The following is a 72,089-nucleotide window of genomic DNA, read 5'->3' on the forward strand; positions in this document are numbered from 1 at the left end:
CTACTTCACGTTATCCTGTAAGTTTTCCGAGCTTATCCTCATCTTTTCTCATCAGTTTGCATTTCTTTTCCCTGTTTTTGGTATAATGAGGGCATTGTACGGTTTAGTTTGGGGAGGTATGCATCCATATCTATGTCTGCATGTTGTTTGTTGCATTTCAGTTTGCACGTTTATCTATTTCCGCATGCATCATTGCTTTAATTACAAAAATCTCATAAAATTCAAAAAATTTCACGTTTATTTTTGCATTTAGGTTGAGTCGGAACGTTGAACTTTTATGCTACTTTGAGTCTTTTACCCTTGCCTTGCACATTCTTAACACTTTGTGGCATGGTAATGTGTATAATCTACGAGTTTTTGGTTTAAACTTATCTGAACGAATAGACTTGACTCTTTTATTGGCAAGCTACATATACATTCTAAGGTTTAGAGCTTGATAAACTGGTGACATTCATGACCAGTTTCATATAGGATGTAAGTAGTACTCTTTATAAGGCATGTAACATCAATTTGCACGTGCATGACATTTTTTTCTCGGTACCTGTATGCATTCGGTTTGCGGTGGTGACACACGTGGAGAGGTAACTTACAATCCCTTCTTTCATTACTACCCATAAACTTCACAATAGCCAAATTTGCCTTTTGACCCCTTAACTACATCCAAAATTAGCCTGCCCTGTCAAGCTAGTTCAGTGGTTTTCGTGGGTATGCTGTTATCCTTGTCTATTTGGCTCGCTCCGAAAGATTTGAAGTTGGTGGTTCGAATTGAAGAAGTGTTTTGGAAAAAAAATTGGAAAAGAGATATGAAAGAAAAAAAATGTTGAAGAAAAACAAAAAGAAAAAAAACAATGGAAAGAAAAAAATCGTTGGATAATACTCCCATGCTTATCACTACTTTTTATGGGGAGTCTTTTGTTGATGTGAGTGATGTTCTGCCACAATGGCACAGCTCTGCATATTTGTATTGAGTAGCGAAGCGGAAAGAGTTTACTATTTGGTTATGGCTGTACTAGCTTGGCTTGACCTCCACTTATCCAAATTCATTTTGCCCCTTCTTACCCAATACCTCACCTCACATTTTATGTAAGTCCTCGGCGTGTGTCTTGGTCCTGATTGGTTGGAGTGCATATGTAGGGTCGGTAGAAATCGGTTTCTTGTTAGCTGCATGCATGTTCTTATAGGTCGAGTTAGGTGAGTGTCTCTACTTATTTCTATCTTATACTACTATACTCATCTTGTGCCTAATTTGTGTGTGATGAGCGACCCATGAGAGTCCGATATTTATGAGTCTTGCAAGGTCGACGGTTCAATAGTTTGAAGCATTGATTTAACTCGTTGCACTTACCTTTCACTACTTTGTTGGTTGTTGCATTAAATGGGTTTGGATGGACAATTTGTAGCTGATGAATTGGTCTCGTTCCATTAGTTGTCTTTAGTTGCATTCATAGTTTGCTTGGGGACAAGCAAAGGTTTGGTTTGGGGAGATTTGATGCGTGTATTTTATATAAGGTTTTTACCGTATAGTTACACGCATTTCTATGTTATTTATGTGGCATCTAGCTACAAATGTCCCCGAATAGTCTACTTTGGTTTGTCTTGTATTAATTGCATGTATGAACCGGAACGGAGCGAAATCGAGCCTGAACCTGTCCCAATCGCATGAATTTTGGAGAAGGAAGGATCGGAGCTTGGAATCTGTCACTTAGAGATGCGTGAAGTGGCTTCGGGAAGTGTTTAACAGTGCACATGTGCTAATATAGCTCGATCGACCAAGTTGGCTGCTGTTTCTGGTCGATCGAATGCTTTATGCTGCTGGAGTTCCTCGATCGAGTTCTCTCTTTACTCGATCGAAATAGCTGTTTGTTGAAGACCTCGATCGAGTACTCCTGTTGCTCGATCGAGAGGTTTGCCGAGTTTTGTTCTCGATCGAGTAGTTTTATTCTGCTCGATCGAGAGGATTAGTTTTATACGTAATTTTTAGTTTATTTTTGGATATTCTAATTGTAACTAGGAATAAGTAGCATAGGACGGCAGTCATATGCCTGTCTTCTTCGACTCTTCTTTCTCTCTCTTTTCTCTCATTCTCTCTCTTAGAACTTCACCTTCTAGACCTAATTACTCCATTGCTACTCTTGTATTTGGTATTCTCTACTCTTTATTTCAATTAATTACTTTTGCCTTATTGTTCTTGTTCCATTAATCTCTTTGCTCTTTTAATTCTCTTCCTTCGTTTGATCCACCGATTTATTATTATGTTTAATTCTCTTGGTTTATGTGTTGTTGTTGTTTATTCAATAATTATGCATAACTAATTCGTTTATGCTAAGACATAGGGGAGCCATGGTAGTTAGGGAATTATGATAGGCAATTAGGGTTCGGTGTAATGTTAGTCTGTGTTGTTAATCATTGCAATTAATTGTAATTAGCTTTTTGAGTCGACGCATTTAGCTGCTTAATCTTGGTACCCCCTAACCTAGATCGAGAGATTGAAAAGGGAAAGACTTGCAATGAACATTAGGGCATGCTAGTGAGAGTGAAAGCTAAGTTAGTATTGTTTTAGGGCGAATAGCAGACCGAGAGGACCTTTTCACTCCTCTGAAGACCGATTTTATGCTGACCTGTGACCCTAGATTGGATTCCTAGACAACCATGGTGAACCGACTGTCTTAGCTGTTTCTTTCCTTCTATTAATTTCTCTTGCTCTCTTTCTCTTTTAATCTCCGTAGTTTAGAACAAATCATTAAAACCCCCAATAATCGGTTACCCGGACAGACTTAGTTTAGCTTATATTTTTCCATCTCCCTGTGGATACGATAGTCGACTTACCTCTACTATATTTATTAGTTGAGCCAATTGGTTGATTTTTGATAGGGTTGCGACAGCCGTGTCAGCCTTGTCTGTCACTTGTCCGGTTTTAGGTAGATGTTTGCGGATGTCGAGTCAGTTTCTTAGTTGGACTTTGTTGGTCTTGTTGCATGTCAGGCTGTGGTCTCGGGAGGCTGCTTTTGAGCATTGTGGTTTGGTTTGGTTTTTCGTGTGGTCTCTTTGTCTGACTGACCAGTTTCGGTGGTCTTGTTGTGGTCGTTGGGTCCGTCTTTCCGTTTGGATTGAGTTTATGGTTGAAGGTTCTTTTTGGGTATGTGAAGTGTCACGGTTGGTTGAGTAGGGGCCTGGTAGCTGTGTTGGTTTGGTCGGATGCGGTGGTCCCTTTTAGAAACTTCTGGTGCTTAAATTTACTTTAAGTCGCTTTATGTTAGTCCAAATAATTTTAGCCGCTCATTCAAGGATGTTTTGGGTGTCCTGTCCCTGTATCCTTGGGTTTTTGGCGATCGGTGGCTCTTCACGGATGTCTCAGGTGTCCTGTCCCGTTATCCCTCGGGTTTTGGTTATAGTTAAGGAAGATTGGTGTCTGGTTCGGGTTGGATCCGTCGGTAGACGTTGCTTAAAAGCAAATATGGACATAAGATTGGTGGAGGGGTATTCCTTGATGTGGTTTGTGTGCATGCTGGGTTTGTTGATCCGTCGGTCGTGTGATAGTCGAGTTCGTTTGTCTTGGTGTAGGAGTCCATGCTCCATCGGAAGCAGCCTGTTGTCTGTTATCCGCCATCCATTTCTATGCTCTTGTGGCGCAAGTACACCACACCATCGTCACTCCGCTACTCCCTCGCATCGGGGGCTTTCAGGAGATCTTAGATGCTTGCAAGACGTGGATAAGGAGACTCGCCCCAACTCTTTCGTACTCCACTAACCTGATTTTATTTCCCGACATTGTCTTTTGCTAGTTTTTAATAGCTATATCGTAGTGATGTTTACTTACGAGTGTAATAAGGGCATTGTATGCCCGAACATTATGTAGGTATACCTTTCTTTACTGCTGCCAAAATAAATAAATAAATAAATAAATTGTAATACCCCGTATTTTTATATAATTAATTAAATGGATATTATTATATATTAATTATTATACATTTATATTACTAATTATGTCGGGTTAATTGTTAGTCGAGAATTATGTTAAGTTATCGAGCTAAGTTAATTAAGACGGGTTTATAAGGAATTCGAAAGGTGAGCTAAACAATTAAACATTGACCCATTTGAGCTGGCCCAATACACGTCCAGCCCAAATTAACCCTAAGCCCATTTAAACCCTAAACCTAACCCTAATAGTACCTCAACCCGCCTCCCTCCTCTCAGATCCCATCAACCCGCCTCCCTCACTTCACCAACTTCAATCTCGGTTTTCACGCATAGAGAGAGAGAGTGGTCGAGGGTGATTGAGGGCACTTCAAGGAAGAGCTTGAGGTCTTTGTCGAAGGCCGTGGGTGGCCCTGGTGGCGGTTGTGGTGGCGGAAAAAGGTATGAGTCAACCATTTCCTCTGTTTTCATCTTTTCAGTCGGGTTTTTGGGTGTTGTTCGTGTCTTAGGGTGGGGATGCTGGTGGTTGGTGTCTGGGTATAGGTAAAGGGTGGTAAGGGACGAGTGTATTGGTGGTGGTTAGGGTGGTTATAGGTGGTGTTTGTGGCTGTAAAAGGCGGCAGCGACAGGGGTGGTAGAAACGGGTTTAAGATGCGTTTTCAGGCGAGTTTTAGATGGGTAACATTGGGGTGGCGCCACCGTGGACTAGGGGGAGGTCGAACCGGCGGCGCCACTGTGTCTGGGTGCACTGTTTAACGGCGAGTAGAATGGTGGTTGTTTGGGCAGTGTGTAGTTGTTGGTTGCGGTGGTGGTAAGAACTAAACAGGGGCGTTTGGTGAGGCTCGGTGGTGAACCGGCCAGGTTGGCAGCCCTGGTTCGACTCGCCGGCGGCAGTCGACCAGGGTGGGGTTGGTTGTTGGTGGTGGGGTCGAGTTGGGGAACATGGCTGGTGGTTGTCGGGGTGGCTCAGGCGGTGTTTGATGGGTGTGGGCGAGAGTGAAGGGGACGGTGTTGATGACGAGTTGTGTTTTGATTTCGAAACGGGTTTTTCATGAGTTTAATCGTTATATTTCGATAATGGGTCACATGCTTAATTAATTAATTTAATTCCGAGTTATTTAATTAAATTGATTAAAGACGGGTTTTAAGTCGGGTTGTTGAATTGTTTTATGTTTGATTCGGGTTTTCTTAAAACGTTTAATTCGTTTAATATTTTTATCACATTAGTTATTTAATTTAATTCTCGAGTCATTTGAATAAATTATTCCCGAGTCAATTAAATAATTTATTTAATTTAATTCCCGAGTTGATTAAAATAATTAGAGATGGATTTTGAGTCGGGATTGGTTAAAGTGGAAAGTTACTATATCGGGAAAGTTTCTATTTTGGGGAGATTTCTATATTTAGTAGTTGGTAATTATAAATATTATAATTGTTCTAGGTGACGGATTCGTGAAGGATCGATAATCAAATGCATTGCTTTGTTTTCTGGACTGCTTAACTGCTTAATTGGATTTGCTGACACTTGAGGTAGGGAAATACACTTGTCCTATTATCGTCGTTGTTGAATTGTGTTGACTTGATTCCTGGTTGTTGATTTACGTTATCATTTATATTCGGAAAGGTGATTGACTGATTTGACCGTATTGAGTATGATATCACAACATCGGGTAACTGGCATGACTTTATGATTTATCAGTTCAGTGATTTATATACATATTGCATTGCGTTAATTACTGTTGAGCATTTCATATGCATTGGAGTTGGAGGAGGATGTGGTGGTGACGATGTTGAGATACGATGTGATGTTGTGATAAGGCCCAGGCGGGTTCTGCAGGACTTGCCCTGGTGTCCTCGTTGTTGAGTGGCGGATCGGCCGGTCGATATATAGTCTACCGGGGATCGGTATGGCTGGGCGTTCCGGGGTATGAGATGTGTGTGATGAGTTGAGATGGAGATGGAGGTGGCGGAGTATCATGCATATCATATTTTATTGTTTATTGTTTTCCCTACTCAACCTCGTGGTTGACCATTTGTGTATTCGTGAACACTGTGATGAACCATTTTATGGGGAGCAGACTTGACAGGTTTAAGAGATAGAACGGGAGCTGGATGGGCGTGAGACATTGGATCAGACGACTTAGTAGCTAGATCATCATCTAGAAGACTTTCACTTTTATTTATGTCAGTTCTTGTAATTTGAGTTGAAAAGAGGATTTGTAATAATTAAGTTAAAATATTATATAAATTGCCTTAGAGTTTAATTTGTTATTCACTACCTCGGGAAACCGAGATGGTAACAGTCCGTTTTATTAGAGAATGTCTTGACGAGGACTTCTTTTATAAACCGGGGTGTTACAAAGTGGTATCAGAGCGAACGATCCTCAAGCCTAAACCAATGAACCCAATGAACATAGGATGTGTCTAAATAAAATGAACCGGGATAGAATGTTAGGAGCACACTACGGTAAGGTATGAGTTAGGGGCCCCCTCACACCGAACCAGTGGTCCTCTCAGTTGAACCGGAAACCATGAGTGTATACGAGAGAAAGGGTAGAATAGTTGCTTGAGGTTGAACAGGAAATTCATCTATCGTTGCCTAAATGTTAATTGATTGATACATTGATTATTGCAGGACAACGCTACGGTAAGTAATTTGTATGAATGATGTGCTGATAGTACTATTATGTCTAGTAATATGCGGTTATGTGATCCCAAAGCCATGCTAGTATAGTCTTGTGATAGTGATTAGAAACACTATTGAATTGCATGTTTATAGTCATAGAAATCGTGATTTAGATGTACGGAGTAGATCGAGATGCGAAGGGATTCTACGGGATATATGTTTACGTAAGTACAGTGGGAGATTTAAGTTAGGATGAGTTAGTATCGATAGTATGGTTGTAAGAGTTTGGAACATAGAAAATGAATAACTTAGTGATAAAACTCGTTCTGGTTGGTGTTACCCTTTAATTGACCTTACTACCATTTCTTTTCTGTTTATTGCCTATCGATGAAAATTTTATGGGAAATAGCCTCGTGAGTTAGTGATCATTTGACGTTGGTTTCACACTTATATCATATACGGATTATGAATAATAAATATTTTAGTGAGCTGTGGTTAGGAAGTTCTGTGCAGTGATGTTTTGACCAACGATTTTGTAAAAATCCTCATTTAAATGGTATTAATAAGTTTCGCATAATTCCAACTCCATCGATCATACAATTCACATATGTTTTCAAGTTGATAAGCCACGAAAAATCATGATGTCTCTATATTAAATAATAAATTTTGCAAACTGACCCAAATTTCAGACCAATTGCTGTCACGTGTTTGCTTGGACCAACTGAGTTGTAAAATTCTTTAAAAAAAAAAAAAAAAAAATGGAATTCTCGTGCTTTAAACCTAATTCTTTTTCTCTGTGTTTTAACTCTCCGTGTTTTATAAAAGTAATATGAATCAAGTTTTAATCGAACGGTATTTATTCGTGATCCTTGAAAGTTACAACGTGAATCATGACTTGTAAAATGTGTGTTCTAGGTTGAGTTTTCAGATAGTTGTTTGAGTAATTCATGAGTCTTAGTAATGGGAATTTATAATGTTTTATATAACGATAGTAGCACGCATGTTCAGTAGTATGTATTTTAACAAGTGATAAAATTAAAACTTAGTTGATAACATTGTTGGCATGATAGTATGAGTAAAATTGGATAGCTTAATTTGATCTTTAATCAAGGATGAAATATTTTATACGAGTCCAGTTGTAGCATATTTTATGAATGGTTGGCATGTTGTAATATCTCTAGTATGATCATCATATTTGCATAGTGGTCGGATACATATAAATATAAAACTATATTGTCATATCTTGGTAAAGTTGATGGTATTAAAAGTAATTTGATTGTTCTAATATACTCGCATGAAAATTATAATAGTTATGTTTAAAAGTTTACACATGGATGGTAGTAATGATTGTGTCTAAATGTTCACACGTGTAGGGTGTCATTTGAGTTCTAAGGTCTTTCATATGAGTTGTGTGCCCATAAGTTATAATTATTACCTTCATCGCATTAAATCATTTCAGTTGAACCTAAAACCTATAACATGATAATAAACAGTGTCATTATTCCTTATTGAATATGTTCGTTATTATATTGTCATAAAATGCTAAAGTGATTTTTGCCATTGTAGCACGACATTTGACATATCTATATTCTCGAGTCGTCACTATCAATTATATTTCAATAAAGATTGTTTACGATAATTATATTAGCAATTATAATGAGATAACCCTTTGATGATTCACATGATATGCGTTGGTTTAAATGATAGTCGTTATAGTTACGTTTAATTGAGCCGTGAATATAACTGAATAAAGAAGTGCAACTAAAATCCTGATGATTGAGGTGAAGGAAAAGTAGATTCATATACACTTTAACATACTCATATATGTCTAAATTTATTTGTCATAAATTAAAACGGGTCTTATGCATGCAAACAATATAATAAAATAGAGGAGAAATCATGTCCTTACATAGTAGATTTCGGCTATTAGGGCACAAGAGAGATCACCTTTCTCTTCTTGTTCTTGAGCTTTTCCAATGGAAGAACAAAGATCTAAGTGTAAGATCTCTCCCTATGTAATATACCCAAGGCTCCTCTTAATTTAATTAATATTACAAAACTAGTATAATATTAATTATAGTAGAAAATTGAACCAAAAATATTTATAAACACTTAAGTATTTTCGGTTTTGATGAGAGATAAAGAGAGGATTTTATTTCTCTAGAACTTATATTTTGGATGAGTTGAATGAATGAATAATCTCAAACCTTTTAGAGTATTATTAGGTAAAATTATAAGAGAAAACAATGATCATTTTCTCTTCCCAAAAACCGTGTAAGAGGGGCTTTAGGGTGAGCCAATGCATGGAGAAATTGTTCTTCACAAGGAACAATAGGCTTGCATGGCTAGGTTGCTATATAATCATTGTGTTTTCCACTAATTACACACAACTTATAATTAGCTAAAACACCTTCTAATTTTCGGCCCTTTGCATAATATGGTGTCCATATTATTTTTGTCAATTGTCTATATGTTACATGTCACATGTCACATATATTTGTTTATGTATTTTTATCATATTAAAAATCAACGTATTAATAAAAATACGTCATATACAAAATCGACTTAGTAATTTCATAATTACTTGTGCCAAAATATTTTACCATTTATAAATCACAACAGATTGTATTTATAACAATTCATTCAATTTAATTGTTACATTAAACAATTTATTTCATCCGAGTAATGATACAATTCAATTACTCAGACCGTACCTTATTTAATCCCATTTCAATATGATACGTAAATTTTACTTCCAAAATCATCCGTCAATTTTCAAGTAATTTAATTAACTCGTAACATTATACGATTAATTAAATAATCAATTAAGAGTATTGCCCTTTAGGTATGACCTAGGGGGTCAACTGATCACCACCGTCACACGACAGTAATGTCAAACTCTAGTCAGCCAATCATTACCGATATATGTTGACCGATTTGAGTAACAATATTACTTCCCAATTGTATTCATTTTAATGAGACTTAAACATGTGATCATCATGATCAACAGTCGTGATCGCATTATTGTCGGAGGACACATATTCCAACAATCTCCCACTTGTCCTCGACAAGTGTGCGTCACCAATTCTCTTGTCCTATTACTATCTCCCACTCAATGCAAGGTGTCTTTGGGTCGTACTTGCAAGTGATCATATCGAGAGTGGTTTCCTCGATCCGGAGAATAAGCGATTGACCGGATTTATCCACTCGGATGCCATCCGAGCGTGGCCACGCATTTCCGATTCATTACTCCTCGAGTGGCCCCGAGATATTGTTATAACCCCGACTAGGGGTGGACAATTCCTATCGCACTCATTCCCTTCGACTAGCCACAGCCATCATAACCCAAAATATGCCCATTTGACCCCATTTACGAAGGTCGTAGTAACACAAATCAAAGTTAATCGAAACTGTGCCATCTTAGGCAAATAGTCTTTAGTCAAAAGAATCGACTCATTCGAATACTATAGTAGCTCTCGCCACGACCAGGCTATATAAATTTGCCAGAACTCTATAAGCGGTCATAAGGCCCGACAGAAAGTTCCTAACAATCTGCCTATGTGATCGACTAGTCATCTCACATGACTCTATGGCACTTGAACTTGCCATCAATCGCATCACACTCTAGTCACTTCGAGACGTCACCTCATATAAGTAACTATGGGCAAAAAAAAAACAATGTTAATCCATGTTCACTTTAACGGGGTTCAATTGTCTCTACAACCCGTTTGGATATAACAATGTTCAAGGTGAGTTAATAATAACTCAAACGACAAGTGTCGACATCACACTCGGGTAGTCAATATCATATTACAACCTTGTGATGTTTATCATAAGTGTAAACACTTATTGATTGCAATAGAAGTTTAACATCCCATGTGTCCATGTGTTCAAACTTCTTACACTTACAATTTCCTTCACATTCATGTTCTCATACCATGAATTTTACCAAGCACACATGAAGGTTCTCGACCTTGGTTTTGGTTCTTTAACTTGAAAGAACTTTCTTATCGATCATCTCATAACGAACGAATTTGCGATGAATAATACAACTTGTACCGATCAAGTATTCCATCCACACACAATGCACTAGGTATATGTTTTGTAGAATCTTGTAACAATTGACAAGATTATTAGCTTAGTACTTCTCACAAGTCCTAGCTTTATTAGGAAAGATTGTTTTGAATAACCTCTTATTTAACCAAGTATCTTTCCAAAACTTCTCATTTCTCTTCCTGGGATTGAAAGATTTGGGATTCTCATAAATCCTCATATGTGCTCGGATTTTCTACAATATGTGCAAACTCTTGACACACAATAGAACATCCGTCAATCACTGAAAACGCTCATCGGATTCTAATCGAGAATTCATGACGCTTCTATTATGGCTCACCAAGTCAATCATCATGCTCTTATGCATATGATTCATAATTGGACATGTACATGATTATTCTAATGGCGGAAACATTAGTTACTAATAATCATGAGATCAACCGTTCTCAGGTTCAATGAACTACCATAACTGCTAATGGTAATCCCATTTTCATTCATATGAATAACCTATGTAAATGTTGATACGATGTGTATCTCTTTAATACTAATCCAACATCTCATGATGTAATTGGATTCATCATTGTCCATTTTCATCCAGAATTGAAAACTCAAAAGCTTCTTTATGAAGGAAGGTATTAGCTCGTCATTCTTTAATGAGTAATGAGTTTTATACATTCAAGGATGAAAGCTCCCACTAAATTCTATGTCTTCACATGAGAATTTCCTAACTCCCACTCAATTCTACATATTTCGAAATTGACTTCTTAATCGAAATTTGTCAAGAATATAAATATAAATTGCTTTGCCAAGTTACTCGGATAAAACCATATATGTTCCCATCATATCCTTTCAAAATGCCTATTTTGAAGTGGTCTTATCTCAACCTTACGGAAAGAGATTTTAAATCTCTAACACACTCATGTCATAATGATGTGTAGCAATGTCAATATTCAAATACAAATAATATTTAGAATACGTCCTTCGCAAATACCCTTTTGGAAGGAGATTTAACCATTTCATAGGGAGGTTAAGCAATGACATTTGTATGGTTAAAACGTTGGCTACTTTGCAACTTGATTTTGATCATAACTAGTATGTTACTTTGATTCATTTAGGCTCTTAAGTAAAACTCATGATTGAAACTATTAGGTCAAAATTTATCATATAGAACTTAGTCAAAAACTTGTTAAGACTTTGCATTAGTCATTTTCATCCAAAACTTCTTTTGGTCTCCTCGTGTAGTTATCTTGAGAATAAACTCTTATGATTACTTCACTTGGTCTCTTAAGTCATTTAGAACTAACTTGAGACTATAGATCTCATCTATTTGGTATACTATGTAAATAGATATACCTTCATTCAAATCATTCTCTCTTGCGTAGATCTTCATTTACACAAGTACACAATTATATCTTGCCTTGTGTGTTGTGTCCTCATTTTTCTCCCACTCTATCTTTAGAATGAATACACTAAACATTCAAAGATAGCATATGAGACACAAATTAATGATGTTGAAGTATAAGGAGAACTATCTCATAGATAGACTAATAGTTATTGATTTCATATGTGTACTTGGTGATTGACATACCTTTAAGAGAGTTCATAGACTCAAAATTACTTTATAAATGATCATACACAAGCCTTAAGCATGTGGACATATAATGAAACCCGTCATTATAATTGTCTATTGGATCACTTTTAAGTGAATTATCTTATGTTTCAAAACGCAAGCATTTAAGGATGAAATTTTAGAACATAAGGATAAATGATAAAACGGGTGACTTAGGTTGCAAACCAAGTCACCATCATCCAAAATACAAACCATTATCCAAAATACCTTTCCATGTCGAACACGGAAACTTAAAGTTCTAAAATTCAAAACATAACTTAAAATAAGACAATGAAAAACAAAGCTCCATAAAAGCTATCCTTAGCTTCTCCATGGTATCTCATGCTTGTTTTTCTTTTCCCTTGTCTTTGCTTGGTGGAGGCCCTATTTACAATAAAAAGGAGATACATTATCACAACTTTGCATCATATTACCATAGTTGAATTTGAAACATAAAAGAAGGATAGTCATTTACCTACTGGAGTAATTCTTCCAGCTTTGATATCACCAAGGTATTTGGAACAATTTCTTTTCCAATGCCCCATGCCATTACAATAATGGCACTTATCAAGAGGACCCTTCTTGACTTTGGAGGTGCTAGCTTCACAAGACTTAGCTTTGGTGAATGTGGGAGCTTGCTTCTTGCCCTTTCTCCCATTCTTCTTGAACTTCCCCTTACTCTTTGTGCTTATATTGAGCACATCCTTGGGAGGGTTCACATTTAACCCCATGTCCCTCTCGGCTTGCACAAGTAACTTGTGCAACTCCTCAAGAGACACGTCCTTGTCTTGCATGTTGAAATTCACCCGGAATTGCACATATGCCTTGACTTTGGACAAGGAGTGTAGAATCCTATCTACGATGAGTTCTTTGGGGATTTCAACTTTTTGAATCTTCAAGGTCTCGACAAGCTCCATGAGTTTGAGCATATGAGGGCTAACCTTTTGGCCCTCTTTGAAGTCGAGATCAAAGAATGCCGCGGCTGCCTCATATTGGACGATCCGCGGAGTTTGTGAAAACATGGTCACAAGTTTGGAGTAAATCTCATTAGCATTGCCCATTTTGAAGGCTCTCCTTTGGAGGTCCGCCTCCATCGCAAATATTAAGACATTTTTCATTGCGGCGGACTCCTTTTGGTAAGTCTCATAGGCTTCCCTCGTGGCCGCGGTGGACCTAGTGGAGGGTTCGGGTGGAGAGGCCTCGGTAAGGTAACGAAGCTTGTCGTCACCTTCGGCGGCTAATTTGAGTTGGGCATCCCACTCGGAGAAATTTGACCCATTCTTTTCAAGTTTACATCGATCCATAAAGGATCGGAGCCAAGATGAAGTAGCGAGTGGTGTAGCATTAGGAGTTGGTGTTGCCATTTGTTATGAAAAAGAAGTGGTCTACAAAACAAAATATAAGGAGTAAAACAATTGTCGTTTTAATAATACTTGTAAAAATGTATGATTTAAACAAGTTTTATGCATTTTTCTAGTGACCTCTACCCAACTAGAAAAAATGATTCCAAGACCCAAATTCATATTAACTTAGGGCACGGTGTGCCGAATTACCCTTTATTAACATAACTCGGTGGATTAACTTTTTAATCGATTCTACTTTTAGAATTCTTGGTCGATGATGTTTACATTAATATTCATCTCTAGCCCGAAACACATCCGGAAATCGTCGTGAATACTTTCGTTGAGTACAACCCAAATTTCGAATAAATGTGTCCATAATCCAAACCCATATCAATTTAGGGCACGGTGTGCCGAAATACCCCTCATTAACATGAACTCGGTGGATAAACATTCATCACCCACTTCCCCTACGTAACAAGGTTTGTACCCCGGTGTGGCCGAGTGCACTCCCTCGCGAAATAGGTTTTCATGGTTTCTACTATTTGGTAAGGCTATGTCTCAATTGATTGTTTTAGCGAGAGGTCATGTCAAATTATTATCTATCACGTTTTAAGTGAACTAAAGCGGTGAACTACGATAATTATATTTGACACGGTCGATTAACTCGATAAAATAAGACAATGCATGTTTAGTTATGGCGATTTAGCGATGCATGTGACATAAAATAAAATGCAAGCATAAAGATAAATAAATCCTAGTATGGCCTTTCCTAAAATAGAAAAACTATTAATCTATTACATATTCGGAAACCAACTCCATTGGTCCCTTGAACTTCGGTTGTGGCACGCATCTCGATGTAACACCGTCTTTATGTATCGCCATTCTTGAAGAAATCCGTCTTTAGGAACTCCGGAATGAATAAAATTACATAATAAATTACATAATTTCCTATTATACATTTGTAACTAAAATAAAATAAATCTATTCAATTACAAAACGGTGATACGAGATCACAATAAAAATTACAACCGAATCGATATTCCCATACATTTCGGGAAATACCAATTAAAATCTAAGGCCATACTAAGTAAAATTACATAAATTAAAATTATGACAATCATAAAGAAAATGCAGCATTATAATATGTATGAACATGCTCAATTTTTATGCTAAATCGCCTTTTAATTAGCCAATATCGTATATTACTCGGTTTTTACGGATTTGCGTGATTTCAACATTTTATAATCACAAAAATACATAAACTCATATTTATGCATAAGTTAATTACCCTAACCTCTTAGGACTCAAAATATAGTCTTCACTAATAATTTTGACCATAATTAACTTTTATTTACAAAATTGTTCATAAATGGACCAAAATTACAAAAATAAGCTATTAAACTTCAAATAAATCCAAAAATTTCAAATAAATTCAAAATTTGAAATTTAAATTCATGAACATTCTGGAAAAATTCCATGACACTCATAATGTTCAAAATCTTAGGTTAAAAGTTTCGAAATTTTTTTCCGGAAAAACAATGTTGCGGTTTATCGATTTATAATAAAATAATCATAAAAACATGGAAAAATTATTTTCACTAACTTTTCAATTTTAGATCTGAAAAATATAATAAAATGCAACATTATACGTTTTTCCTAAGTCATAGATTATATTTTATTAATTTTCACTAATAATGTCACTATTTATGCCATTTTTCTTCAAAAATTCATAAATCATGCTAAAAGACTTCTTTATAGCCAATTATTTTACACACATCTTGTAAAATTGCATGTGACAACATATTAATTTTCTATGACCAGATTCGAAATTTAACTCATATTAACCTATTTTTCTCTTAAATCCATATTTAATAATGAAAAATTCATTTTTCGAGCATAACAAGTGCAAAAATTATGAAAAATTACAGGTTATCTCAAAATAATATATGTAACAACATATCCAAAAACCAAGTGAAAATTCGAAGTATAGCTAATTTTCGACCAAAAATGACATTTTTATTCATAAAATCACATTTAAATGCCATTATAGTAAATTATGAACAATAAAAATCCGAAAAATTAACCAAAATATCCTAAAACATTTTAGGACCAGAAATATTAACATGCATGTAATAATTTCGTGATATATCATAATAACACAAATTTTACAAGTTTTATTTTGTTATTCATATAACTCGGAAAAACTTTTAACCAATTTGCATGCAAACAACCGTGGCTCTGATACCAATTGAAGGAAAAGTAGATTCATATACACTTTAACATACTCATATATGTCTAAATTTATTTGTCATAAATTAAAACGGGTCTTATGCATGCAAACAATATAATAAAATAGAGGAGAAATCATGTCCTTACATAGTAGATTTCGGCTATTAGGGCACAAGAGAGATCACCTTTCTCTTCTTGTTCTTGAGCTTTTCCAATGGAAGAACAAAGATCTAAGTGTAAGATCTCTCCCTATGTAATATACCCAAGGCTCCTCTTAATTTAATTAATATTACAAAACTAGTATAATATTAATTATAGTAGAAAATTGAACCAAAAATATTTATAAACACTTAAGTATTTTCGGTTTTGATGAGAGATAAAGAGAGGATTTTATTTCTCTAGAACTTATATTTTGGATGAGTTGAATGAATGAATAATCTCAAACCTTTTAGAGTATTATTAGGTAAAATTATAAGAGAAAACAATGATCATTTTCTCTTCCCAAAAACCGTGTAAGAGGGGCTTTAGGGTGAGCCAATGCATGGAGAAATTGTTCTTCACAAGGAACAATAGGCTTGCATGGCTAGGTTGCTATATAATCATTGTGTTTTCCACTAATTACACACAACTTATAATTAGCTAAAACACCTTCTAATTTTCGGCCCTTTGCATAATATGGTGTCCATATTATTTTTGTCAATTGTCTATATGTTACATGTCACATGTCACATATATTTGTTTATGTATTTTTATCATATTAAAAATCAACGTATTAATAAAAATACGTCATATACAAAATCGACTTAGTAATTTCATAATTACTTGTGCCAAAATATTTTACCATTTATAAATCACAACAGATTGTATTTATAACAATTCATTCAATTTAATTGTTACATTAAACAATTTATTTCATCCGAGTAATAATACAATTCAATTACTCAGACCGTACCTTATTTAATCCCATTTCAATATGATACGTAAATTTTACTTCCAAAATCATCCGTCAATTTTCAAGTAATTTAATTAACTCGTAACATTATACGATTAATTAAATAATCAATTAAGAGTATTGCCCTTTAGGTATGACCTAGGGGTCAACTGATCACCACCGTCACACGACAAAGAATGTCAAACTCTAGTCACCAATCATTACCGATATATGTTGACCGAGTTTGATAACAATATTACTTCCCAATTGTATTCATATTAATGAGACTTAAACATGTGATCATCATGATCAACAGTCGTGATCGCATTATTGTCGGAGGACACATATTCCAACATGAGGTAACAGTCGTTTATTAATAAAGATAGGACTGAAATGAATAAGATGAACCTGTAAATTTCGATATGTGAGTCGACACCTAAGCTTGTTTTGTTTAAAGGAATTGAATTAAGTTTATCTGATTTCGAGTTTCGTAGTAAGCTGTAAATGGATTCTATGGCGGCGTTGTTATAAGAATTATGTTAAGAAAATTATTCACCGTCCAGTAGGAAAGTAAAAGTTTTGAAAATAAAGTTAAATTTTGTCGTATGAGTATAAATTCGGAATGAGATTTCCAGCCAGTGTCTAGTGGTATGGTTCCATGATAATTGCTAGTCTGGAGGAATGAAACTAGAACGGAGTCACAAGTCGTGAGTTAATTTAGTCATGTTGTTCGTTCATATAGCGAATTGGTGGGTGTGGTTAATTACGAATATCAAAACGGGAAATGTAACGTGGTGATTTAAGTGAATTGTGTGTCAACATGGTACGTTAATATTAACATGATATGTAAGGAACACTTGTAAAAGTGGAGTAGTTAAATACTTTAATCTTTTATGTCATGGTGTCGGGTGCAGTCAAAATATATTTAAAACCAAGAACGAAATTTTATGTATGATAGTCTTGTATGTTAACTTTCCAAATATCGCTGTTTACTTGCTTGTTTGACTCGACCAATAAGTTTGTAAAATTTGCCAAGCAATGTGCTTTCGTCATTCATGAATAAATACCAAACCTCTTGTTATAAGGATTAAAATATTTCTAGGCTGATAAATATTGCGAACTGGTTGTCTTCATTTTATTAGTGATTCGGTGACTTGACCTAAATCTGTACAATTAAGAAAAGGAAAGTCAGACTGGACCTATTAACGTATAAATTTTCATAAATCGATTTAGTAAGTTTTGGACTCTAATTCTTTTCTCATGTTGATTGATTCCCTATGTTTTTAAGGTAAAAGATTACAATAATTGGTAAAGTGAATAATTACTAATGATTTTTACTGGTAACGGTAGCATCTTTCAGTTGTTAGCAGTAGTTTGAGAACTTGAGTTATGATAATGAAGGTTACGAGGACGTAACCATGTTTTTAGTTGGGGAGGATTGTAAAATCTTGATGTTTAATTTGCACTTGTTTGTAGACTATAGTTGACCAAGTTGATGTTTAGCTGTGGGGTACCTATACAAATGAGTTCCATATGTTTTGTTCCTACTTCTGTTAGTTGGTTGATGTGTAAAAGGAGAGTGTGATTAAACTACTGGTATGAGTTATGAGTTAGCCTATGAGCTGAGTTATGCTTACGGGAGTATGTTTTCGGTCCAGTGCGACCATGGTTATGGAGCTACTTGAGTTTGAGATCGGAATTTAGATGGAAGATGACGGTGTTCTCAGGTGATTATTTAGTTGTTATACAATTGTGTTATCAGGTAGTTATTAGTTATAGTTAGTTGGTTAAGTAATGATGAGTTAAACTTCGGGACGAAGTTTATTTTTAGGAGGGCAGAATGTAACATTCCGTGTTGGTTTCATTTAATTGATGTGTCAAAAGTGTGTGTTAACTGTGTTAGAAATGCGTGACGCCCGTAAGTACGATATGCAACACCCTTCCGAGGTTTGGGTACGGGAGCGAACTTCGGGACGAAGTTCATTTTAAGGGGGGAAGACTGTAATACCCCGTATTTTTATATAATTAATTAAATGGATATTATTATATATTAATTATTATACATTTATATTACTAATTATGTCGGGTTAATTGTTAGTCGAGAATTATGTTAAGTTATCGAGCTAAGTTAATTAAGACGGGTTTATAAGGAATTCGAAAGGTGAGCTAAACAATTAAACATTGACCCATTTGAGCTGGCCCAATACACGTCCAGCCCAAATTAACCCTAAGCCCATTTAAACCCTAAACCTAACCCTAATAGTACCTCAACCCGCCTCCCTCCTCTCAGATCCCATCAACCCGCCTCCCTCACTTCACCAACTTCAATCTCGGTTTTCACGCATAGAGAGAGAGAGAGAGAGAGTGGTCGAGGGTGATTGAGGGCACTGCAAGGAAGAGCTTGAGGTCTTTGTCGACGGCCGTGGGTGGCCCTGGTGGCGGTTGTGGTGGCGGAAAAAGGTATGAGTCAACCATTTCCTCTGTTTTCATCTTTTCAGTCGGGTTTTTGGGTGTTGTTCGTGTCTTAGGGTGGGGATGCTGGTGGTTGGTGTCTGGGTATAGGTAAAGGGTGGTAAGGGACGAGTGTATTGGTGGTGGTTAGGGTGGTTATAGGTGGTGTTTGTGGCTGTAAAAAGGCGGCGGCGGGGGGGTGGTAGAAACGGGTTTAAGATGCGTTTTCGGGCGAGTTTTAGATGGGTAACATTGGGGTGGCGCCACCGTGGACTAGGGGGAGGTCGAACCGGCGGCGCCACTGTGTCTGGGTGCACTGTTTAACGGCGAGTAGAATGGTGGTTGTTTGGGCAGTGGGTAGTTGTTGGTTGCGGTGGTGGTAAGAACTAAAACGGGGGCGTTTGGTGAGGCTCGGTGGTGAACCGGCCGGCCGGGTTAGCGACCACAGTTCGACTCGCCGGCGGCGATCGACAGGGTGGGGTTGGTTGTTGGTGGTGGGGTCGAGTTGGGGAACATGGCTGGTGGTTGTCGGGGTGGCTCAGGCGGTGTTTGATGGGTGTGGGCGAGAGTGAAGGGGACGGTGTTGATGACGAGTTGTGTTTTGATTTCGAAACGGGTTTTTCATGAGTTTAATCGTTATATTTCGATAATGGGTCACATGCTTAATTAATTAATTTAATTCCGAGTTATTTAATTAAAATGATTAAAGACGGGTTTTAAGTCGGGTTGTTGAATTGTTTTATGTTTGATTCGGGTTTTCTTAAAACGTTTAATTCGTTTAATATTTTTATCACATTAGTTATTTAATTTAATTCTCGAGTCATTTGAATAAATTATTCCCGAGTCAATTAAATAATTTATTTAATTTAATTCCCGAGTTGATTAAAATAATTAGAGATGGATTTTGAGTCGGGATTGGTTAAAGTGGAAAGTTACTATATCGGGAAAGTTTCTATTTTGGGGAGATTTCTATATTTAGTAGTTGGTAATTATAAATGTTATAATTGTTCTAGGTGACGGATTCGTGAAGGATCGATAATCAAATGCATTGCTTTGTTTTCTGGACTGCTTAACTGCTTAATTGGATTTGCTGACACTTGAGGTAGGGAAATACACTTGTCCTATTATCGTCGTTGTTGAATTGTGTTGACTTGATTCCTGGTTGTTGATTTACGTTATCATTTATATTCGGAAAGGTGATTGACTTGATTTGACCGTATTGAGTATGATATCACAACATCGGGTAAGCGGCATGACTTTATGATTTATCGGTTCGGTGATTTATATACATATTGCAATGCGTTAATTCTTGTTGAGCATTTCATATGCATTGGAGTTGGAGGAGGATGTGGTGGTGACGATGTTGAGATACGATGTGATGTTGTGATAAGGCCCGGCGGGTTTCGCGGGACTTGCCCTGGTGTCCTCGGTATTGTTGAGCGGATCGGCTTCGGTCGATATATAGTCTAGGGGATCGGTATGGTCTGGGCGTTCGGGGTATGAGATGTGTGTGATGAGTTGAGATGGAGATGGAGGTGGCGGAGTATCATGCATATCATATTTTATTGTTTATTGTTTTCCCTACTCAACCTCGTGGTTGACCCTGTGTATTCGTGAACACCTGTGATGAACCATTTTATGGGGAGCAGACTTGACAGGTTTAAGAGATAGAACGGGAGCTGGATGGGCGTGAGACATTGGATCAGACGACTTAGTAGCTAGATCATCATCTAGAAGACTTTCACTTTTATTTATGTCAGTTCTTGTAATTTGAGTTGAAAAGAGGATTTGTAATAATTAAGTTAAAATATTATATAAATTGGCTTGGAGTTTAATTTGTTATTCACTACCTCGGGAAACCGAGATGGTAACAGTCCGTTTTATTAGAGAATGTCTTGACGAGGACTTCTTTTATAAACCGGGGTGTTACATAAATATAGCCCTAATTAAACAACAATAACAAATCATTTCATCCTAAACAATTTTGTGTAGTTTAATTAACAAAAACGAATATTGCTTGTTTGAATAATTGAAGTATTTGAGAAAAAAATTGAGTAGATTTTAGAGGAAATGAAAGGAGAGAATAAATTTTTCTTTTTTTAGAGAAAGGGTAGTTTATGGAAAATTTATGGAAAAATGTATGTGAAAGAGTCAAACGCGTATGTGAAAGAGTAACACGGTAACACCATTATTATAAGGGTCAATTCACCAAGTCGGTCAAGTCCTCACAACGCTCATCCTGACCACTCATCATAGTATCATAACCATATTGCAAAAGCAATTCATAGGAATTAAGTTCATTCGAGGGTGTGCCAGGCTGAGCCAATGGCAGGGCCAATTTATTAGTTGTTTTTAAGTTTTGGGCAGGCTTGGGCGAGCCATGAGGGGGCAAATGAACACAAACAAACAAAAAATGACCGAAAAGAAAAGATGGCCGAAGAGGTCAGTGGTTACGGAGGTATCGTGGCAATAGGTCACGAGTATTGCCCTTGCGCCTCATTTGATACTAAAAAATTAAAAAAAGGACTACACTACAAACGTGTAGTAATGGAAGCTTCATATTACTTGGACTAAAATATAAGCTCCTTGAGAAATGACTCGTTCTTCCTAACATCCAAGCATCAAAAACATTAAATAACTCCTTATGTACAATATGCTACTGTGTAGGTTCCAGGGGTTGGATTATAGTAGTACATATGTATCATTCTTCATCATCGTAAGAGATATGGGAAGCCACTTTACAGGCGGGAGCATCTGGATCCTCGGCACCACAACAGTCGTAGAACTTGGCGGCATACGGTGGATCATCAGGCCTCAGCTCGTAGTACCTTGACAAGGGATAAAGCAGAAATAATCAACAATCACCAAAACCATTTGAAAGAGGGAGGGGAGGAAGAGAGCAAGGGCTCCTTAGAGACACTGCATTACACTGTCGGTTATGCTTCACCTTAGATATGCTAACTGAACTCACACTCTCACACTCACAAGTGCAAGTTATTTACACAGTAACTGTATCCTACAGGGCTACGACTCCCTTTCCATAAGGATGATGGGAAAGGTAAATACAGTTAGTAAAGACAGACCGTGTAATGTCAACTTCAATATTAAATTTCAATCTGTGCAAGGAAAACAAATGCGCAAAGTGAAAAAGAGAAATGATTGATATTGCTTTCGGTGATGCAAACCTTTTTGAGATTTACTTCATATTGTGTACTACAATTTATCAATAAACTGACGAATGTGTTTTCTCAGTTTTTAAGTAATGTGGAGTTTGGTTTATGATTGAGTACTTTGAACGAATTCTCAGTGTGAGTGTTCGTAAGCTTTGACAAAACGAGATTTGTAGTTTTTATTGCAGTTTTATCAGATTGTGATGGGATGAATTTCTCACAGTGAGTGAAATGGTTCATTTCTAGCAACTCTGATTTGGGAATGCTTTTGTGAGAACGAGATTTAGAATTATAATTATCTTTTTTTTTTTCCCCATTTTTTCAACTGTACACAACAAAGTTGGCTTTTTTAAACAAGACTAAATAATATTAGAAAAAACTAATTGTAAGTGACTTCTTGATTAACTGTTATTCACATCCCTTAGTTGAGATCTTGTTTTGGCTTCTAGTGAGCAAGGAATAGACGCATAGTAAGCTAATGGGAATGAAGACATTATTATAGAAAAATAAGTGTTAAGATCGAGAAAACATTATATTGAATGAAATTACCAACAGGGATGAAAATAAGAGGAGATAAAATAGAGAAACCTCATTTGATCATCATGGCGCCGACAAACGAAAAAGGAAGGGTGGAAGCGGCAGGAAGAAGAGGAGTTGGAAGTAGATGTGAAGATGCCTTTGCATCTCTTGCAGACCTTCTCGTTATCAATTTCCTCTTGCTTTCGTGTTATTTGTTCCATTTGCTAACTAGCTATATATTCCTCGTACCGCCAGCAAGCAGCCTTGTCCCCCCTTGTAACATATCAAGAAAAGAACATGACCCAATGATTAACCATCCTACCATGTTTTTATTTCTGCCCAGGGAAGTAATTTTTACTTTTATCATGTTCTACAGTAATTACAATATACTCGCGCATATGCACACTTAACATAAACAGATGCTAAAATAGAAAATCATTCGTGGCCAGCTAAAAATACTTTGTAAGCCTTAATCGCTAAAAGATCCTAGTTCTCAACCTTGTCAAAATAACGCGTTAATAGTCCTAATAAACTATCATCTTAGAGCATCCGCAAAGGTGAGGTGCCCCATATTTTATCTCTCCTTTCCTTATCCGTCCACCTCATTTTCCACTAACTTTTTCATCTACCCTCCCCATTTCATAACTACATCTTTGCAACAATGAGGTTCCCCAACAACATAAGTTTACGTACAAAATATGGGAACCTCCCCAAAAGGCACACCAATTTGCCTTACTTTTCATTTGGGAACCTCCTCTAAAAGTAGAGGAACCCCAACATTTGCGGGAGCTTAGTTCAACAATGAGGAGGCTCATTTGAAGAGAGAGAAGGCAAATGGGGAGGTAAAATCCCACTTTTGCATAGGCCCAAATGCTCTGTTGTTGTCCGATAAACGGTTTATTTAGGTGTAAAGGCAAAGGAGCTTAAAACCAAATGCAAATTAACAAAAAGAGTTGCAAAAAAAAAGCAAAAATTCATAGAAGTCAGGCTCCATAAATTGGATACACCCAAAACCCAAGCATTGATGAAATCCAGTCGATATGCAGAGAATTATGTACATGACAATCCTCAATTACAATTTCATTTTTTTTTATTAAACCCAAATAATTCTTACTTTGGCGAATATACAAATTCATTCGGACCCTATCACATTTTCATCATCAAGGATTTTGATAACTTATCTTTCGTATTTATCCCCACAATCTCCATTTCCTCGAATAGATTCGTATTGAAAGATTAAATCGGGACCGTTAAAAAGGAATGGAGAGGATCCTAATTGATCACAAACCGCCCTAAAAATATTCCAAGTACATGAAAAACTTAATATAGACTGGACAAGTTGAAGAAATGAATCAGGAGATACTATAAAACTAAATTAGGAATAATTACAAAGAATTATTGGCTTTTCATCACCACACTTAATCATAATTAACAACAAGCTAATCAAATAACCAGTAACATTAGCAGGTAATAGTGTTCCGTGTCAATCCCAAGCTCCCAAACAAATAAACAAGTACAAAATCAAATTCACTGTATTTACAATTCAGATTCATATCAGCATCTCACCTTATTTGATTAAAAATCGTGCATAAACTGTAAATCATGAATTTTGGGCTAGTGGTAATCAATTAAAAAGTTGATTGAAACAAATTTTCTAACAAATATAAGACAGATAAAAAAAATAAAAATAGTGAGAAACTCACAAAATGAAGAAGAGAGAGCCGGTGTAAGAGCGGTTGGTGCCTTGGTGGTCCTAGAGCAAAAGACACACAAAAACGAGATTTTACCGTCCAAAATACCTCTCATCCGTCTACCGTAAACTGCAATTAAAGTCTTGCTACCAAGTCATAAATGTTAGGCCCAAATTCTGGATACGGGCTGAGCCAGGGAAGCAGATCACGAGGCAGAATAATCAGGAGGTAGAGACAGAGTGACGCGTATTGAAGACTTGGACCCGGATTTGGACACTCGCATATTCATGGGTAAAATAAGGAAATCCTACTCGTTACCATATTCTAAATAAGGAAAGTCCAATCTTATGTCAAATTAGGAATACTTGATGAGAAAACAAGGAACCCTAGATGGGAGAGCTTCACTATATAAGGGGCATCAGCGCAAGACGAAAGATCCATCCAGAAATACACAAAAGAATCCTAACTTCCGTGAAATAGCAATACCGTCTTACATTGTACTCTACACCGAATTATAATGCAAATATTGGTGGGATTCCGTCTCCCTCCGCGGTTGTTTCCCATATCGGGTTTTCCGCGTAACCAAAATTGCTTGTGTCCTTTATTTACGTTTACATTCAATTCGTCATAACACACAAAATACAATCACCAACAAGTCGTAATATTGATTAGGCACTAAGACCACTTTAACCCTACTAGCATCATGATAAGCGGACTAGATACCCTGGCGAGGACCATCAGGACAATGCAAAGTGAGAACATGAACATGAGATCTCAGATGGAAGCAGACAACAATCTCCTCCGGACCCAGATTGATGAATTACGACAGCAAGCTGCTAGTCCAGCAACCTTGACGCAGGATGTCAGATTTAGAGGAGCGTCAATAGGAGCCAGTGAGAGGAGGCAGGCACGCCTGCTACCGCAGGATGTGGTAACTCGGCTAGATATGGAAATGACACCACAACCGATGAGGGGCCTGATTCCAACGGGATTGGGGGCATTAACACCAGATGACGAGCCAGCACGCCAGGAACCAACACCCATGTCAGGTACTCTATGTTGCAGCTTGTGTACTCCACAAATTAGTGTGATAACATTTATAAATCTCTTATAGGTTCACAAGGGTATACTTCGTATTTTATCAGTTGATTAACGATTACCTAATAACGGTTGGCTTGCTAGAAAGTTTGACGTTATTATCATACTGATGGCGGTGATCAACTGGTCCCTAAAAGTCACACCTAAAGGATGTGTTTGAAAGACGTGGTTATGGAAATGTAATCACATTGATGCCTTATATGACTAAACATTTAGTCAACGTGTTGATGAGACGATTATTTAATGCCGATTAAATAATACTAGCTGAGACGAATTAACTGTCAATTCGTAAATTGAATATAATATGTTATATTTAATTAATGTATATAATGTTAGCTTGAACGAATTAAGTTGTTAATCCGTAATTAAATATAACCAGTTATATTTAATTAACTAATTATAAATATGCGATATTTATAGTTAAAGTATATTTTATTCGAGATTGTTATAATAAATGTTGTCAGGCCGGATTTAATAAATCGACTACAATCAGTTATGTATGGACTTATTAAAACGGGACAACATATATGATAATTAATAAAATGTACACATAATATACATTTTGATAACTACCCAAAAATAAGAAGATATTTTCTCCTTATTTTTTGTTGGTAGTTTGACCGAAAAAAGAAGAGAAAAAATCTCCCCTTATACTCCTCTTTCACGGTTTTAAGAGGAGGAGAGGTTAGATTATTTTCTTATTCTTTTAACCTAATTTTTGCCTCTCATCAAAAATACACTCAAAACCCTAAAAATTAATCAGTTAATTGGGGATCGATTCTAGCAAGGAAAAAGGCATATCTCATATCATCTTGGGTGCAACTGATAGGCGAATATCATTGCGATATTGTTCTTAGGTCGATTTTACTAGGACCGAAGGTTGATTTCTTAATCTCTCTATTTTGTTTATGCTTTTTCATTTATGACTAGTATTCATAACAATAATTTCGTTATAATCCTTATAATGTTAATGGAAGTATACCGATATTTCCTATAAGTGGTATCAGAGCCAAGGCCACGAAATTATTTTTGATGAATTTCATAATTGAATTAAAACAAAAGGATTTCGAAAGAAAACAAATTTCGGCTGAAAATTTTTTTTACCGAGAATTTTTTTTTCCAGCCGAGTGTTGTTCTTGTTTTTGATGATTTATTTCCATTTTGATTCATCCATTTTATTGTTTTAATAAGTTAAAATGATTACATGATGAATTTGTAGATGTTTGATTTAATGAGGATTAAATTAAAATGTAAATGGAGATTGTTTCATTGTTGATAAATTGTTTTTTGCTATATAGTTTTTGGCATAAATGGTTTTAAATCGTTATTTAGAATCATGTTTCATTAATTTACATGTTTAAATTAAAAGGTGATTATGCCAATCTTGTTCTAATAGCAACCATAAACGAATTTGTTCATCTAAAATTTTTTTGATATTAGGGCTTTATGCCGAGTACAAAAAAAAGGTTTATGTTTTTTTTTCCCTTTGGTTTTGTGTTTTAGCCGAGAAAAAAAATTTGTTTTTGTTTGGGCTGTTAAGCCGTGTATATTAAAAAAAAAAGTTTCTGTTTTTTTTATGCTTTTAGCCGTGAGCACCAGAAAAAAAAGGAACAATTTTTCTTCGTTTTTTATGTTTGCCGAGAGCAAAATTTTAAATTTTTTTTTCTTTTATTGTTGTTTTTGGCCAATAATTATAATTGTACATTTTTAATGTATGATTAATTGTTGTGAAAAGGTTCACATATTAAGATACCTAATTATTTTAAAGAGGTTTAAAATAATATTGAATTAATTCATGTTACAAGTTTAATGTGAATTAAGATTGAAATTAATGTGAGTAATTGAGGAATTGTCACTTAATTTGATCATTTAAATAGGTGGTTTGGGAAATTAATCTACATAATTAAGAAATTATGTCTTGCATGTTTAACTTTTAGTTGATGCAATTTTTTTAAGTTGAATGAATCGTTGAATGGATTTATTTACGTATTTTTGCAATCGGTTGTAATTTGTAATACCTAGTGTGACCTTAGTTAAATTATGTTTTCGTAATGATGGAAACATAATTTTTAATGTAATTTGAGATCTCGTATCTCCGTTTGGTTTTCTTTATTTATTACGGTTTTGAAATTAGAATGTAAATAGGTTTATTATGTAATTTTAAATTGTAATTTTTGAGAAGACTAAAGATGGAGATTGGATTGCTCACTCCCGCTACATGGATCAAGATGGAACATCAAGACAAGCTTCTCGGGTCCAAGGATGGATTCCAAATTTGTATTTATGTTCATTTTGGTAGATAGGCCACACTAGGACTTTTTTTGTTTTACATTTTACCGTTCTTATTGCTTTTCATTCACATGCTAGTTAGTGCATCATTTTCCGCCTAAAACCAAACCACCTACTAAAATGCATGAAAATTGAGTCATATAGATTGAATGTTAGTTTTCATAGACTTACGGATGTCACTCAATTTAAGCCATCACCTTAGTTTATTCATTCACGCATGCTAGATATTAGTTCACTTAAAATGAATTAAAATAAAGTTGATGGGATCTTCCTCTAAAACGGAAATTGAGACTAATCTTTATAAGGGCAAACAACTATGAATCCCTTCTTCGTCGGTAGGCATAATATGACCCCTTCTACGTTGGGTAAGTAGTTTGTGTTGACTTAGTTTATCTCAACATTATAGTCCGAAGAGTTTCTCGTGATTATGATGGACTAAAGATAGAATTTCTGAGAAATTTATCGACCAAGAATTCTAACAAAGAGAATTAGCTAAAAGGTTGGCTTATCAATTTACAGATAATTGAGTCTTGGAATCATTTATATAATTCTTGAGGGAGGTCAATTGTATAAATGCTTGAGTCTTCGCTTATAACAGTTTTGCATTAAGACTTAAAATCATAACGATGCATATGCTTATTATTTTTTATTTTTCTTTTCGCAGTGTAGAATACGTTTATTTTGATAATACTGTTACAACAAATGGCTAGAAATAACGAAATCCCAATGTCGAGTGCCACACTTGGACGCGAGTCCTGGCTTAAAGTTTTTATGGATAACATGAATCAGTTCACACGACTGAAGAATGATGGGTCCAACTTTTGACCGGATCGGGAGGCAAAGACTACGGAATCTTTGCCATTCTGATGGTAAGCTCAATTATTTAACTGAGCCGATACCGGTAAACCCATGCCCCAATGCAGGAGTTAACGAGTCACTTGCTTAAAGTGATTTCGTCATGGAAGCGGGTGTGATAAAGAACGTACTCATCTTTGCAATGGAAACCAATTTGCAGAGACGCTTCATTGCCCAAGGTGCAAACAAGATTTTCACCACGCTCACTAACGAGTTCTCAAAAGCACCGAGAATCGTTACTTATGAGCATACCTGTCGCTTCTTTGATGCGAAACTCCAAAAGGGCCAACCGGTTAGCCCGCACATTCTCAACATGATTGAGAATGTCGAGAAATTGGAGGCACTTGATTGCAAAATCAGTGAGAGCATAGTCATTGACCGAATGCTTCATTCACTTCATGATGGTTTTGCCCTTTTCAGGGCGAACTACTACATGAATGACTTGAAGAAAAGTCCTCATGAGCTACACTCACTTCTCGTACAGACCGAGAAGGATATGAAATTGAGTGGGAGCATGAAGCAGGATGTTCTCACGATTTCCAACAAGAATAAAGGTAAGGGCAAAGCTCCAGGCGACCTAACTGTAAGTAAGCCAAAATTCAAGAAGCCAGGAAACGGTAAGAGTGGGCCTGGTGAGACTAGTGGCTCACAGGGCAAGGCAAAGAGCAAGGGCGGTGACATTGAATGCCACCATTGTCACAAGACTGAACATTGGAGGAGGAACTGTCTCGTGTACCGTGAGGACATAAAAGCAGGACGCGTCGTTCCTTTTGGTATGTCATCTTATATTCATATGATTGAGATTAACCATGCAAGTTTCGGAACTTGGGTACTTGATACTGGTTGTGGTTCTCATCTATGTAATCATTTGCAGGGCCTAAAAAACATCACACCTCTCGGAAAGGGTGATGTGGACCTGCGAGTCGGGAATGGAGCTAGAGTTGCTGCAGTCTCGAAGGGAACATACTGTTGGGAAATGTGTCCTTAACAATAGTGCGATCACATGATTTAAATATCATTATTAAATCTCATACCAAGAATACGAAAGGGATGATACATTACATATATAGTCAACTGGTCCACACATATCGATAATGATTGGCTGGCTAGAGTTTGACATTACTGTCGTGGGACGGTGGTGATCAGTTGATCCCTTGAGGTCACACCTAAAGGACGATTCCCTTAATTGAAAAGGTTAATTAGTTGTATGCCGTCTGATTAATTAATTCCTTAAAATTGAACAAATTATTATAAGAGAGAGAGAATTGACATCTTATTCTAATGTGATTAAATGAGATTTTATTTAGTAATTTAAGAAGTTATATTACTAAAATTAATCGGTGTTTGCGAAACACGCGAGATGAGAATAATAAGTTAGTTATAATTACAAGATATTGTGAATTATACTAACTAGTAATTAAATGACCATTTTATGAGAAAGTAATTTTAAATTACTAGTCAATTTGTTAAATATGATTTATTTAATTTGTAAATGATATTTAATTCTTTAAATATGCATTTTAAATTAAAACATGACATAAGACATGTCACATATCACATGACATACAATTGTACAATTGACAAAAATAAAATGGACTCCATATTACACTACATAAACCGAATTATTGGTGGGCAAGCTTTAGAAATTTTGTCTTGTTCATTTGTCTTATTCATTTGTCTATGACACTTGATAGTGACTTGACCATGACAAAGCCTTACACCTATTTGTCTTGTGAAGACAAAAACAAAAATAATTATGGTTTATAATGTTATATGCCAACCGTTTTTGTGAGGATTAGGGGTGAATTTTATTCTCTTAATTTTTACTTATCATTCATTCTAACATCACATGCAAAAAGTTCATGTATTTTTCCTCTCTTCTCTCTCTTTAATCTTCATAAAAAAGATGAGTTTTTGATTCAAATTTGTTCAAAAGATTACTAAAATTATTAATGTAATATATGAGTGTTAGTAATCAATTTTAAGGTAAACCACATTACAAATATCTAGTACATATTAGTTTGTGGGATTGAGGGATAGTTTTGGGTGCTACTAATTGGAGGGCTTCTATTTTGAAGTCAAGTATGTTCATCCATTATTAAAAAGCTCAAGAACTAACAAGAAGGAGATCTTGTTGGTGCCCATTTGACCGAAATTATATGGTGAGAAAACGATTTCTTCACTTATTTATTTTAGTTTGCATGCATAAGATTTGTAATTAATTTTATGACTAAATTAATTTGTAACATATATGAATATGTTCAATAATGAGATAAAGATTTCCAACAAGCGGTATCAGAGCACAAGCTTGTTTACATGCAAATCGGTTATTGTTTTTCCGAGTTATATGATTAACATATAAAACTTATAAATTTATGTTATTATGATATATCACGAAAATAATTTATGCATGTTAAAGTTTCTGATCCTAAAATGCATTTAGGATATTTTGGTTAATTTATGAATTTTATTGTTCATTTTATATAATATTGACATTAAAATGTGATTTTTATGATAAAAATGTCATTTTTGGACGAAAATTAGCTAAACTTCGAATTTTCCAGTGGTTTTTGGATATGTTTTCACATATATTATTTATAGTTGATCTGGAAATTTTCATAATTTTTGGAGTTCTTATGCTCGGAAAATGGATTTTTCATGATAAAAATCGAATTTAAATGAAAAATAGGTTAGTATGAGAAATATTTCGAATCTGGTCATAGAAATTTAGTATGTTGTCACATGCAATTTTACAAGATGTGTGTGTAAAATAATAGGCTATAATGAAGTCTTCATGCATGATTTATGGATTTTTGATGAAAAATAGCATAAATAGTGACTTAATTAGTGAATAATTGCTAAAACATACTTCATGACTAAGAAAAAACGTCACATGTTGCATTTTATTATCTTTTTCAGATCTAAAATTGAAAAGTTGATGAATATAATTTTTCTCATGTTTTTATGATTTTATTGTTAAATCCGATAAACCGCAACATAGTTTTTCCGATAAATTTTTCGAAATTTTTAACCTAAGTTTTTTGAACATTATGAGCGTCATGGTATTTTTACAGAATGTTCATGAGTTTAAATTTCAAATTTCAAATTTATTTGAAATTTTTATGATTTATTTGGAGTTTATAGCATTTTATTGTAATTTTGAGTCCTTTAATGAACAATTTTAAGAAATATAAGTTAATTATAGTCAAATAGTTAGTGGAGACTAATTTTGAGTCTTAAGTTGGTTAGGGTAATTAACTTGTGCATAAATATGAATTTATGTATTTTATTGTGATTTTAAAAGGTTGAATCACGCAAATCCATAAAAACCGTTTAATATACGATATTGGCTCCTTAAAGGCGATTTAGCATAAAATTGGGCATGTTCATATATATTATAATACTGCATTTTATTTATGATTGTCATAATTTTACTTTATGTAATTTTGAATTATGTAATTTTTACTTAGTATGGCCTTAGTTTTTAATTGGTATTACCCGAAATGTATGGGAATATCGATTCGGTTGTAATTTATTGTGATCTCGTATCACCGTTTTGTAATTTAATAGATTTATTTTATTTTAATTACAAATGTATAATAGGAAATTATGTAATTTATTTATTTCGGAGTTCCTTGAAGACGGTGTCACTCAAGGAAGACGATACATAAAGACGGTGTTACCTCGAGATGCGTGCCTCAACCGAAGTTCAAGGGACCAATGGAGTTGGTTTCCGAATATGTAATAGTTAAATAGTTTTTCTATTTTAGGAAGGCCATACTAGGATTTATTTTTTATGCTTTGCATTTTATTTATATGTTGCATGCATCGCTAAATCGCCATAACTAAAACATGCATTGTCATTTTAATCGAGTTTATCGACCGTGTCAATTATAATTATCGTAGTTCACCGCTTTAGTTCACTTAAAACGTGATAGATAATAAATTGACATGACCTCTCGCTAAAATAAACAATTGAGACTTAGCCTTACCAAATAGTAGAAACCATGAAGTACCAGTTTCGCAAGGGAGTTGAGCCGGCTTTACCGTAAGACAAACCTTGTTACGTTGGTGAAGTGGGTGATAAATGTCAATCCACCAAATTCATGTTGATGAGGGTTTTATCGGCCACACCGTGCCCAAGTTAATGTGGGTTTGGATCATGGACACATTTATTCGAAATTTGGATTAAACTCAACAAAAGCTTTTCGATAAGGGTTTTATCGGCCACACCGTGCCCTTGTTGAATATGTTTTGGGCTAAAGATAAATGTTAATGTAATATTATCGACCAAGAGTTCTAAAAGTAGAATCGATTAAAGCGTTAATCCACCGAGTTATATTGATAAGGGTTTTATCGGCCACACCGTGCCCAAGTTAATATGAATTTGGGTCTTGGAATCATTTATCATAGTTGGGTAGAGGTCACTATGTAAATGCTTTACTTGTTCTTTACAAGTATTAATAAAACGATAAATGTTAAGTTTTCCACTATTCCGTTGTCATATTGTTCTATTTCTTTACCACAATTCATATACGATATCATTTCGATTTTTGATTCAAATCTCCATTAAAACATCGTAACTAAAGAGAAATATAAATTTGCTTCTAAAACCTCAAATGAACCATTGCTAAGGATCTCTTGTAAAGAGTATAGATAAAAGTTATTCATTATCAAACAGGTTTTTGATTCTTGACTAACACATCTACTTACTATGGATTGTTATTCATATACTTAATTGAATTAAGTACTTTGTAACGATAAATTGTTTTGGTAATTAGATTTGTCAGAATTCGTAATTGACCAATATATCGCAACCACTTCAATGAAAGTTTTAAAGACTAAACTGAACAAATGAAGAGTAATCTTCATGAATTCAATTTTGCCTCTCAAAGCAAAGACTCATTGAAATGAGTGGGAGCATTCTCTTAAACCGTTAAGATGAGGACGAGGTTCAAGAAGTAAAGATTATAATGGAATTGATACAAGGTAATGTTAAAGGTAAAGTTGTTGAGAATGACGATACTAAACCATCAATCCCGACCGTTAAAGTTTCCATTGTCTTAAATGTTGGACACTAGAAAGGAAACTACCCCAAATTATTGAAGAATCAACAAATTAGTTGTGGGACATCTAATAAGACCTTCTTCTTTAAATGTTTATTTGATTAACATAAAATTTTGCTAGTACTACTTCGTCAATATTAGAAACCGGTGGTGGTTTTCATCATTATGTTTGATACATAGGATGATTAGAATATGACGACTAGCAACAATAATGTTGAGAGATAGAGTCATTGTGTACTCAATCTAGTTTTTGGGTTTGGAGTTGTACTTAATTGTGACTATTAAGTACATAAACTCTAAATGAGAATATAAACTTGTTAAGATACAAAAGAGGTTTCACTTTTGTGACCCTATACACCACGAATTGATGTATGGCTAGCCCATTATCAAGGTGATTATATTCTAAACCAAACTAGAATGATATATCATGAAGATGATGCAAGACTCAAAATTGGTAACCCAAGATTAAACCTTAAATTTTGGAATGATAAACGCAAAGAGTTATCGAGTACTCTTGAAACCATTAGATTGTTAATGGTATGTGCGTATCTTGTATTCAAAGCAAGATGTCTCGTGCCTTTTGGTTGAAAAGGAGATCGAGGTTGTAAATCATTGATCCATAATAGGTTGATCATTTTCTTTTACCAACGATTTAAGTTGACGCTAATATGTTCACTTAATAAGGTAAATAGAGAAATCTTTGAAGAAGTTCAAAGAGTTCAATGAGTTCAAGGAACTACGATTTAGTCGTGATGGGATTATCAAAGTAAAGACTTTGATATAAGCCAAAGGAAATGTGATATAGTATCACAAATTAATCTCTCTTAGCACGCATTATGAGATAATGTGTGATTGGATAAGAATTCAAACGCTATTCGATATGGTTTGGACTTCAATCAAGTTACTTTGAGTTACTTGATCTTTTGAGGATTTTATATTTTGTCTAAATTATTTTTCCACTAAATATAAAACAAATCATATGAGATATGAAATGGTAATGTACCATATTTGTAAGTTTTCACAAGAAACAAATGCTCCTTTTTCCCTTTCAATTATCACAAATACGACGGGTTTGCGGCTTGTGAAGCTGTCTTTCTAAAATACAAGTTTATTTCTAGAAGACAGAGTGGGAGAAATTACTTAAAGAGCCACAAAGAATGTTATGTCACAAGAAACTGGTCTTTCTTGGCGACATGAGACGTTTTGTGTAAGACGTTGTTTCTTTAAAACCCATGAGGTTAAAGTCATCACTTGTTAAAGGTGATGAATTAGTGTTACTTTTAAGAAAGTAAAGAGCTAACAACTTACAAAGAAATTGTTTGATTCAAGTTGATTACTTCTGGAAAGTAATGAACATATGACTTACATGAGAGTGTTTAAGTCACATCTCAATACAAGGCTTAGAGCCATGGAAATCCGAAATTAAAGGCTTGATTAGTGACAAAGGGTTTTGCACTAATAAAGAGAGATTTCAAAGCTTGATTAGTTGAAAAGGGTTTTGCACTAGTTGAAATGCTTAAGTCTATTTGGATCTTCTTAGGGATTGTGTTTCATAATGATGATATACATATAGCAAGTGAATCTAAAACCCACTTCTTCAATTAGAAGGAATGTATTCAATACATGTCTTGAGTTTTGAAGATTCTTGCAATCCTAAGATAATGTGAAACTTAAGAGAGGGTCTTAAGTAGGACATCAATGAGTTAGAATCAATGATTTGATCATGGTATAAAAATTTTCCCGATAAGTCGAGAAGTTGTGTTTATACATGAAGTTTAGTGGGAGTTACGAAAATGTTAATTAGTCTTATATGTGAATGACATATTGATCATTGGGAATGATTTAAGACTTTTGGAGTATTATAATACATCTTTAATATCCAGATTTATGAAGATAAATCCACATGATATTAGCGTCAATAAGAAGTCTTACGTTGATAAGATTCATGACTAGTTCAATTAAATTGAACATATTTGATTGATTCCATTTGCTTCCGCTGCCGGATCAATTAAATAAGTAATGATGTATAACACTTCATATACTTTGAGTATGATGAATTGTTTTCAAAATCGAATTTAAGTAATCTTTACCAAGTAAGCCATAAAGATTACCCTTAAGTGCTTGCAGAAGCATTAAGGAAGTAAAGCAAAGTGTTTATGATGCAATTTTGTGTAAGGGTGTTACACAAGTGACAATTGACAATTGAGATTGCGCATGGTTTCTGACAAAACCATAATCAAAACACATTAGGATGGTTAAGAAACCATCGTGGCTATATTATTTAAGAAATAGATTTTCTAGAATCATTCTAGGCAATAAAGAACAATGAGAAATATTTACAACGGAAGTTGAGTACACTTGCAATCATGGGATGTGCAAGAAAGATGAGTCCCGCACACTGTGAAAACAGTGGGAGCTATTCTAAGGCTAGAGGGCCTATGTCTTGATTGGATCTCGACACGTACTCAGAAAGTTTTGTAATGCAAATGTATACATTACAAAGGAAAACGAGTATGTAGTAAGGTTGAGTAAGGTACAAGAAGTTGATAAAACCTACTAACCAAAGCCTTCTCATAGGCTAAACATGATGAGTCATGTCATTTCAATTAAATTGAAATGAACAACTACATACAAGATCAAATTAGATTATAGAACATTAAATAGTAATCAGGCATTGACTATTCATATGTGATAATCGCATTTGTCGTTCGAGTTTTACTTTAAAACTCTTTTATTATACTTTGTTACATCCAAACGGGTTGTAGAGACAACATTGAACCCCGTTAAAGTGAACACGGATTAGCATTGTATTCGCCCATAGTCACTTGTATGAGGTGACGTCTCGAAGTGACTAGAGTGTGATGCGATTGATGGCAAGTTCAAGTGCCATAGAGTCATGTGAGATAACTAGTCGATCACATAGGCAGACTGTTAGGAACACTTTGTCGGGCGCAAATGACCGCTTATAGAGTTCTCGGCAAATTTATAAAGCCTGGTCGTGGCGAGAGCTACTATAGTATTCTAATGAGTCGATTCTTTTGACTAAAGATTGTTCACCTAAGATGGCACAGTTTCAGATTAACTTTGATTTGTGTTACTACGACCTTCGTAAATGGGGTCAAATGGGCATATTTCTGGTTATGATGGCTGTGGCTAGTCGAAGGGAATAAGTGCGATAGGAATTGTCCACCCCCTTGTCTGGGTTAAAACAATATCTCAGGGCCACTCGAGGAGTAATGAACTGGAAATGCGTGGCCACGCTCGGAAGGTATCCATGGTGGATAAATTCCGGTCAATCAGTTATTCTCCAGATCGAGGAAACCACTCTCGATATGATCACTTGCAAATACGACCCGAAAGACACCTTGCATTGAGTGGGAGATAGTAATAGGACAAGAGAATTGGTGACGCACACTTGTCGAGGACAAGTAGGAGATTGTTGGGAAATGTGTCCTCAACAATAGTGCGATCACATGATTTAAATATCATTATTAAATCTCATACCAAGAATACGAAAGGGATGATACATTACATATATAGTCAACTGGTCCACACATATCGATAATGATTGGCTGGCTAGAGTTTAACATTACTGTCGTGGGACGGTGGTGATCAGTTGATCCCTTGAGGTCACACCTAAAGGACGATTCCCTTAATTAATTGAAAAGGTTAATTAGTTGTATGCCGATACAGATTAATTAATTCCTTAAAATTGAAAAAATTATTATAAGAGAGAGAGAATTGACATCTTATTCTAATGTGATTAAATGAGATTTTATTTAGTAATTTAAGAAGTTATATTACTAAAATTAATCGGTGTTTGCGAAACACGCGAGATGAGAATGATAAGTTAGTTATAATTACAAGATATTGTGAATTATACTAACTAGTAATTAAATGACCATTTTATGAGAAAGTAATTTTAAATTACTAGTCAATTTGTTAAATATGATTTATTTAATTTGTAAATGATATTTAATTCTTTAAATATGCATTTTAAATTAAAACACGACATAAGACATGTCACATGTCACATGACATACAATTGTACAATTGACAAAAATAAAATGGACTCCATATTACACTACATAAACCGAATTATTGGTGGGCAAGCTTTAGAAATTTTGTCTTGTTCATTTGTCTTATTCTTTTGTCTATGACACTTGATAGTGACTTGACCATGACAAAGCCTTGAACCTATTTGTCTTGTGAAGACAAAAACAAAAATAATTATGGTCTATAATGTTATATGCCAACCGGTTTTGTGAGGATTAGGGGTGAATTTTATTCTCTTAATTTTTACTTATCATTCATTCTAACATCACATGCAAAAAGTTCATGTATTTTTCCTCTCTTCTCTCTCTTTAATCTTCATCAAAAAGATGAGTTTTTGATTCAAATTTGTTCAAAAGATTACTAAAATTATTAATGTAATATATGAGTGTTAGTAATCAATTTTAAGGTAAACCACATTACAAATATCTAGTACATATTAGTTTGTGGGATTGAGGGATAGTTTTGGGTGCTACTAAATGGAGGACTTCTATTTTGAAGTCAAGTATGTTCATCCATTATTGGAAAGCTCAAGAACTAACAAGAAGGAGATCTTGTTGGTGCCCATTTGACCGAAATTATATGGTGAGAAAACGATTTCTTCACTTATTTATTTTAGTTTGCATGCATAAGATTCGTAATTAATTTTATGACTAAATTAATTTGTAACATATATGAATATGTTAAATAATGAGATAAAGATTTCCAATACATGCGTAATCCAACTCCCTAGTGGTTTTGAGTTATTTTTATATAACTGTTACTATGTACCCAGTTTGTCTAAGAACATTATTTCTGTTTCTGTTGATAAGGACGGTTTTTCATTTTCAGTAAAGGATAATAGCTGTATTTTCTCTTTCAATGAAATGATTTATGGCAAAGCAGTTTCCATGAATGGAATTTACATCTTAGATCAAACCACGGAAGTATTACACATGAATAATAATAAATTAAAGGTTGGTGACAAAGATCAAACCTATCTATGGCATTGTCGAATGGGACACATAAATGAGAAACGTGTAAAGAAACTCGTCGATAATGGGACTATTCCCGCTTTCGATTTTTCTACATTTGGCACGTGTGAATCATGTCTTATCGGCAAAATGACTCGAATTTCCTTCAAAGGTGTTGGAATGCGCGCTAGTGACCTATTAGGACTCATACATACTGATGTATGTGGACCTATGTCAATTACCGCTAGAGATGGGTATAGATATTTTATCACTTTCACGGACGATTTGAGTAGATACGGATATGTCTACTTAATGAAGTATAAAAGTGAGTCCTTTGAGAAATTCAAGGAATACCAGAACAAGGTTGAGAACCAACTGGGTAGAAAGGTTAAAGCACTCCGTTCAGATCGGGGTGGCGAATATCTTTCAAATGAGTTTGATCAACACCTTAAAGACTGTGGAATCGTTTTACAGTTAACTCCACTTGGAACACTTCAATTAAATGGTGTGTCCGAACGGAGAAATCGAACCTTACTTGATATGGTTCGATCCATGATGAGTCACACGGTAGTACCTGATTCATTATGGGGTTTTGCTCTTTTGTCAGCTACTCTTATACTTAACCGAAGTCCGACTAAAGCTGTCGACAAGACTCCATATGAAATGTGGAAGGGAACGGTCCCTAACTTGTCCTTTATTCGGGTTTGGGGCTACGAGGCTTATGTCAAGTAGAGACACGAGGATAAGCTTGGCCCGCGAGCGGTCAAGACATACTTTATTGGTTATCCAAAAGGAACGTTTGGTCATTACTTCTATTCGCCTACTGAACATCGAGTTTTTGTTGCGGCTAGTGCGACGTTCTTAGAGAAAGAATTTCTCGAGAACAAGAAAAGTAATAGAACCTTCGAGCTGTCGGAGATTCCAGAACCAACAACCGAGGAACGGATGGAGGAAGTTGTTCCTCCAACTGATGATACGGTTAATATTCCCGAGGAACCTAGAAGGTCGGGTAGAGTCTCTAATCCTCCGGACAGATACATTGGTATGGTCGAGGAGAGTGACGTTTTACTCCTAGAGAGTAATGAACCCGCTACCTATAAAGGTGCCATGATCTGTTCCGACTCAAAGCTATGGCTCGAAGCCATGCAATCCGAGATGGACTCCATGTATGAGAATGACGTATGAGATCTAGTTGATTTACCTAATAAGGTAAAACCTCTACAGTGCAAATGGCTTTACAAAATAAAGCGTTCTGTAGACGGGCAACCAAATACCTATAAAGCACGACTAGTGGCAAAAGGTTTCACTCAAGTGCACGGTTTGAATTATAATGAAATTTTTGCACCCGTAGTTATGCTGCGTTCCATTCGGATTATCTTAGCGATTGCCGCTTTTCATGACTATGAAATTTGGCAAATGGATGTGAAAACCGCCTTCTTAAACGGTTATTTGGAGGAGGAGTTGTACATGGTGCAAGCCGAAGGTTTCATAGATCCTGAGAATCCTAAGAAAGTGTGCAAGCTTAAGCGTTCCATTTATGGACTTAAGCAAGCTTCTCGGAGTTGGAATCATCGTTTCGACCAGGTGATAAAAGAGTATGATTTCACTCGATCGGTCGAGGAACCATGCTTATATATCAAGTCGAGTGGGAGCAAGATTGTTTTCTTGATATTGTATGTCGATGACATACTCTTGATTGGGAATGACATTCCTCTCTTATCTTTAGTTAAAGGATGGTTGAAGAACCATTTCCTGATGAAAGATCTGGGTAAGGCACAACGCATATTGGGAATCCGTATCTACCGAGATAGATCACGATAGACGTTATCACTTAGTCAGGAGTCTTATTTGGATAAGATTCTTGAAAGGTTCAGCATGACCAACTCCAAGAAGGGGAACCTTCCAATGACGTCTGGGATGCAGTTGAGCAAGTCTCGTCACCCACGACGCTTTGAAGGGATTGAGCGCATGAGTCGTGTTCCTTATGCATCTGCAATAGGATCAATCATATATGCCATGATATGCACACGTCCAGACGTGGCATATGCATTGAGTATGACGAGTCGGTACCAAAAGAATCCAGGTGAAACACACTGGATAGCTGTTAAAAACATCCTCAAGTACCTACGGAGGACTAAGGATAGGGTATTGACTTATGGAGGAGATACTAAGCTATGCGCAATCGATTCTGTGCAGATGCTAGCTTCCAAACGGATCGAGATGATTCAAAATCTCAGTCCGGGTTCGTCTTCACTCTTAATGGTGCTGCGGTCAGCTGGAAGAGTTCCAAACAGGATGTTGTAGCAGATTCTACTACTGAATCCGAGTACTATGCCGCTTCGGAAGCAGCAAAGGAAGCTATATGGATGCGTCAATTCTTACAAGGACTTACGATAGTTCCTAGTTCGAATGACCCGATCACCATCTATTGTGACAATAGAGGTGCCATCTTCCAGGCTAAGGAGCCTAAGTCTAGTAACAAATCTAGACATGTACATCGAAAAGCTCACCTGATCCGTGATTACGTGGAGCAAGAAGAGATAGTGATTGACAAGATAGCTTCGGATGATAACATCGCGGACCCTCTCACTAAACCGTTGAATTTTGATAAGCATGAAGGGCGCGTTATTTCCATGGGAATTAAACGTGTTCCTGAGTTGTAGTAGTTGATTATGGATTTGATACATTATCTTTTTCATATACTATTTATAACTTCATCGTTTTTATAATATTTTGTTTTTCATGTGGATTGTACCGACAACATTGAACGCCACAAAGTGAGCTGAATTACATTATATTTGTTTTGGTCCGTAATCGCCTTAATGAGAGTGATAACTCGGCTATTATATTGTGCGATCGATTGATGGTGGGTTCAACGAGCCATAAGTCAAACGGTTGACTGATCGATCACAGATGCGAGATTATAACGATACCTCGTAGGACAAATTTTTGGTGACAACGTAATGGAGTCCTAAATGTTTAAAAACATTCGGTGCCAGGTCGTGGATTGGACGTCCATTGTGTTCCTAGAGTCGATTCTTTTGACTATCGACTGTCTCTTGAGATTAAGGCAGTTTTTGGGTGATTTTGGTTTCTTTCTCATGGTCTGCCGAATCGGAGACTAAGTAGATTTTTTTCGGGTCATTTCATACTTGTGCTTACATCTGCAGGATTCGAGTTGAAGAAAATATCCAACCCTTATCAGGTTTAGTTATTTCTCAGGGCCACTCGAGGAGTTGTAACTGAAATGCATGGCCATGCTCGAATGATGATTCGTTTATCAGTTTAGTTACTCTCTAGTCGGGGAAACCACTCTTGATATTGATCACTTGTAAAATACGACCTTTGTGAATACGGAATTTGCAAATTGTTTTACATTGAGTGGGAGAAATTTTAGGATATGAGAATCGGTTATCGCACATACACTTGTGTGGACAAGTGGGAGTTTGTTGGAGCTTGTGTCCTCCACAAATTGGTGTGATAACATTTATAAATCTCTTATAGGTTCACAAGGGTATATTTCGTATTTTATCAGTTGATTAACGATTACCTAATAACGGTTGGCTTGCTAGAAAGTTTGACGTTATTATCATACTGATGGCGGTGATCAACTGGTCCCTAAAAGTCACACCTAAAGGATGTGTTTGAGAGATGTGGTTATGGAAATGTAATCACATTGATGCCTTATATGACTAAACAGTTAGTCAACGTGTTGATGAGACGATTATTTAATGCCGATTAAATAATATTAGCTGAGACGAATTAACTGTCAATTCGTAAATTGAATATAATATGTTATATTTAATTAATGTATATAATGTTAGCTTGAACGAATTAAGTTGTTAATCCGTAGTTAAATGTAACCAGTTATATTTAATTAGCTAATTTTAAATATGCGATATTTATAGTTAAAGTATATTTTATTCGAGATTGTTATAATAAATGTTGTCAGGCCGGATTTAATAAATCGACTACAATCGGTTATGTATGGACTTATTAAAACGGGACAACATATATGATAATTAATAAAATGTACACATAATATACATTTTGATAACTACCCAAAAATAAGAAGATATTTTCTCCTTATTTTTGTTTGGTAGTTTGACCGAAAAAAAGAAGAGAAACAATCTCCCCTTATACTCCTCTTTCACGGTTTTAAGAGGAGGAGAGGTTAGATTATTTTCTCATTCTTTTAACCTAATTTTTGCCTCTCATAAAAAATACACTCAAAACCCTAAAAATTAATCAGTTAATTGGGGATCGATTCTAGCAAGGAAAAAGGCATATCTCATATCATCTTGGGTGCAACTGATAGGCGAATATCATTGCGATATTGTTCTTAGGCCGATTTTGCTAGGACCGAAGGTTGATTTCTTAATCTCCCTATTTTGTTTATGCTTTTTCATTTATGGCTAGTATTCATAACAATAATTTCGTTATAATCCTTATAATGTTAATGGAAGTATACCGATATTTCCTACACTCTACCCCTAGGTAATTTCATACGTTCTGACAATCTCTCTGACGCAGGTGTAGGAGAACGCCAACAGAGCAGGTTGAGATCCGCGGGCTCAACAGTCGTAGCGCCAGACCTGAATAGGTCGGAATATGTGTGGGTAAGCAGCTCAGATCCAGGAACGCCGCAGATACGCGCACCAATAGCAACCGGACAGCAGGGTCCCGCAGGAGCTATGGATCTGCAAAAACAGGCTCACCAGCCACTTACGGGAAGGGAATTTTATATAGAGCAGCAGTACCAGGAGCTACGAAGCCTCCTCTGGAGAGCCCCACGAATGCCGCCACCCATGTAGATGGCAACACCAGACAGCTATGCTGACTCGCCCTTTACTGACGTTATAGCTGCTGTGGCTTTGCCGAAAGGGTTCAACGTCCTAACAATGACTCTTTTTGATGGGACCACGGATCCCTGCGATCACATTAGTCAGTATAAACAGAAGATGATGGTGACTACGGCAACATGGGTCTCCAAGGAGGCGTGTATGTGTAAAGGATTCGGGTCAACCTTGTCAGGAGCAGCGTTACAATGGTTTGTTAGCCTACCCAACAAATCCATATCCTCATTTGTCGACCTGGTCAACGCATTCAACCAGCAATTTGCCAGCAGCCGAAGGACCCCGAAGCAGCCAAGTGATCTTTACAGAATCGTCCAAGAAATTGGGGAGTCAATTAAGGATTATGTTACGAGAGTCAACACGGAAAAGGTGGCCATACGGGGTTGTAACACGTCTACAACAATTAATGCCTTCAGGCAAGGCTTGGATAAAGATTTGGATCTATATAAAGAGTTAACGATGCATCCCTGTGAGAGATTTGAGGAAGTTCAGCAGCGTGCAACAGCGGCATTGAGGTTGGAAGAAGATATACTATCTAGAAAAGGAACGGTAACTTTCGACAGAACGAGTAGGAAGATTCCAACGGAGAAAAAGGACGAGAGAGCTAGACCGTACAGCAGGCCCAACATCAGCAAAGTGGCAAAAAAATCTCAACAAGTGGAAGACTCGCAATATCCACTCAGGTTAGCCGAGTATGAGTTCAGTACGGGAATGGAAGGTCTGTTAAAAGCATTGAAGGAACTGGGCGACCAGATAAGATGGCCTAAACCTCCTACGTAGGATAGGCCTAATGACGACCGAGACCGCAATAAGAGGTGTGAGTTTCACCAGGACATAGGACACCGAACCGAAGATTGTTTCAGGCTGCGGAAAGAGGTAAAATTCCAGGTACGGGAGGGGAATTTGAATCACCTGTTACCACGTGGGGGCAAGCAGGACAGGAGGGAGACAGCAAATCAGGTCCTCCCCTCTGCACCACCTGCTTGCACCAAGATCATTAACGTGATAACTGTGGACGCGGGCCCACGGGGGCGCTTGGGAACAAGCGTTTGCATTTGTGGAGTCGCCACCAATTTATTGTCGAAAATTGGAAACTGTTCGAATACCTCGTGCCATGTCAAGACACAAAGTAGTGACATGAACACCAAGAACTCGTTACCCTAAGCATTCTATGTCTAGAATGACTCTCGTGGATGCTAATGAACACGGATGTTCACAGAGATCTGGAGTAAGGGGTGAGGGTACGTATTAGGAAGCTCTTTTGATCGAACACCTAATCCCGCGCGCCTCGATAGCGGCCTCTACTAATGATTAGGAAAATTGTCTATACTCGATATATTGTCGATTATATGCATGCAATGCAACATCCAACGTTTTAATCCTAACATGCGAAAATTAATACTAAGTCGGTTATCACGTAATTTAACATGCAATTGAGTCGAAGTAGGAATTAAGATCGATTACATGTGAGAGCATACAAGCAATACGATAAAAGAAATACAATAAAAATAAAATAAAGAAAATTACAATAATTACATTGGATTAATTGATTTATGTCGAAAATACATTTAAAACGGATGATTTTAGAAAAGAAAGAATAAATAAATAAACAAACAGAAATTAGGTGATAATACGATTAATAGTAAATTAAATACGTAAACTAATAAACTAGGTCAAAGCAAAACGGGAGTTCAGAGAGAGAAATCAACCAGGAATAGGCGCAGCAGAGCTGCGTCCCTTGGAAGAGGCGCAGCAGTTGTTGCGTCCGTTCCTTGGCTCAGTTTTGGTTGTGAAGCCGGAATTGCAAATCGTTAATGTTCGTTGGTGATCTTAATGCTCGATTAATAATATTTGACTCGGATGGAAGTGCTTTACAGATTATTTACATATGATTGAGGTCATAAAAACGCTAAAACATGGATGAAATTAATTAGGATAGATTATTTACAAGATTAATAAGGTTATTAATAAATAAATTAGGTTAAACAAGCTAATGAAATTAGATAGGTTATTAAAGACGAATTAATGATGGATATGATAAATAACAGGTGGGAATATATCAAAGATCGAATTCCAGAGACTCAATATTAATGAATCGAACCTCCAAAACCCGGATTGACTTTAATGCCGAAAACCACAAATATGGATTATAAGGGATTTAAGTTGGGATTTAAAGACGAATTAATTAACAATGAATTGTTTACATGTTAGAATTATTATGCTTAAAATCGTTATATCAAAGAATCGGAGAACAAACGAAAGAAAATAAAAGAAGTGAATTGACAAAACACGAAGGAAGAAGAAAGGAAGCATGAACTGCGGCAGCCTCACGAAGAGGCGCATCAGGTACTGCGTCCCTTCGAAGAGGCGCAGCAGTTGCTGCGTCCTTTCTCGACGTCTGTTTTCTGATAATTCGTAAAAATGGGTTTAAAACAATGGTTTTATAAATCAGTTTTAAGAATACTTTCGACATAAACCTTACATTATGATTACAATAATAAAGAACAATAAACAAAAGAAGGATTTTACACCCTCAGACTTACATGTTTGACGGAACGAGATGAACTAAGTCAACGTTTAGTGATGCTCGACTTGAATGTACGACAAAAGTGCCCTCTAGGAGGAAAACGAATAAGATTGATTAATGTTGATTGATGTGGAGTTGGTCAAATTGGTCGGTCATGCAAAACGAGGCTGGTACTCAGAAAGATCTGAGCTTACGTGGTCGAAAGTTCAAGCACGTAGGCGCCAAAAAGTAAGAACGTGGTCTTAGAATGCAAAGGGAGAAGAGAAGGGCGGACAATCGCGTGAGAAATATGTGAGACCGAAGGTCTCTATTTATACTAATCACACGGAGGAAATATGGTAAGACTAGGATACGGAAGGAAAGATCCGGAAACAACCGACTTAGGTTAAACACGGAAACTTGGACAAAAAGAAAACCTTGAGGAAAAGGCGCAGCAGATGCTGCGTTCCTTGGAAGAGGCGCAACACTTGCTGCGTCCTTTCCTCAGCGGGTTCCTCTTGCGCAAGAAAGCGCGTTTGACAGCCTGTCGTATTTTAGGCATAACTTTCTCTACAAGACTCGGAATAAGGTGATTTCGGTGGCGTTGGAAAGCTAAGAAAGAGATCTAGAAGTTTCTGTGAAATAGGCCTGACACAAAAAAGTTGTTATCACCTCGCAAAACGGGCCTAAATGTTGGGTTGTCATTTTAACTAAATGGAATGCACATTTTGTAATGTAAACTTTTAGTTTAGCCTAGTGAAGTGACATGAGACTCAAAATGAGATATAATCTCAACATTTTATGACATCCTAACCTTAGGTAGACAAGCACATTGCTTTGACTCGGGATTTGACGGTTTTAGGAAATGAAGACGGTTTTTGACCCGGACTCCAAATAAACTCTAATTACTGCCAAAACGATCATAATGACACCTAGATGACAACCATGAGGTAGACACAAGTATTTGAGCTATCACTTGACGATAAAATTATGAACTGTCATAAATCGTTTCGTGTACCAAACATGCGGCCCAATCATCACCGGGTGGTTTGCGGGAGGTGCAGAAATGAGGTATCTACAGAGCCTCCACTTTGACTGAGGCTTGGACAAGGCGAAAGTCAAAGTATAGCCATCAGGTCAATCGAAGATTACAACCTGAAGACTATGGCGATGCGAGGCGGTTCAAGGGGTCTGAACCAAGGACCTGTCGTCGGGAACATTTTAGAGTCTGTCTACTTCCGTGGAGGGTCGTTTAAAGTCCATTAGACTACGTAAGAAAGCTCGCCACCGATAATAAGAGACCATACCTGAGACTTCTTTCTCGAGATGCTTCCGGAGTTGCGTAGGAGCTAAGGGTATGCGTAGGAGCTAAGGGTGAGACCTAAAAGATATATAAGGATTGTGCTAGGGTGTGGGACCCTAAAGGAAAACATCGACGGGAAGGAGGCCAAATATAAGTTCAACCTAAGGGGTAACCAAAGTTTGGGTGTAGGAACTCTAAGGGAGTGTGATCCTAAAAGATGGAAATGCCAGAAGTGTTTGAACTCTAGGGAGTTTGGGAACCTAAAGAGCTAGGTGTATGAACCTGGGTATACGAACCTAAAAGGACGGCTGGTATGGGAACTTAAAGGCTTGTGAACCTAAGAGGAAGTCATTTTGGGATCTAAGAATCTAGGGGGAAGAATCCTAACTTTGGCTTTACGAACCTAAGGAGGAGGCGTTGGCTTGGGAACTTCTGGAGAACGACACCTTTGCCGAACTCTGTGAGGAAACAAAAATGTTGAGGGTAGTAGGACGTTGGTAGAAACCGCTGGGAAATCTGCTTGGGTCGTCTTCAAACAAACTTCGATAAGTCTTGGGGTTGACGTTGATCTCCATGTCTCGAGAGGGAATGTCTATCCGTGAACCCTCGCTGGGGGAACATAATCGGGAACTGATCTCCATGTCTCGAGAGGGAATGTCTATCCGTGTACTCTCGCTGGGGGAACATAATCGGGAACTGATCTCCATATCTCGAGAGGGAATGTCTATCCGTGTACTCTCGCTGGGGGAACATAATAAAGGCGTGTCGAAACACCTGTCACAGAAGAACCGCTCGTTGTGGCAAGCGAGGTCTTGATAAAGTACTGCTACTGATACTTACCTGCATGGTTAGTAGCCGCACAAGAATGCAATCTAATATATGCACGTAAGAGATTATCACATGGACCTCGAATGAGGAAACACATAGGTTTTGCAAAAGTCGTTTCTTTTTAAAAGTCGTTTAAAACTTGTTCAAAGAAATTTGTCGTTTGTAATGCGTTATGCATATTCAATGGGCTTTAGACATAGGACTTGACATGACACAGATCTACTAGGACGCGACGCAAAATGTAGACTAAGGTTTGACTGACGCGACACTAACTTAGATTTGACGCGACACAGGGATGACTTTGACAAACTTTATTTAAGTATGCGCAACCCCCAGCCAAGTGTGGGTGAGAATGTGTATCAGTTCCAAAGGTATAAGAATTGCAGGAATGATGGGGACATATAAAGGCAAGGCAAGAGCCTGGATCATCTGTCTACTAGGACTTCTTTCACCACCGTTTGCTGTAAAAGAGACCCCTCTTGAGGCACGATGACTTGGAGAATTGATCTAAGATCTTTGTCATTGTCCGGACCGAGTACTAGCTAGACTAAGAGGAATAAAGGAAGGGTGGCATCTTGGAAGAGAAGCCCCCAGGATGAGAAGATGACTTTGGACTTTGGTAAAAAAGAGGTTGGGCGACAATAAGGAGCCCCCAGTATAGAGGTGTTGGTTATGGAAGGGATGTTAATTGAGGCTGGAAGGTTGAAATAGAGGTTGAAAAGTTGATGGTTGAGGTGGTTGATAATTGAGATTGAAGGTTGGAAGTGGGGATGGTTGTGTCCTTGAGGACTGCCTACGTATTCCCGTAAAGTGAAATCAAACCAAATCATAGTTCTGAGGTTCGGTTAATTTTGTTTGGGTGTTGTGGTTGTATCCTTCTTATATAAGAAAGGACTGCCTACGTATCCACCTGAAAAGGTGAAATCAAACCATGCTCGTAGTTTAAGTATATGCCTAAGCTATGTTGTTAGGACCTTAAAGTGCAGGGGTCACAAGGGTAATATTCCTTTGGTGACTCAAAGAATCGATTTGAGATAACTCCCTCTGATCATAGACCAAAGAGATATAACTAATTTCGTAAAAGTTTCCTTGTCGTGTGAGCACACTTAAAAGTGGACCCTAAGGATGATATGGGTTCGTCCCGTTCTGGGTAGAAAAGTATCTGAAGACTCCGTGTCTGGGTCAAGGTGAAACTGGATTGGATATTTGGAATGTGGAGCTTGGACATAAGAGGCTTTGATGAACAAATCAATGGAGCTTGATTTTGTGGAGTTAAGGCTTTATGGGGCTATGGCTTGTAATGTGACTTGGAAATGGAGTCTCTTGGCTTGATGTAGCCTGAGCACATAAAGGTAGGTTAAAATGATGTGGGTTCAAGTTTCCATGTCTTGGCCCTAAAGGATGGGTATATTTGACAAGCTTGAGAGGATTCTCAAAATTCCTAACTATCTCCCTGGTAACGGTCTCGAGAAGGACTTAGGGTGTGTGATGTGTGAAAGGCTAAGTGGGGGTGCTAGCAGACCATCAACATTTTCTACTTCAGGTTCGGATGTTGACTTGGCATTTGATATTTGAATTCTCTTTTGACGCTTGATTTCAGCCTTGTTCTTGATTCAGACTCAGATCTTGGTCTGGAATATATCTCGGATTTTTGCTCAGATTCTTGACTCAGGTTTTTTGAGGATGACTTTGACTTTGGATATTGACATGGCTGGATTGAGCCTTCTTCTTTTGACTCTTTTGTCTTGGATTATGGGCATAACTGCGGCCTTGGATATTGATCTCTTGATTGAGCCTTTGTCTTTGATCATGGCTCGTATCGTCTTGGATTTGTTTGCTACCATGTATTTGGGTCAGACTAGCACCTTTGGTGTAAAATGGGTAGTTTTTTTTAGTAACATGGGTTGTTTATTGTGGGGAATGGGCTTGCCTTCCGTCATGGATTTCTAACAAGGGAGATGGTCTGGATTCGTCCTAGAATCTCTTGAGATAGGCTCGTGCTAAACTAGGGTTATATTGTGGTCTCTATTGCCAGACATGGAATAGGTAAGGAAAATGAACACGGAGTTTCAGGTCCTCTACAACATAGAACGAAACATTATTTAAATGCACTTACATTGACTGACATGTGTTGTTAATTGCTCATTTTTTTTAAAATGTCTCAAATCAATTCTTGTTGTCACAGGAAAAGAGGAAAGGAAGAGATATGATAGAATATGTGGATGGAAAAGGGTACTTTTATTGAAATGAATAATGAATGTATTTAACATAGACTCGAGGAGACACGTGACTCATGGGACAGCCCCCAGGTTGTCACTAGAAATAGAAATGGACACAAAGAAAGATACTAGAAAAATTATGGTATAGAAAGCCTAAGACTCGGACTCGGAATCGGACTTTGACGCGATCTTAGATCCAGACTCATAATCATCGGCCTACGCTTGGACATTTTCTTTTCCAGTAACTAGCTTTGGCATCCGGCTTTGAGCATTCACCCATTTGAACACCTCGTCCTCATCATTGGGAATACTAGAAGGGTAAAGGCCCAAGAGACCTTCCTGTCTTTGAAGAGTAAGACACCCATGAGGGTCATTCTTTTCCCTTAACGGATCGAGGGTCGATAAAGATTTCTTGCCGCGATCGAGCATATAGTGGATGGTATATCTGAGTTTGGAGCATTCTTCAGTGTCGTGTCTATTACCCCTATGAAATAAGCAATATTGAGAACCGTCCCAGAAGCGACCTCTCCTCTCGTACTTAGGGTCTGGGGTTGGACCGATCGGTTGGATCAGTCCTTTGGTAAAGAGTCTTTTAAAGGCTACCGTATAAGGCATGCCTAAATTGGAGTATGACCTTGAATGCCGAGTTCCTCTCTCTGGTGAAGGTTCTATAACCCTTTACGTCAGTAATGTAGATTGCTTGATTGTTGGGCGTAAATGTGGACGGTGAACCTTTTTGAATGACTTCATTGATACGAACAATCTCTGCCGATAAGTTTTCGACAGTTTTGATGCCACCTTTCAAATGAGAGGTGTAAACTGGGTGTAGACAGTCAATAACGTCCTTAACCGATGTTGCCTCATTCGACTGGTCGGATATTTGTGAATCTATTTTTCTTCTTTTCACCAAATGATTGGTGGATCGTTCATCTTTTTGATCATCTGTGATATTGAACTCCCTATAAGATCGCTTAACTTCTGTACCCAAACATTTCAGGAGTGAGACAGAAATCCTACCATCCTCAATCCCATCTTGTATGACATGCTTGAGCTTATAACAATCTTCGGTACCATGCCCCCTACCCCTATGGTATTGACAATATGAATTGGCATCCCACAATTTAGATTTCTTTTTTGGATCTGGTGTAGGTCCTATTGGTTGAAGAAGACCTAGAGAGGATAAATTGTTCAAGGCTAGGGTATAAGGTATTCCTAGATTTGTGAATGACCTGGGAGAGTTGTTTAATTTATTTGACAAAGGCTCCATGAGGTTGCCTTTGATTTCGACTCCTGGATGAGAAGAACTAGGAATAGATCGCTCACTTTTTGCTTTCTCCTCGAGACTATGAGATTGAGGGTTTATTTGGACACTCTTCATCTTGAAAGATTGGGTCTCAAGCTTCTTATCCATTTCAGCAAATTGATTCCCCATGTTGGAAAGCCGAGAGTTTAGAGTATCAATGGCTCCCTCTATCTTGGAAAGCATGAGCATTCCACTTTGGACATCATCCTCCTTCAGCGCTTTGATTTCTTTGCCATCACGAGGATCGAGGAGATGAGAAAAGTCTAGGAATTATTCTTCATCGTGTTTAGTGCTGTTAGACCCAAGAGGGTCGGTCCCATCGAATTGCTCCACAAATGGTGGCATTGGAAGCTTGCCATCCTCGATCATATCCTGAATAATATGCTTTAGCTTATAGCACATCTCAGTATCATGTCCCCTACCTTGATGGTACTGACAATATGAATTGCCCTTCCATCCAGGGAATATCTTTTCCGGATATGGGGTTAGACCAATTGGATGAAGTTTTCCTTGGGAAACTAGTCTTTGTAAAGCTACTTCAGATGTGATTCCGAGGTCAAGGAATTCCCTATGTGCTCGTCCTGGCCTTCTGAGTGGAGTTTCCAAGAGGTTAACTCCCTTGTCTTCATTGGCCTTCTCAGATGGGTGAGTTGTGTTGAAGCTATGCCCTGGCCTTGGGGTATGAGAAGATGGTAAGGGTTTCATCATGTCTGTCTTGTCTTCCATATTGGTGACACGAGTTCTCAAGTCTTCGACGGTAGCCTGAATCTTAATGATTGCAGCACTTAGTTCTTCGACTTCGACAGATAAACGTTCTTGAACACTTCCATTGGAAATTGCAGAATTCCTACCGAGAAGAAAATGATGCGCATTACAACTTGATTTGACATGGGATCACGCATACTAAGGCAACAAACAAAGGATACATGACGAGACGAGATGACTAGACTCTTGACTTGCGAATCCAGGAAATGTCGTGAGTGACTTCTCGTGTTTGGATTCACAGTGTTTGACCTTGACCTTTAGACTCGAGTGTTGACTTTGACAGAGTGACACTTATGTGGTTGACTTTATTGACGGGATTGGCGACACGTGTTAATTCTAATTCGTGTGTTTAAGACAGACTTGACTCGAGGTTCGGGTATGTGTGTCCCAAACGTGTACTAGAAGAATTCAAGAAACGGACATGGGAATGACTCGATGTGTTAGCCTCGAGTGTGTGAGACTAGGTGTGGAAATGTTTACCTCCTAATTGAATTGGGGTAGGGGGTCCAAAATGACGGCGTGACGCCTTAGGACTTGACTTGAATTTTGAAAAGACCCAAAATGTAAAGTAAGACGAGTTCATGACTCGACAAAGTTCCGACTAGGACATAGCCGGTTTGAATTTTGACTCTAACTTAGCCCAATTGAATTTACACATTTACATTTACATTGTTTGAAAAATATTTTTGTTTTTTTTTCTTTTCTTTTCTTTTGGACTTTTTTTTCGTTTTTTTTGGACTTTTTTGTTTTTTTCTTTCGTTTCTTTTTTTTTGTTTTGTATTTAGTTTTGAAATGGGTTTAAGGCCCCAAGTTTGACTTGACATTTGGACAGAGTTTCGACTGATTTTGCGCTAATATTGGCCTATTTCAAAAATTTTACATTTTGAAAGAGGTTTTGATTTTCACAAAATTCGTCATGGTTTTATTTAGAAATGGTGATCACATATGGTACAAGCATTATACAAGCATTATAACGGGGTTCTGAGTGCATTTAAAAGGGTTTTCGTTTTAAAGGTGGGTTGCCATACCGAACAATCAAACCCGAGGTCTGTGGAGAGGCTCGTACCGAACAAGAGTAAGGCCGATTCCTAGTCCATTTCCTCAAGTAGTGAAAGCCCTTGATACAAACAAGAGTAAGTACCATGGTATGGATGACGTCAATCGCTATCCATCCTTAGGCCCAAATAAGAATTAGGACCGTTTAGACGGGACGATTGGTCGAATGGGTTGGGTTGGGCCTAGGAAGGCCGAATGAAACGATCTAGGAAGACCGAGTTATGAAAACCGACAATTGTCTTGTACAAACTATTCCCTAACCTTGTTCAAGTTTCACCCTTTTCGCTACACGTAAGTGTATTAGTCCCCAGCGGAGTCGCCAAACTGTGGACGCGGGCCCACGGGGGCGCTTGGGAACAAGCGTTTACATTTGTGGAGTCGCCACCAATTTATTGTGGAAAATTGGAAACCGTTCGAATACCTCGTGCCATGTCAAGACACAAAGTAGTGACATGAACACCAAGAACTCGTTACCCTTAGCATTCTATGTCTAGAATGACTCTCGTGGATGCCAATGAACACGGATGTTCACAGAGATCTGGAGTAAGGGGTGAGGGTACGTATTAGGAAGCTCTTTTGATCGAACACCTAATCCCGCCCGCCTCGATAGCGGCCTCTACTAATGATTAGGGAAATTGTCTATACTCGATATATTGTCGATTATATGCATGCAATGCAACATCCAACGTTTTAATCCTAACATGCGAAAATTAATACTAAGTCGGTTATCACGTAATTTAACATGCAATTGAGTCGAAGTAGGAATTAAGATTGATTACATGTGAGAGCATACAAGCAATAAGATAAAAGAAATACAATAAAAATACAATAAAGAAAATTACAATAATTGCATTGGATTAATTGATTTATGTCGAAAATACATTTAAAACGGATGATTTTAGAAAAGAAAGAATAAATAAATAAACAAACAGAAATTAGGTTATAATACGATTAATAGTAAATTAAATACATAAACTAATAAACTAGGTCAAAGCAAAACGGGAGTTTAGAGACAAAAATCAACCAGTTCCTTGGCTCAGTTATGGCTGTGAAGCCGGAATTGCAAATCGTTAATGTTCGTTGGTGATTTTAATGCTCGATTAATAATATTTGACTCGGATGGAAGTGCTTTACAGATTATTTACATATGATTTAGGTCATAAAAACGCTAAAACATGGATGAAATTAATTAGGATGGATTATTTACAAGATTAATAAGGTTATTAATAAATAAAGAGAAAATTGTTGATTACAGCCTTTTAAAAATCACTTTTTGAAAATTACAGCCTTATATAATTTTTTTTGTAAATTACATCCAAAATATTACTTTTCTTCTAAAATTGCACCAACTTGAGGATTTCGGTGAATTTTGATGATGTTTTGATGTTGTTTGGGGTGATTAATTGGTTTGTGTTAAGGAGATGTAAGAAATCTGGGTAAGTAGGCTCTCAAATAATAAAGGGTATATCGAAAAAACATCATCAAAATTCACCGGAATCCTCAAGTTGGTGCAATTTTAGAAGAAAAGTAATATTTTGGATGTAATTTACAAAAAAAATTATATAAGGCTGTAATTTTCAAAAAGTGATTTTTAAAAAGCTGTAATCAACAATGAGATTAAACAGGTTATTAAAGACGAATTAATGATGGATATGATAAATAACAGGTGGGAATATATCAAAGATCGAATTCCAGAGACTCAATATTAATGAATCGAACCTCCAAAACCCGGATTGACTTTAATGACGAAAACCCGCAAATATGGATTATAAGGGATTTAAGTCGGGATTTAAAGACGAATTAATTAACAATGAATTGTTTACATGTTAGAATTATTATGCTTAAAATCGTTATATCAAAGAATCGGAGAACAAACGAAAGAAAATAAAAGAAGTGAATTGACAAAAGACGAAGGAAGAAGAAAGGAAGCAGGAACTGCGGCAGCCTCACGAAGAGGCGCAGCAGGTAGTGCGTCCCTTCGAAGAGGCGCAGCAGTTGCTGCGTCCTTTCTCGACGTCTGTCTTCTGATAATTCGTAAAAAAGGGTTTAAAACAATGGTTTTATAAATCGGTTTTAAGAATACTATCGACATAAACCTTACATTATGATTACAATAATAAAGAACAATAAACAAAAGAAGGATTTTACACCCTCAGACTTACATGCTTGACGAAACGAGATGAACTAAGTTAACGTTTAGTGATGCTCGACTTGAATGTACGACGAAAGTGCCCTCTAGGAGGAAAATGAATAAGGATGATTAATGTTGATTGATGTGGAGTTGGTCAAATTGGTCGGTCATGCAAAACGAGGCTGGTACTCAGAAAGATCCGAGCTTACGTTGTCGAAAGTTCAAGCACGTAGGCGCCAAAAAGTAAGAACGTGGTCTTAGAATGCAAAGGGAGAAGAGAAGGGCGGACACTCGCGTGAGAAATATGTGAGACCGAAGGTCTCTATTTATACTAATCACACGGAGGAAATATGGTAAGACTAGGATACGGAAGGAAAGATCCGGAAACAACCGACTTAGGTTAAACACGGAAACTTGGATAAAAAGAAAACCTTGAGGAAAAGGCGCAGCAGATGCTGCGTTCCTTGGAAGAGGCGCAGCACTTGCTGCGTGCTTTCCTCAGCGGGTTCCTCCTGCGCAAGAAAGCGCGTTTGACAGCCTGTCATATTTTAGGCATAACTTTCTCTACAGGACTTGGAATAAGGTGATTTCGGTGGCGTTGGAAAGCTAAGAAAGAGATCTAGAACTTTCTGTGAAATAGGCCTGACCCAAAAATGTTGTTATCACCTCACAAAACGGGTCTAAATGTCGGGTTGTCATTTTAACTAAATGAAATGCACATTTTGTAATGTAAACTTTTAGTTTAGCCTAATGAAGTGACATGAGACTCAAAATGAGATATAATCTCAACATTTTATGACATCCTAACCTTAGGTAGACAAGCACATTGCTTTGACTCGGGATTTGACGGTTTTAGGAAATGAAGACGGTTTTTTACTCGGACTCCAAATGAACTCTAACTACTGCCAAAACGACCGTAATGACACCTAGATGACGATCATGAGGTAGACACAAGTATTTGCGTTATCACTTGACGATAAACTTACGAATTGTCATAAATCGTTCCGTGTACCAAACATGCGGCCCAATCATCACCGGGTGGTTTGCGGGAGGTGCAGAAATGAGGTATCTACAATAATAGGTGGATCCGAGTTGTCAGGGTTAACCTACTCTACAGCCAAAAGGCGAGCTACCGAAGGCAAAGGAGGCCACCCAGAAACACCATACATGGTGAGCCAGAGTGATTTGCCCATGGTCACGTTCGACGAAACCGACGCAGGAAACAAGGCAGAGCAGCACCACGACGCCCTCACCATAACACTATCGATTGGGAACTGCACCGTGCAAAAAATATTGGTGGACACCGGAAGCTCCGTAAACCTCATCATGTTCGAGACTCTCAAAGTAATGGGCTTTGACAAGGAAAATTTGATAAAGAAGTCTGTGCCACTAGTGGGATTTAGCGGTGAGACGGCACATTCAGTAGGCGAAATAACCATCCCAACTTATATTGAAGGGGTCAAAAAATTAGTAAGGTACTTGGTCATCGAGGGCCCAGCCACTTACAACGTTATCTTGGGGAGACCGTGGTTACATCAAATGAAAGCAATCCCTTCAACGCACCATCAGTGTCTCAAGTTCCCAACTCCATGGGGTGTGGTCAAAGTAAAAGGAGATTGCGAGGAATCCAGAGGTTGTTATAAGCAAGCCCTAAAAAACACAACCAAGCTTCCCTCATAACAATTACAGGACTGAGGAACCTCGGAGGAATACAAGGAGCCACCCTCAGAAGAATTAGATCAGGTCCACCTGGACAAGGCGCACCAGACAGAGCGGTACTGATTGGAGCACCTGTACTGGAAAGATACGAGATCAATTAATTTAATTTCTTAAGGAGAACATGGACTGTTTTGCCTGGTCCCACAATGATATGGTCGGTATAGACCCCTCCATCATCTCACACAAGTTAAGCGTGAATACAGGCTGCACCCCAATACAGCAGAAGAGAAGGAAATTCGCGGCAGAACGGAATGAAGTTATTAATAAGGAGGTGGATAGCCTCCTGGTGGCAGGAAAAATCAGGGAGGTCAGTTACCCTGAGTGGCTCGCTAATGTAGTGGTGTAGATACCTCATTTCTACACCTCCCGCCAAACACCCGGTGATGATTGGGCCGCATGTTTGGTACGCGGAACGATTTATGATAGTTTGTAAGTTTATCGTCAAGTGATAGCTCAAATACTTGTGTCTACCCCTTGTTGTCATCTACGCACCGATACGGTCGTTTTGACAGTAATTAGAGTTCATTTGGAGTCCGGGTCAAAAACCGCTTCATTTTCTAATAACCGTTTTAAAATGCCGAGTCGGAATGTTCTAGAATGTTCCAGATATTTGTTCCATAAAATAAATTTTTAATTTTTTGGCAAAATATATCCCGAAAATTTTATGATAAAGAATAAGGAAGTTGAGATCTACCGTAATTCCATAAAAGAAACGCGGAAAATCTTTCTTCCGCAAGAGGAAACCTCCGGGGAAAGGACGCAGCAGCTGCTGCGCCTCTTCCCCAGCTCTTTTCTGCATATTTTCAAATCTTTTCGAGATTTATTTCCAAAGTTTTACCTTAACCCTAATTCCTTCGTGTGATTAGTATAAATAAGGACCTTCGTTCCTCATATTTCTCACGCGAACGTCCGCCCTTCTCTTCTCCCTTTGCATTCTAAGACCGTGCTTTAAGCTTATTGACGTCTACGTACTTGATCAAATCGACCACGTAAGCTCGGATCCTTTTGAGTACCAGTCACGTTGCGTGACCGACCAATTTGACCAACTCCACCTCAATCAATCAATCAATTTAATCTAAATCCTCTTACGAGGGCACTTTCTTCATACATCCGAGTCGAGCAATCACTAAAACGTTAACTTAGTTAATCTCGTTTCGTCAAACATGTAAGTCTGAGGGTGTAAATCCCATATTTTAATATTGTATTTTATTTTTGTACTAATTAATGTAAGGTTTACGTCAAAGATATGCTTAAAACCGATTTCTAAAACCCCTTTGTTAAGCTATTTTTACGAATTAGCAGAAGACAGACGTCGAGAAGAAACGCAGCAACTGCTGCGCCTCTTCCTGAGGCTGCCGCAGTTCCTGCTTTTCTTCTTCTTCCTTTGTCCTTTGTTAATTCATCTCTTTTATCCTATCTTTTCGTCTTTTCTTCTTATTTCATCCGTATACCAATTTTAATTCATTATTCCTAATAATTTATCAGTTAAATCCCGACTTAAATCCCTAATAATCAATGTTTGCGGGTTTTCGTCAATCAAATCAAACCCAGATTTTCAGAGATTCGATTTGTTCATATCAAGTCTCTGGAATTTGACATTTGTATATGCTTTCGTTAGTTTATCACGATTGTCTAATTCGTTAAATAATCTTAATCAATTTGTAATCAATTAATCCCAGTTAATTCGTAATTAGTTTTAGTCCATTTTTAATCCGTTTTAATTCGTCTCTACCATTTTTATGACCAAGTTCACATGTAAATAACCTATTAAATCACTTTCACTTGAGTCAAATATCCATGATCAATCGTTAAAATCACCAACAAACATTAACAATTCGCAGTTCCGGCTTCACAGTCAGAGCTCACCTCAGGAACTGACGCAGTGACCATTGCGCCTCTTCCAAGAGATGCAGCATTGCTGCACCTGTTCCGGGTTGAGTTCTATCTCTGAACTTCCGTTCTTGCCTTGACCTAATTCGTTTAGTTTACGTATTAATCGACTATTATTCGCTCTTAATCTGTTTATTTTCTAACCTAGTTTATTTTCTCCTTTCTTTTTCTTAAATTATCCGTTTTAATTATATTTCTGACGTAAATCATTTAACCCATTGTAACTCATTGTAATTTCATTTATTGTAATTATTTTATTTATCTTATTTATTTATCGTTTTGGATGATTTATTTACCTGTTTCTCGCATGTAATTAATCTAAACCCTAATTCGACATTAATGAATTTTAATTATGTGTTAACCGACTTAGTTAATTTTCACATGCTAGGATTAAAACGTTGTTTGTTGCATTGCATGCATATAATCGACAGCATATCAAATATAGACGATTTCCCTAATAATTAGTAGAGGCCGCTATCGAGGCGGGCGGGATTAGGTGTTTATTAAAAGGACTTCCTAATACGTACCCTCACCCCTTACTCCAGATCTCTGTGAACATCCGTGTTCATTGGCATCCACGAGAGTCATTCTAGACATAGAATGCTAAGGGTAACGAGTTCTTAGTGTCTATGTCATTACTTTGTGTCTTGACATGACGCGAAGTATTCGAACGATTCCAATTTCCCATAAAACTTGGTGGCGACTCCACAAATGCAAACGCTTGTTTCCTAAGTAACCCCCGTGGGCCCCCGTTGTCCACAGTTTGGCGACTCCGCTGTGGAGTAATACACTTACGTGTTGCTAAGGGTGAAACTTGAACAAGGTAAGGAAATAGTTTATATGAGACAGTTGTCGGTTTTCATTACTCGATCTTCTTAGATCGTTTTATTCGGCCTTCCTAGGCCCAACCCAACCCATTCGACCAATCATCCCGTCTGGACGGTCTAAATTATTATCTGGGCCTAAAGATGGATAGCGATTGACGTCAACCATACCATGATGCTTACTCATGTTTGTATCAAGGGCTTTCACTACTCGAGGAAATGGACTAGGAACCGACCTTACTCATGTTCGGCGCGAACCTCTCCACAGACCAGGGTTTGATTGCTCGGTATGACAACCCACCTTTTAAGCCAAAACCCTTCTAAATGCACTCAGCATGCCGTTATAATGCCTGTATAAATGTTTGTACCATACGTGATCACCATTTTGTAAACGAAACTATGGCGAGTTTTTGTAAAATCAAAACCTTTTAAAATGTAAGCCCTTTTTTCGAAAATGGTCCAAATTAGCGCAAAATGAGTCGAAACTCTGTCCAAATCTCCAGTCAAAATGCGGGCCTAAAAACCCATTTCCAAACCTCATTTCGAGTCAGCACTCCTACAACTACACTACAGTTGCTAGGAGAAACATTTCCAAACCTTGTCATTTCCAAATCACACTTAACACAAGTGGCACACTCCCACTTCACGAGTCGAGTCTTTTCCTTGAGTAAGTGTGCTAGGATGGTTGATCGTGTTTTGATTCGTCGTCGATCTCTTATCCAGTTTCCAAGATGCCTGAAACTAGTACCACAAGTGCCAGCGCTCAACTCCCAAATGGTAATGATCAAATCCTAGCTGCGCTCGCTCATCTCCAAACAAGCCAAGACCAAGCCTATGATCGCCTCAATGCTATCGAAGGCCGAATTGTTGCTGTGAAACTAGACTCCCTCCTGCAGAAGATGATATTCCTAGCGAAGTTGTGTATGATAATCTTCCACCCTTCATTGGGCCACAAGAAATCAACCCTCCAGTAGGTCTTACCGAAGCTGAAAAGCGACTCCAATACTTAGAGGAAAAACTAATGTACCTCAAGGGAGATGACATCTACAGGGAAAATAATCGCAAGTATGAGGTTGTGAATGCTCAATTGCCAACCAACTTCAACATGACTGACATCCCAAAGTTCAAGGGGCATGAAAACCCTTTGAACCACATTCGCGCTTTCAAAGACTACATGTCTATCAAAGGCATCAAACCTGAGATGTTCTTAAGGATCTTTCCTTCATCTCTCGATACCATTCCCAAGCAATGGTTCTACTCTTTGGAGCATAAGAAGATTGCCACCTGGGATGACGCCGCAATTGAATTCACTAAACAATACGCGGATAATGCTGAGATTCAAGTCAACATGCGCACTCTTGAGGTTCTTACCCAAAATGAAAAAGAAGGCTTCACCGACTTCCTAAGTAGATGGAGGAAGACTAGCACACAATTAGTTGAACGTCCAGATGAAGCAACCCTTATGGAGAAATTTGTGGATAACTTGAGACCCATTTATGCAAACCACTTGATGTACCAAAACATAAAAACCTTCAAAGATCTAACTGTGCTAGGGACAAGAATCGAAGATGACATCCGTAAAGGGCTCTTGTACAAAACGGTAGGTCGTGGATATCAAGGCTCAACGAGTCGTTCTTATGGCTCTACTAGTAAGATTGATGAGGTTAACCTTCTCGAATCATCAAAGAAGAATAACCTGCAAAGGAAGTTCACAAACATTGGCGATACCTACTCCAATGCTCTGAAAAGATTGATGAAACAAGGTAAACTCCAACCCATAGGACCTACACCTGACCCAGAAAAGAAGTCTAAGTTCTGGGACGAAAATGCATACTATGAATATCATAGAGGTAAAGGGCACGATACAAAGAAATGCTTCAAGCAAAAACATGTCCTTCAAGACATGATCGAAGATGGTCGTTTACCTATACCTCCTGGAGGTAAGCCTAACAATACTCAGAATCCTCTTGGAGTTCTGATGATTTCAGATGAAGAATCCACCTTGAATTGTTCACACCTCATTTCTCCAATCGAAGACGAAATTCATGCATTAGAAAGTGAGGGGAATTACTCCACCATTTCTCCTACTGTCACCGATTTTATTGCATGGGCAAAGAGTGTGAGTAGACAAGTTTCAGAACTGGAAAATGTAGTAGCATCCCTCCGCAATCCAAACACCATACCCAAGGAGAGCGTGCCACTAAATCTGTGTCAAAATTCTACAATGCAAGAGGTAGTCGTCGTAGTTGACAGTCTAGTCGACCAAATAATCAGTTTAGAAGCTGAGATTATAAGATTGAGAGAGCTTACTAATGGCAACGGAATATGGGCCGATGACGATGAAGATGAATACCTCACTGAACACTATCTCGTCAAGGTTAGTGAGGATATAGTTAAAGCTAGCGAAGATCAAGATATAGACCACCTCACTCGCTCAGGGCGTCCATATCAAAATGTTTCTCAAAACAGTCATATAACTAATGGTCCAGTTACCAACACCAATGTCATCACACCAAATGATGGCGAAGACACATCTACTGACCATTTAATAAAGCAACTACAGAAGACAAAGGCTGATCTTTCAGTCTGGCAACTAGTGGCAAGTTCATTTCCTCATCGCCAAACTTTACTGCAAGCCTTGGCTAAATTAAATGTGGCACACAACTCTACGCATGACGACGTAGTCAACTTGGTCTTCCAATATTCAACCAAGCTAAGTAACCCAGTTACTTTCTCAGATAAGGATTTACCTCCCTTCGGCGCCAGTCGCAACCTAGCTCTATACATTACCGTCATATGCTTAAAGAAAAACATCCCAATGACATTGGTAGAGGATGGCTCTGCAGTCAATGTCATGCCATTGAAAACAGCATATAAGTTGGGCATGAAAGAATCAGATTGGACTCCTACTAACCAAGGTGTTCGAGCATACGATGGAACACGGCGCAAAGTGGCAGGACTAGTCAACCTCACTATAGCCACATGGCCGATTGAGCGAAAGGTAAATTTTCAAATAGTGAATATCGAAGCATCATTCAACATACTCCTGGGAAGGCCTTTGATCCACGCTTCCAAAGCAGTAACATCCACCTTGCACCAGAAAATCAAGATCCCACTAGATGGCAAAGTCGTGACGATCACTTCGTCACCTATCAAGGCAGTAATAGAGAATATGTCAAGCAACCAAAGAGTCACAGATCTAGTATATGAGCTTGAGGGCTTTCATAGCATAAATCTTGTAGAAAGTGAACTGGCACCCCTATTACTTCAATCCATACTCCAATTTAGTGGTCAACCACATACTCAAGTCTCAGGGATACTTCCCGGAAATGCTTTTAAATCCTGCCAAGAAGAATACCTTTGCACCTTACAAAGAAGGAAACTCTCAAAGGATACCATTAGGATTGGGATACAAACCCACGAAAGAAGAAGCATTGGAAATGCTCACTCAGTTTCAGAATCGTAAGAACCATGGAATCCAAATGCGATCTTACCTCCCTACCCTAAATGGATATTTCGTCAGAGAGGGGAGTCAAGAATACTTTCACGGGTTTCCCGAACCTGGGCACTACAAGGGAACGCAACTAGCTGGAAACGAGGTCTTCCACAATTGCTACTTCATTCCTCCAGAAACGATTCCTACCGTCAAAACTCGTCAAACACCTTGTTTAGACGAACAAGCCATCAGTCTTCTGTTTGGGGAGGACTGATTTGTTAGAGCCGCACAGGACGAGATCATTACAATGATACTTCAGGATGACCATTTCAACCATACAACATTAATCACTGAAACCAATTCAGATCAGCAGAAAGAATGGAGAAAATCGATCAAGTGGACGAACAACCAAGGAAAGCTCTTCAAAGTCACCACTGGAGAAGGAGAGATGTTCAAAGGAGAACCCCAAGACAACGAATTCGAGTCAGAGTTGGAGTCGGAGTCGGAATCAGAGTTTGAGTCTAGCGAAGTCCTTAGAGAGTCTCCTCCTGTCGTCACTCCCAATCCCCTTGTTCCTCCTAGCTTAGCGTCAAGTAGTAACAGATGGCACGGGAAATGTCCCAAAGAAATTTGTCCCTTTACCGCCACCGACTCGAAGATGGCTTCTTTGTTTCAACTCTTTTCAAAATTTAATATGAATAAATCATATTCTGCTTACTCTTTGTGTTATTCTGAATGCAATTCTATTTACGATGATAATGAGGATGATCCTGACCCAGACTCAATCGAATTACCTCCTTACATAGCGAAAGAAATACTGCAAGAGGGGGAAGGGGCACCAGTTATAGAGAAGACTGAACCCATCAATGTAGGAACCGGACTAGAACCCCAAGAACTTACAATAGGAACCACCTTAAACCCGACCGAAAGGGCCGACTTCATAGACCTCCTACACGAGTTCAAGGACGTTTTCGCTGGGTCCTACAAAGACATGCCAGGGATCGACATGGATATTGCAGAACACAGAATTCCAATCAAGCCAGGTTTCAAACCTGTAAATCAGAAGCTTCGTCGAATGAGGATCGAATGGGCTCTTAAAATCAAAGAAGAAGTTGATAAACAATTCAAAGCCAGGTTCGTCAAAGTTTCCGAGTATTCAAACTGGGTGGCTAATATAGTACCCGTACCCAAAAAGGATGGGCGAATCCGAGTTTGTGTTGATTTCAGAGACTTAAACAAGGCAAGTCCCAAGGACGATTTCCCACTACCACACATCGATATATTGGTAGATAAAACAGCAGACCATGCGTTGTTGTCCTTCATGGATGGGTACGCAGGATATAATCAGATCAAAATGGCCATAGAAGATATGCATAAGACCGCCTTCGTCACTCAATGGGGGCACCTATTGCTATACTGTTATGCCATTCGGGCTAATCAATGCTGGAGCCACATATCAACGAACCGCAACCACATTACTACATGAGATAATGCATAAAGAAGTAGAAGTGTACGTTGATGATATGATTGTGAAATCCAAGGATAGGAAGGGGCACATTGACAACCTTCGTAAATTCTTCCTAAGATTGCGAAAGTACAACATGAGGCTCAATCCCCAGAAATGCGCATTCGGGGTAACGTCAGGCAAACTCCTGGGATATGTCGTCAGTCAAAGAGGGATAGAAATCGATCCATCCAAGATCAAGGCTCTTATTGAAATACAACAACCTCAAACAGAGAAGGAGTTTAGAGGATTCCTAAGCAAGTTGCAATATATAAGCCGATTCATATCGAAGCTTATTATGATCTGCGAACCCATTTTCAAGAAGCTCAAGAAAACAGACCATACCATATGGGACGACGATTGCCAAAAAGCATTTGACAAAATCAAGGAGATATTAGCCAAGCCACCAGTGCTCATGCCTCTTCAGTGAGATCAACCTCTTGGTTTATATCTCACAGTGACCGAAATAGCCATGGGGGCTATGCTCGCACAAACCGTAGGAAAAGAAGAAAGAGCTATCTACTACCTTTGTAAGAAGTTCTTGGAGTATGAATGCAAGTACACACCTCTCGAAAAGATATGCCTCGCTCTTGTGTGGGCAACAAAGAAGCTGCGCCATTACATGCTTAGCTACTTTGTCAAGGTGTATTCCAAAATGGATCCTGTCAAATACCTCTTCGAGAAACCCGTTCTCAATGGTCGATTGGCAAGGTGGACCCTAATGCTCTCATAATTCGATCTCAAGTATGTACCTCTGAAAGTTATAAAGGGGCGAGCCGTTGCCGAGTTCTTCGCCGATAATCCCATCAATGACACCCAAGTGGTAGACACATGGTCATTCCCAGACGAGGACATACTACAAACTAACGTAGACTCTTGGCACCTTTATTTTGATGGAGCATCGAATTTAAGAGGATTTGGAATAGGAGTGTTGCTCATTTCTCCTGAAGGTGAGCATACACCACTCTCTGTCAAACTCGACTTCAAGGTGACAAATAACGCGACAGAGTATGAAGCTTGCCTCATTGGGCTACAAGCGGCAGTAAGTTTAGGCATCAAGAATCTTTGAGTTCATGGAGACTCATCCTTGATCATCAACCAAATTACTGGATCTTGGAATATTCGAAGTGAAAGTCTAGCACCCTATCAGGCTAGGATAGATCAAGTTGCCCAATTCTTCGACCAAGTCACTTATCTGCACCTACCCCGCGAAGAGAATCAATTTGCAGACGCTCTTGCAAAACTTGCATCTTTGATTAATATGCCAGACGACGTGGTAGAAATGCCTTTATGCATTGAACGATGGTCAGAACCAGCCTACGTGCACCAAATTACAGATGAGGAAGAAAGTCCTGGGGAACCTTGGTTCCAAGCCATTCTAAACTTCAAGCTCAATGGTACATGTCCACCAGATATGGACAAGAGGGGACAACGCGCCATACGCCTACTAGCCTCTCAATATCTCCTCATGCAGGGAGAATTGTACAAAAGAACACCTCTTGGTGTGGTCTTGCGCTGCCTTGATCATTCACAGGCACAAAAAGTGATGGAAGAAGTTCATGATGGAGAATGTGGCCCTCACATGAGTGGACTAATGATGGCAAAGAAAATCACGCGTTTGGGATATTATTGGACAATGATGGAATCCGATTGTATCAAGTATGTCAGACATTGCCATAACTGCCAAATCTTCGGGAATGTACATGTTCCCCCGTCACTACTCTACACCATGACATTTCCTTGGCCATTTTCTGCTTGGGGAATCGATATCATCGGGAAAATCACTCCAGCCGGAACAGGAGGTCACTGTTTCATTCTAGTAGCTATCGACTACTTTACCAAATGGGTCGAAGTGGCATCTTAGACTAGTCTCACAGCCAAGAACGTGGCAAAGTTCATACAAACCAATATCATCTGTCGATATGGTTGCCCACATGAGATCATTAGTGACAATGGATCACATTTCCAGGCTGAGACTGAGCAATTGTTAGCCAAATACAAGATCAAACACCACCATTCCTCGCCATACAGGCCTCAAACTAATGGCGCGGTAGAGGCAGCTAACAAGAATGTCATCATTATCCTCCAGAAAATGATCGATAATTATCGCGATTGGCCCAACAAGATACCATTCGCATTATGGGGATATCGCACATCAGTTAGGACACCCACTGGGGCTACTCCTTTCTACCTAACATATGGCATGGAAGCTGTACAACTAGTTGAACTAGAAATCCCGTCCTTATGCATTCTGCTCGAAAGTCAAATTCCAGAAGCTGATTGGAAAAGGGACAGAAATGAAGAACTCATCCCCTTGGATGAACGAATATTGCGCGCATTGCATAATGTACAAACATATCAGGCACGTATCAAACGAGCCTTCAACAAGCGGATTAAGCCCAGAAACATCAAAGAAGGAGACTTAGTCCTCAAATCAGTCAGAGCTCGACTACCTGTCGATCCACGTGGAAAGTTTAAACCCAACTGGGCCGAACCTTTCTTAGTCAACTCCATACTCTCCGGGGGTGCGGTTAGGATTACAGACCTAGATGGGAATGAATTCGCTAACCTAACCAACCTCGATCAACTGAAACGATACTATGCCTAGTGTAGGATAAGACACGCGCCTCGCGTAACACCCACGTGCCGCTCATGCGACACGAAATAAAATGGCCCTTGGCCCGCTGAATAGCTTATGTCACTATGCTCTTGCATTTTGACATTTCGTCATCCTCATATCATCAAATAAATTGAGTTGTATTTTAGGAGTAACTAAAGCACATGCCTATTTTCTAGTTCATTACAAGCTCTTTCTTAGAACAATTATTCTTTTACCTTTACTCGAACTACGGGCAAGGGTTTGATTTCATTTCCTTGATGAATACGTAGGCAATCCTTTTACAGGATACAACCCATTATTTTAATGTAAATAGAAGGACATTTGCATTTGCATTTGAAATTCGACAAGAATAATAAAAGAAAAAATCACACCAGTTTTATAACTAATTAATCTTTTATTCATTTCTTCCATAAATAATAATAATAAGCCACATAGTATAGACTGCTGAAAAATAAATGCTAGGCTAGGATTCTAAAAACCCCGCCATTTATTACAAATAATAATAATAAATAATACTACGACTAAGGCTACTCTTCCATCTTCCCCTTGCCTTTGTCATTTTTGCCATACTCTTTATCTCGACCACGAGCCGGGCATTCTTGTGCTATCTCTGACCTAATCACCAAAGGTCTCTCTCGCGATCTCGCCTTATAATTTCGGTCCACCACCATCTCTGCGGCAGGAGCGGTCTTCGGTTTCTTCTTCGGTTGAACGACTCAGAATTCGGCCTCTTCCTCCTCCTCAGTCAAGTATTTATGGTTCTCCTTTGCTACTTCGCGAATCTTGTAGTCAACTGGCTCGTGTTTACTCAATTTCCCGCGCTCTTCAGGAGTAGCAGCCTTCCTCCATTGCAGATACGAATCAGATACCCACAAGGAGCCAACATGAGAAAGTATAAACCACATGTTCCTTTGAGCCCACTTGAGGGCCCACTCTCGACGAATCTCTGTCGTATGTGCCAAAGTAGTCTGAGGAACAGTGTCAAGCTTAGGGAACTTCTGCTTAAGGCCAACTTGCCTCATCAATCTCTCCGGGAAGATACAAACCATAAATTCCAAGCCATGAATACGAACTGACCGAGTCGAGTCTAAAGATGAAACTCCGGTGACTGACCTGAGATGCCACCATGGCACGATCCATCGGATCAAGGGGCCTCCTTCATTCTTCAACTTGTTTTCCCAATAGTTGCAAACCCGAGCAAAGTCCACCATGTAGAGCCTGGTCCTCATCACAATCGACCGAGCATGATATCCTAGAACATTCACTGGGGGCTCGATCAGCCGCAATCGCTCTATGAGCCAAACCTACAAGGGATAACGGGAATTAATCCCCATATGGCTAACCAAAAACAAAAAAAAAAACCAAAAAACGAAAAAAAAAAAGGCTGGTTCTTACCTGTAGAATAATAGGACTACCCAAATAAGGAAGCTCGCGGTTGCCTTTTCTGTTATCTAACCCCAGAATGATCTCTCCTAAGCAAAGGCACGCTAGGCTCTTGCGCAGCTCCATCTGTTCCACTATGCTCAAGAAACGAGGATCCCCTCTCATCTTCTTATGAACGTGCCCTTGAAGGACATAACAGTGAAGTAGACAGAATCCAAACGCCTTGCATCTCGCGACATAAGATATAGAAGGGTCTTCCCTGTTTATAAATCGATCAATGAAGTCAAGCATACGGACTCCTTTTGAGGTCACAAGACGGTCGACCTCAGCTTTAGTCAGTCCCAACAAGTCTCTGAATTTGCCCTTATACCCTTCAGAGGTAGAAGGTATGGCGGGAGCATTTTCTGGGTCCCATCCTCCTATAACAGCTATTTCCTCCGGAAAAGGACTAATGTCGCCACTGGGAAAGGCAAACACATGGAAATTAGGGTCCCAATAGTCGAGACAAGCATCCAATAAAAGCTTTCACTATCTTCACTAATTTGAGACTCAAGATTGATCCCAAATTAAAGGCACTCATGTCGTGTTTGGTCGGACTCACTTGGAGCTTAATTTTCGGTTACTTGTCGTTAGGATCACCTAGACCAAAACAATATTTATAACTTCACAAACAACTCTACTATTAGTAAAGAGGCAACTAAAGGTCGGATCCCAAGGGACGGGTATTGATGTAGGATTTTCGATTGCAAGTAGCGGTGTCTAGGGGTGTCACGATTTGGGTTGAGATGAGAAGATCACTAAACTAAATAGCAATAAAAGTAAATAAGCAAGATGATTAAAATGAGATGTAAACAATTGATTAAAGGCACTAGGGTGTCATGGGGTCATAGGGGATTCATGGGAATTGATCATACAAACATATTCTCAAATTATAAGCAAGCAATTATTGTTGTGATGGATCGAGTTGGTTTATATCTTACAATCCTAGGAAGGTTTGGGTCCCGGAGCCGAATCGATTAGATTGTACAACACCTACAAGTCGACTTAATCCTCCCTACTCAACTATATGCATGGTCTAATGAGACTCGAGTTGGTTTATGTCTTACAAGTCTCATTGAAAAGGTAAGTGATGGGTAAAAAATGCAAGGATTCATAGGCTCGCATTTCATCAAACATAACATGTGCATAAGTTGAGATCATAACAAGCAAGCAAATAAATTATGAAAACATATTAAAATAAGCATGAATCATCTCCCATGTTGGTTTCCCCTAATTACCCATTAACTCTAGTTAAGGAAACTACTCACTCATTATCAAGCTTAGCATGTTAACAAGGTTGTCAATCACATTAACAAAGCAAAACATGATGAATAAATGAAGATGATTAACAATAATTAAAAAGGGATTAAGAGAAGTATACCTAATAATGATCCCAAAATAAAGCAAAGAATAATAGAAGTACTTGATGATTGATTGGAAGGTTGTCAATCTCCCAATAATAACCCAAATAATCTTCAATTACCCAAAATAAAAAATGAACAAAAGAGAAATTAAGGAAATGAGATTTGTATTAATATTTGATTAGAAGTTGATTACAAGATTAAGAAGAGATTGGAATGATATAAACTACAGTAAAGATTGATAAGAAGAACATGATTAACCTAATTAGACTAATGGGGTATTTATAGTGGGGATTAGGTACACAAATTAGGGTTTACTAAGGGCTTAAATGACGATTAAGTCCTTGAGGAATCGCTCCTCTCAAAAGAGATGCCGGTCTCCTTTTTGCCGGTCTTTCATAAATATGCGCATCTTTCATGGAGGGAAAAAGAAGACGTAAGGGCCTGTAAGAGAATCAGAGCGTCCAAGGTGTCGGGACAAGAGGATTCTGGGGTGGCTATACGGGCGTCTTGATGGCTGGACGAGCAGATTGTGGCGTAGTTGGACGGGCGTCCCTTTGGCAAAGACGCTCGGATTCCTGAAGTGTTGGACGGGCGTCTTGCCTGGTTGGACGGGCAGATTGGGTTCCAGCCTTCTTTTCTTCATTTCTTCTTCCAATAATCCTCCGGGATTTAGTCGGAGATGCAAGGATTTCTTCATCATTGCCCATCTACTATAATATGTACAAAGGCCTTCTAGTCTTGTCTTCTCTTTGATGCTTGGTCATTAGATTCGATCAATTTAGCTCTATTTTGCCATGAAAATGCAAGGTTTGCACTCCTCTCCTACCAAGGAAACAAAACCTCAAAGAATATGCAAAACGAAGGACTAAAGATAGTAAATGACCCAATTATGCACTAAAAAGCATGGGAACGAGGCTAATTCGGGGACTAAATATGCTCAAATAATGGTCACATCAAATATCCCCAAACCGAACCTTTGCTCGTCCCGAGTAAAGAGGTGACAAAACTAGGACCGTTATTTAAACTAACCTAATAGCATAGCCGATATGAGACAATTAGCGGGTCTCACTATGCCCTTTCAACTCACAACAAGACAACCATGAGGTAGGATGCCTTCTTGCAAGGCAAGGTGGGTCTTGCCAAAATGGCGACACATCCAAACATTAAAGCATACAAAATCAAGTAATGGATGCATCTACAAAAGAATAGCCACTTTCCTCATCTAAGTGGCGGAAATTATCTAAAGGGGAAGCAATTCAAGGGTACACACTCCTTCATAGATACAATTTCTTCAAACTACTAAGCCTAGAAGGATACCAATAAATCACCTCCAAGTTGTGTCAAGCTAGGGTACCTTTGTCCTCAATCGTTAAATGCTTTTGTCAAGAATAGATTCCCTATGGCGTTAGAAACAGTGGAGGATCGTGGAATTCCCCTTCTTGTCTAGACAAGAAGAAGGGTCGTCCTCTCTCTACCATGCACAAAAGTGGAT

General features: G+C 38.0%; 2 protein-coding genes across 2 annotated transcripts; one reads left to right on the forward strand and one right to left on the reverse strand.

Annotated features, from left to right (window-relative positions):
• Positions 1 to 21,858: 21,858 nt before the first annotated feature.
• LOC141649102 (uncharacterized) lies at positions 21,859 to 23,067 on the reverse strand. Its single transcript, XM_074457801.1, has 2 exons — positions 22,916 to 23,067; positions 21,859 to 21,985 (listed from the first exon to the last, which is right to left on the reverse strand). Exons 1-2 carry the CDS (start codon positions 23,065 to 23,067, stop codon positions 21,859 to 21,861), a joined length of 279 nt encoding a protein of 92 aa, XP_074313902.1.
• Positions 23,068 to 43,665: 20,598 nt separating this feature from the next.
• LOC141649104 (uncharacterized) lies at positions 43,666 to 44,487 on the forward strand. The gene has a single exon (XM_074457802.1). It carries the CDS (start codon positions 43,666 to 43,668, stop codon positions 44,485 to 44,487), a length of 822 nt encoding a protein of 273 aa, XP_074313903.1.
• The last annotated feature ends 27,602 nt before the right edge of the window (positions 44,488 to 72,089 follow it).

Source organism: Silene latifolia, chromosome 3 (assembly GCF_048544455.1).
Source record: "Silene latifolia isolate original U9 population chromosome 3, ASM4854445v1, whole genome shotgun sequence".
Classification (NCBI taxonomy): Eukaryota; Viridiplantae; Streptophyta; class Magnoliopsida; order Caryophyllales; family Caryophyllaceae; genus Silene; species Silene latifolia.

Excerpts from the sequence above, each read along its gene's own strand:
- LOC141649102 (XM_074457801.1), bottom strand. The coding sequence starts at position 23,067 with ATGGAACAAATAACACGAAAGCAAGAGGAAATTGATAACGAGAAGGTC. Across the intron at positions 21,986-22,915 it reads CGCCATGATGATCAAATGAG|GTACTACGAGCTGAGGCCTG; the intron begins GTTTCTCTATTT and ends TCCCTTGTCAAG.
- LOC141649104 (XM_074457802.1), top strand. The coding sequence starts at position 43,666 with ATGGCAACACCAGACAGCTATGCTGACTCGCCCTTTACTGACGTTATA.